Source organism: Chinchilla lanigera, unplaced genomic scaffold, assembly GCF_000276665.1.
Source record: "Chinchilla lanigera isolate Chin_1 unplaced genomic scaffold, ChiLan1.0 scaffold00133, whole genome shotgun sequence".
Classification (NCBI taxonomy): domain Eukaryota; kingdom Metazoa; phylum Chordata; class Mammalia; order Rodentia; family Chinchillidae; genus Chinchilla; species Chinchilla lanigera.
This window is the reverse complement of record NW_004955534.1, coordinates 159,242-222,601: the sequence shown is the minus strand read 5'-3', so window position 1 is coordinate 222,601 and position 63,360 is coordinate 159,242. Positions and strand designations below refer to the sequence as shown.

General features: G+C 43.5%; 3 protein-coding genes across 5 annotated transcripts; 1 reads left to right on the top strand and 2 right to left on the bottom strand.

Annotated features, from left to right (window-relative positions):
* Positions 1–51: 51 nt before the first annotated feature.
* On the top strand, positions 52–1,603 carry Sowahd (sosondowah ankyrin repeat domain family member D). The gene has a single exon (XM_005410434.2). The coding sequence runs from the start codon at positions 148–150 to the stop codon at positions 1,072–1,074; it is 927 nt and encodes a 308-aa protein (XP_005410491.1). The 5' UTR covers positions 52–147; the 3' UTR covers positions 1,075–1,603.
* Positions 1,604–18,774: 17,171 nt separating this feature from the next.
* Positions 18,775–22,011, bottom strand: Rpl39 (ribosomal protein L39). The gene is made up of 3 exons (XM_005410433.1): positions 21,903–22,011; positions 20,527–20,630; positions 18,775–19,021 (listed from the first exon to the last, which is right to left on the bottom strand). The coding sequence occupies exons 1-3, from the start codon at positions 21,903–21,905 to the stop codon at positions 18,973–18,975; spliced, it is 156 nt and encodes a 51-aa protein (XP_005410490.1). The 5' UTR covers positions 21,906–22,011; the 3' UTR covers positions 18,775–18,972.
* A 7,557-nt stretch (positions 22,012–29,568) lies between these two features.
* On the bottom strand, positions 29,569–46,049 carry Upf3b (UPF3 regulator of nonsense transcripts homolog B (yeast)). 3 transcript variants are annotated; one of them, XM_005410431.2, is made up of 11 exons: positions 45,781–46,049; positions 44,871–44,977; positions 44,593–44,699; positions 40,854–40,952; positions 39,380–39,490; positions 38,245–38,288; positions 37,606–37,788; positions 35,099–35,259; positions 34,437–34,731; positions 30,465–30,572; positions 29,569–29,698 (listed from the first exon to the last, which is right to left on the bottom strand). In XM_005410431.2, exons 1-11 carry the CDS (start codon positions 45,934–45,936, stop codon positions 29,630–29,632), a joined length of 1,440 nt encoding a protein of 479 aa, XP_005410488.1. In that variant the 5' UTR covers positions 45,937–46,049; the 3' UTR covers positions 29,569–29,629. The 3 variants fall into 3 exon arrangements, with proteins under 3 accessions (XP_005410488.1, XP_005410487.1, XP_005410489.1); XM_005410430.2 differs by lacking the exon at positions 29,569–29,698 and adding an exon at positions 37,178–37,216 and having other exon boundaries at positions 29,936–30,572; XM_005410432.2 differs by lacking the exon at positions 29,569–29,698 and having other exon boundaries at positions 29,936–30,572.
* Between the last annotated feature and the right edge of the window lie 17,311 nt (positions 46,050–63,360).

The window sequence follows — 63,360 nt, the reverse complement described above, 5'->3', positions numbered from 1 at the left end:
CCCTCCCTCCGCCCCCCTCCTCCGCGCCCTCCCTCTCAGCCCAGTTGCTCAAGCCGCTTCCTTCCCCCCCGCCAGCGCCAGTTCCTCTCCCGGTGGGGCCCGGGAAGGGCAACGAACGCTTGACGCCGCGGAGGCGGCCGCCGGACCATGGCCCAGCTCCGAGGGGCCGCGGACCCCGCGCCCCAGGCCTCCCTCGCGCCCACCCCGCAGCCGCGCGACTCGAGAGCGGACACCGCTAGCCTGGGCAGGTACCGGGGCGCCGCCGCCGCCTCCCGGGAACCCCACTTCCAGGGCCTGCTGACGCTCTCCGGAGCGGGCTCGGGGCGCCGGCGGGGGCCGCGGAGGGAGCTGCCCGGGCAGCAGGGGGCGGCTCCTGCCGGGCGGCCGTCGGAGGAGCGCGCTGAGGAGCCGTCCCCGGGCGGGTCCGCGGGCAGCGGGCTGTGCCTGGAGCCGCGGGAGCACACGTGGATCCTGGCGGCCGCCGAGGGCCGGTTTGAGGTGCTGCGGGAGCTGCTGGAGGCGGAGCCGGGGCTGCTGCTGCGGGGCGACCCGATCACCGGCTACAGCGTGCTGCACTGGCTGGCCAAGCACGGCCGCCACGAGGAGCTCATTCTGGTGCACGATTTCGCCCGGCTCCGGGGACTGCCGCTCGACGTGAGCTCCGCGGGCAGCGGCGGCCTCACGCCCCTCCACCTGGCCGCGCTGCAGGGCCACGACATGGTCATCAAGGTGCTAGTGGGCGCCTTGGGAGCTGACCCCACGCGCCGCGACCACAGCGGCCACCGGGCCTACCACTACTTGCGTCCCGACGCTCCCCAGAGTCTGCGGGAACTGTCGGGGGCCGAGGACTGGGAGCCGGCGCGGGGCAGCGACCGCCACAACACCAACAACAACAGCAGCGGCGCCGCTGCGTGGCCGCCTCGACGGACCCCAAGCGCTGCGGGCGCCACGGCCGTGGAGACCCATAACAGAGCGGCGACCCCGCTGGCCAGAGTGAAAGACGCCGCGGGCAGCAGGGTGGCGCAAATCCATGGCCTCTTCCGCCATCTGTTCCCCTTCTTCCAAGACCGTTGAGGGCGACAGAGATAAGAGAGCCAGGAGTGGTGAGGCCTCATCCTCGGCGGTTTCTGCCACAGAAGGAGAGGCGCCTCTGACGCAGCTTGGACCTGTGAGGAGCAAATGATACCGGCCCGACTCAGGTACCCGTCACAGGCCTCTTGAAGCCGCCAGCCAGAAGGACTAGGGCAGCCCTAATGGAGGGAGAGCCCAGGATCAAACCCAAAAGGTTCGCGACCGACAAATTAAGATCAGGGAGCTAGTCCTGCTTGGGAGAGGAAACAGCTTCAGCAGCCATTTCTGAGCAGGCAGAAGCGCTGGTTTATTAGGAAGCATTCGCCAGAAAAATGAGTTAAAACTGTAAACCACTGATGCAGAGGAAATGCCCCACTGCCTGCCTAACTCTGCATTGTTGAGTCTCACTGCACGGGTGGTCAGCCCCTGGTGATGGATGCCTTGGCAACCCGGGCCTTCCCACTACTGTTCTGTGATGTCGCAGGTGACTTCTTAAGTATATTAAAGTGCAATCGTTTCTCCTTTCACATGACAGGAGTGTCTTTTTTCCTTCTTAACGATAGGGGTAGCTGCATATGTTTGCAGGAGAAGAGGTCATCAACCCAACCGTGAGGCAAGGTAGGGATCCAGGATTTGGGGATGATTCTCAGACCAAATGGCCAGAACTCTGCACTGAAGAAGTCGTCTCCCCCTCGGCTCTAGTAGAGTCATGCAGTTCACTTGTCTCCTGAGCTCTCTGGCTTCCAGGTTAGGCCGCGGGCACAAGTCTCATCCTGGAGGAGTTATGTAGGGGGCTTAGGGATGGTGAGAAGTCTCTAATTTTACAATCTCTGATATTTTGTGGTGTTGTGTGATTTATTTAACTTGTGCCCTCCAGTGAGACACACTGTCTGGTACTTTTTTTTTTTTTTTTTTTTTGCATGATAAGGCTTTCTTCATCCACATTCTTTTAAAAAATTAAACTCAATGCACAAATTTTGCAAAGTTGCTTCCCTTCAGAAATTGCATGAATTAAATAGAATATGAAAGGGTTGACTCAGCCTGAAAAGAGGGAGGTGGCCAGTGACCCATGCTGCCTTAGGCAACACTGCATTTTAACATAGTACTGTAGCTGGGTGCAGGATTACCTCCCTGTAATCCCATTTCCTCGGGAGACAGGCAGAAGGATCACAAGTTCGTGTTCAAAACCGGGACAATTTAGCAAGAGCCTGTCTCCAAATGTTAAAGACTTTTAAAGGGGCAGGTATTTAGCTCCGTGGTAGAGCAGCTCTGGGTTCAATCCCTAGTACCACAATAAATAAATTATTGAACTAGCACTGTCTCTGGCAGCTTGAGTAGCACTTAATGGATTGTTGTGTTCCCTAGTCCTTGAACACTGGAGAAACTGAGTCATTACATCCCAGAATCTCCATCCTGAGCCACCTCAGCCAGGTTTGCATCTCTGCCTGGTGGGTCTGTGTTTCCTTTGTGCTGGAAACATTCCTGGCTTCTTTTCATAACCCATTATGAGGTTCTTTTCATCCATGAAATGATCCAAACCCTTCCAATTCCCATTTTCAGCCTGACCCATACCTCTAGGAACTACACCTTAACCATATTTACACAGTGTAATGGACTAGTTCCTTTTTTTCTTCTAAATAAACTTTTCTTTGGTGATTGAATCAAAGTAGGGAACATAGCAATGTACTGAGTGCTACTCAACCCACCAGTGCTGGATGTGGTCACACACGCCTGTAATCCCAGCACTCAGGAGGCTGAGGCAAGAGGATCTTTGCGAGTTTGAGACCAGCCCAGGCTGCAAAGTGAGCTCAAGTCCAGCCTGAACTGCATAGCAAGACGCTCTCAAAAAGACAAAAGAAAAAAAAGAGCCACCAGAGATATAGTAGTATTTAACCTGGGGGCAGGGTGAGCAGTTCCAGGATTCTGGCATTTGGCATGGGCATCTGCCATCTGTGGGCTCCTGGCTTGGAGAGAAGACTGGCAGGTTGGCATGAGCTAAGCATTCAAAGGGCACTCTTATAGCAGTAGTCTTCTCTTTATAGCAAAAGTTGGAAGCTAAGCACCTAAACTAGTGGCAGATTTGGGGACCCAAAACAAGTATCTGCCCTGCCCATTCCAAAATGAAAGTCAAATCAGCTGGAAGATCTGAAAACGCCTTCCAGGTTTCGATGTTTTCTTTCCTGTAGTCAGCTATTCTTCCCCACAGATTTTTTCTCACCATGTGATATTGCCTATTCTACCTCCTCCATGTAAAATTGAGGTCTGGCCGCAGGGGACAGGCTCCCATGCTGAAAACTCCCCCTGCCTAACATCAAGCCATTGGCATTTCTGGTATGCTTTCGAGGCAAGACTGGTATGCTCACCCCAAGAGAAAGAGCAGATTCCCCGAGAAACCGCTTTCCAGGGGAGCAAAGTGGAGTTGAGCAGATTGTGTAAAACTACATTTGAGTGGTGCACCATGGGCCAGAGACGGGGACAGAGGCAGGGCCCTGACAGGTAAGCAGGCGGCTTGAGGTAAGTGGTGCAGAGGACACACCAAGGGTAGGGCCCAGGCTCAGCAAAAGGTGCAGGGAAGGCTTTCCAGGGATGAGGAGGAGCTGGCTGGTGATTGTAGCAAATGCCCAGAACCATAAGTCAGCTGGTTTGGTGGGAGCTGGGGAGCAGTTAATAGCAAGGCTGCATATGGGCTCCAGCTCACACTAAAAGGAAAACATAGATTTTAGCAAAAGGTAGTTGGGAATTGTCTTGGTTACTTTTCTCTCATTGCTGAGACAAAATACTCAACACCCACAATTAAGGAAGGAAAGGTTTATTTAGCTCACAGTTCACGGTGGTTTCAGCCCACAATCACCTGCCTCCAAGGCAGAGGGGCACATGGCAGAGGGCAGCTATTCATGGCAGCAGAAGACAGCAAAAGCTGCAAGAGCAAGTAGGGAGGAGCCACAAGAGCAAGGCTCCTTCCCTCCCTTATACTGTACGCAGGCTCCCTGCCCCAGGGCGGGTGTAGCACTCACACGCATAATCCCAGCATTGGACCATGGATCAATCGAAAACTCTAGAAGCCCACCCCATGACTGCATGAGGCTTCAGGGGGGACATCCAGACACAAACTGCAACAGGAGTCATGGAAGGTTTCTGAGCAGAGTAACTGATGAGGCTTTGGAAAGTCATTCTGGCAGTCACACGGAGGGTGGATACCCCGGGGAGGAAACTGGGGGCCAATATGTCACAAGCAAAGTGATTCTGCAGCAGTGTTTCAAGAAGAGCATTTCAAAGACCTGGATGAGGGCAGCACCTCCACACTGTTCTTTCTCCTCCAAAGCCCGTGCTCCGGTGAAACTTACCTAGAAGGCCCCTGTGTAAAACTGTGTGGAGCCCCTAAGGTTGAAGCTGGGTTGAGAACTCCCCTCTCCCCCTACCTCTGTTTGAGACAGACAGACAGACAGTACATAGTACATAGTAGCTGCTGAAGCAAAACTCAAAACTGCTGATGTGGTAGGAAGTACAGTACTCAGCCTAACCTGGGTTCAAATACTGACTCTTGAGCAAAGTGCTTGCCTCTCTGAGCTGCAGCTCCCTCTTCAGTAAAGTGGGAACAGTACAGTCTCTAGTCTTCCATGACCTTCTATGGCTTTATTTGCTGGCACTTACCAGAACGAAGCCCTAGAAATGTTTCTCTTAGCTCTACGTTCTCTCCCAAAGTCCTTTTATCCCTTCCCTACTCCACCTAGCCCGTCACTCGGCTCCAGCCACACAGTTCTTGGCCCCCTCAGAGCCCTGTTCTTCTGAACTCTGGGATCCCTACATCCTGTTCCCTCTCCAGAATAAAGCCTCCCACTGGGCCCATGTCCAGTCTTAAATTTTAAAAATTAAATTTTATCTTTTGGGGGCTGGCTTTCCTGCCCCTCAGACTATGTTGGTGCCCTACCCATAAACTCATAATACCATGTGCATCTTCTTACACTCCTAATCACAATTGCAGTTATTAGATTAATATCTCCCCAGCCTCACTAGAGGACCAGACTGAGTCTCTCTTATTGACCATGGGATCACTAAATCCTGGCACACATTGTGCTCAGTAAGGCTGGGGGATTAGCTCAGTGGTAGAGCACTTACTTAGGAAGCATGGAGCCCTGGGTTCCATCCCCAGTGTGGGGGAGAGATTAATAGCTATTGATTGGCAGAGGAATCTTAGTTCTGACATCAAAGCCCAACAAAAGGAGATACAGATAAACTGGACTTAATCAAAATTAAAATCTTTTGAACCCCAGAAGAAACTATCTACAAAATGAAAAGATACTCATAGAATGGGGAAAATATTTGCAAATATGTATCTGAGAAGAGCCAGGGATATAGCTCAGCGACATAAGTGCTTGCCTGGCAAGCCTGAGGTCATGAGTTCGATTCCCGGTACCAAAAGAAAAAAAGAAGAGAAAATATGTATCTGAGAAGAGTATATACTGTATATTTGTTACTGATCATATATAAAGAACTCCTGTAACTTAATAAAATGCATACAAAAATATATGTAATAGGCTGGTTATGGTAGTACATACCAATCATCCCAGCACTGTGGGAGACTGAAGCAGGAGGACTGCAAGCTTGGGCCCACCCTGGGCAACTTAGTGACTTAGCAAGACCCTGCTAAAAAGAAATAAAATAGAATCCAAACAACAAAATGCTAAGTATGTAGCTCAGTGTGAAGGCTCTAGGTTCAATCCCCCCACTACTCTGGTGTATGTGCGTGCATGTGTGAGTGTGTGTGTGTAAAATCTGCAGGGCATAGAGTAGTCCCAGAACTTGGGAGGATGAGGTAGGAAGATCATAAATTCAAGGTCAGCATGAGCTGCATAATGAGAACTTGTCTCAAAAATTTAAAATATATTGAGAAGCTAATAAAAAAATGGTGATAGGTGCCACAAAAAAATTAATAGATACAGAGCGGGGCATGGTGGCGCACGCCTGTAATCCCAGCACTCGGGAGGCTGAGGCAGGAGGATCGCTGCAAGTTCAAGACCAGCCTGAGCTACAAAGTGAGTTGAAGTCTAGCCTGAACCACATAGTGAGACCCTGTCTCAAAAAAGACAAAAAAATTAATAGATATAGATAGTTCCAATCTGATTTTTTTTTGTTTTTTGAGACAAGTTCTCACTTCATGGTTTAGGCTGGCCTTGAACTCCCTATGTACCCCAAGCTGGCCTCAAACTCTCAACGATCTTCTTGCCTCAGCTTCCTCAGTACTGGGATTGCAGGTATGTGCCACCACACCTGGCTCCAATGTGATTTTTAAAAAGACTTGAATAGACATTTCTACAAAGAAAATAAACATGACCAACAAGCATATGAAAATGTGGTCAACATCATTAGTCTTTAGGGAAATGGAAATCAAAACCAGAATAAGATACTACTTCATACCCACTAGCATGGCTATATGCAAGAAGTCAGAGAATAACAAGCATTGGCCAGGATATGGAGAAATTAAACCTTCACACATTGCCACTGGAAATGTAAACTGGTTCAGTCACTGTGGAAATAGTCTGGCAGTTTCGCAAAAAGTTAAGCAAAGAGTTATCTGATCCAGCCATTCTCCTAGGTATTTTTAAGAGAAATTAAAACAAATGAGAGGAAGGGGAGGAGAAGGGGAAATAAAAGGGACTAAGATGAAATATGTACACGTACCAACTCTCCCCCCCCACCATGAATATATTCATTATGTATCAGAAACATGTACTAATAAAAAGAATAAAGTCATAAAAAATGTAAACATAATCCACATACAAACTTGTACATGGGTGTTCACAGCAGCATTATTTAAAATGGCTAAAAGCTGGAAACAACTCCAAGCCCAATATCCATCAATGGATAAACAGGTAAACAAATGCGGTATATCTATACAGAGGAGTATTATTTGGCCATAAAAAGGAATGAAGTACTGCTACATTCTGCGTGGATGAACCTTGAAAAGATCATGATGAGTGATAGAACCAGACACAGAAGAACACATACCATAAGAGTCAATTTACATGTAAGGGCCAGAACAGGCAAATCTGTAGAGACAGAAAGATTAAGGAGTGCCCAGGGCTGGGACGGAGGATTAAGCAGGTGATGGCTAAAGGGCCAGGAATTTCTTTTTTTTTTTTTTTTTTTTTGGTTTTTCTCCGGTACCAGGAACCGAACTCACGACCTTGCGCTTGCCAGGCAGGCGCTTTGCCGCTGAGCTAAATCCCCAGCCCCTGGAATTTCTTTTTGAGGTGATGAAAATGTTGCAAAAGTGATTGTGCTAACAGTTGTACATATCTGTGAGTATATGAAAAACCACTGAAATGTACACTTTAAATGTGTGAAATATGTCTTAATAAAGCTGTTTTGTTTTGCTTCTGTGTGTGTGTGTGTGGTACTGGGGATCAAACTCAGCATACATTAAGCAAGTACTCTCTTAATGAGCTGTGTTCCTGGCCCTTTTTAATTTTATTTTGAGACAGGGTCTCACTAAATTGGCCAGGTTGGCCTCCAGCTTGGGATCCTCCTGCCTTAGCCTCCCAAAGTAGCTGGGTTTTAGGCAGGCACCCCACATCCAGCTAATAAAGTTGTTACTTAAAAAAAGAGAAACAATAGCAGGCAAATGCCTCATATTAAAAAGCAGTAAAGCTGGGCCTGGTGGCACATGCCTGTAGTCCCAGCATTTGAGAGGCTAAGGCAGGAGGATTGCTATGAATTTAAGGCCAGCCTGGCATACATAGCAAGACCCTGTATCAAAAAAAAAAAAAAAAAAAAAAAAAGCAGTGAAAAAACAGTCATTAAATTAATTAATGGAAGAAAAAAATCAACTCTTATTTTTCCTCACACCCCTCAGTACCCAGCAGAGAACTAGCATTCATTTTGCATAGTGTTTTTGGTGAACCTATTTCATATTTGATGCTTTCCTTGGCCTCAAGGATGGAAAGAGACCTACCAATGGTGGTTTCTTCCCACAGGACTCTGGGCTACCTTCTCTTACTGCGCTCACGGCCTAGCAAATTGGTTGCATGCAGTGTGTAGGAGTGGCGGTCTCCAGAAAGGGCAGCAGGGAGAGCACATAAACACCTGGTTGATAGAGGAGCTAAAACATAAATACAACTAGAGCAGCTGGATGCAGTGGTGCACCCCTGCAATCCCAGTACTCGGGAGGCTGAGGCAGGAGGGCAAATTCAAGGTCAGCCTGGATTACATCGTGAGATCATGTCCTAAAAAAAAAATAAAAACAAGAGTAGAGCAATGAGGTCCCTTGGTATGATGGTAAGGACTCTTCCAGGCCTCAGAGGTCCTGAAGCATCCCTGTGAGCTCAGCTCAGTATGACAGTCGATGTTCATAATGGGGACGCAGGTCATCACAATGGAGTCGTATATTTCAGGTGAAAAAGGCAGAGTCGTTTATGATACACCCTAAAGAGCTAACAGCAGAATGGTAGGTGTGTAGCTCAGTGGCAGAGCACCTGCCTGGTGTTATAGTTTATATCTAGATGCCCCCCAAAGCCTCATGTGCTCATCAGTGGGGATTTCAGGGGGTGGTTATTGGATCATGGGGCCGTGATAGTCATCAGTAGATTCGTTCACTGATGATTTTATAGCTGTGCGGCTGGGAGGTGAAGCCTGATTGGAGGAGCTGGGTCACTGGGGGCGTGGCCTGAAAGAGTCTATCTCCTTTCCACTTCCCTTGATCCTGCTTTACCTGCCATGCCACGAGCTGTTTCTCCTGTGCCACACGGCCCTGCTTTGGAACCAGCCGCCGATTATGGACTGAAGCGTCTACACACTGTGAGCTAAATAAACCTCTCCTCCTTGAACTGCTGGGTGTTGGGCATTGTGTCCCAGTGACGAGAAAGTAAGACGCCTGGTATGCGTGAAGCCCTAGGTCCCATCTCCAGCATCATACACCCCCCGCACACATATACATATCCCTTCTCATGCACACTCACACACACACACTCACACACAGAGTTAACAGACTATGAGCTTTGGTTTATAAGACGTTTTTCTTTTCTTTTTCTTTTCCTTTCTTTTTTTTTTTTTTTTTTTTGAGACAGGATCTCGATATGCAGTTCAGGATGGCCTTGAGCTCACTTTGTAGCCCAGGCTGGTCCCAAATCACAACGATCCTCCTGCCTCAGCCTCCCGAGTTCTGGGATTACAGGCGTACCCCACCACACCTGGCTAAAACATTCTTCTTTAGTAATCCTGGATCCCGGTCAGTTAATGAAGTGTCCTGGGATTTGAACCACTAAAGATGCAATGGTCTTGTGTCACATTTGCAAGGCCCTAGGTCCCAGTTTTTCAGGAAACACTAACCTAGGTGCTGTGGTTAGGGAATTTTGTAGAATTAAAGTCCCCCCTCTACCTAGGCTCTTTGCTTCTGTGGTTCTAAGGCTTGAATCCGAGGCCTTTGCACTGAGCTGCATCCCCAAGCCCTTTCTTTTTTTCTTTTGACACAGGGTCTTGCTAAGTCCCTAAATTGCCAGGCTGGGCTCCAACTTGTAATCCTCCTGTCTTAATGTCTGTGAGTGTTAGGATTACAGGAGCATGCCACTATGCCTGGCCATCGTGAGGTTAAGTAAGGAAGATTATCCTAGATAACCAAGGGTGAGGGGATTGACTTAGTTAAATCAAGAAGCCTTTTAAAAGCAAAACTGAGACTTCCTCAAGAAAGCAAAAGTATTTCCTCCTGAGGACAGAAGTCTATGTGTGCAAAGAGGCCCAGTTTGCCCTTCCCAAAGGCCTGCCCTGAGGGCCTTGGCTGTTTCAGGCCCCACAGATGACAAACCAGTTCTGGGAGATAAATCTCTTATCTCTTGTGGCTTCTGCTTCTCTGCTTGAAGCCTGGCTGATTAAAAGACCAAAAAAAAAAGAATTCATGTTATCGCCAGTCCCAGAAATTTGTAATCAGATTAAAATGTGTTCAATCATAAATGGCCTGGGTTCCATGCCCAGCAACACACCCCCCACACATAGATTATTCAGGTGGATGGCACCTGGCCCCACAGCCTTCCCCAGGGAGCCCTGGTTCCCTGGAGAGACATGGCTGCCTCTAGGTGTGTGGCAGAACCGAATTATAACAGAAACATTCATAAATCCCTATCGATACAAAGAAAATTATTGCCAAGCACAGTGCACACCTATAATCCCAGCAATTGGGAGTCTGAGGCAAGAGGATCATGAGTTTAAAACCAGCCTGAGCTACATAATGAGACCATTTCAAAAAAAAAAGAAGAATGAGGGCTGGGGATATAGCTCAGTGGCACAAGCGCCTGCCCAGCAAGCGCAAGGACCTGAGTTTGTTTCCCAGTGCCAAAAAAAATAATAAAAAAGAAGATGAACGAATGCAAGGAAGAGAGGGAGGGAGTGAGTGAGAGAAGGAGGAAGAATTGAAGCTGGATGTGGTGGTGCATGCCTGTAATCCAAGAACTGGGGAAGCTGAGGCAGAAGGATTGCCTGGGCTACACAGAGTTCAAAGCCAGCCTGGACTGCATAGTGAGACCCTGTCTCCAAAAAAAGAAATTATTAAAGAATGTTCTCCTATGCAGAAACATTCCAAATAATAATGCACTCCTCCCTCAAACAAGATCATAACTCCCTACTCTTCAAATGAGGACTATACACAGTGACTTGTTTCCAAAGAACACAGTGAGAAAGGAGGAAAAAAGAGTAACACCTTACCTTAGCCAGTGATCAGTCAGCGCCAACAGTGCTAAATCACAGTGACAGGACGCTCCTGTGATAGATGTCATACGAATAGCTCCAGCGTCATGAGCCTCCCCAAACCAGCCAGCCACAGTCTAGTCACAGGAGAAATACCAAGTAAATTCCAACAGGGGAACATCCTAGAAAATACTTGACCTGTACTTCTCAAAACTGTCAAGGCTACCAGAAACAAGGAAAATCGGAGAAATGATCACAGCTAAGAGGAGCCTAAGGTCACACGATGACTGCAAAGTGGTATCCTGGATGGTATCCTGGGACAGGAATGAGAAATTAGGTAAAAACTAAGGAAATCTGAATAAATTATGAACTTTAACTCTCTTTATAATCTTCTTAGTTTTTTTATAAATCTAGAACTGGTTTTAAAAATAACATTTACAGCTGGGAATATAACTCAGCAGCACAGCGCCTTCCTGGCAAGCACAAGGTCCTGAGTTAGATTCCCGGAACCAAAACTAAATAAATAAAAATAAAAATAACATCTACCAAAAGGACTACATCAGGGAAAAATTAGGTGAACAAATTTGAGTACTAGGCTACAAAAACAGGCATTATTCTATTGTTTTCTTTGTTAGATTTCTTTTTCTTTTGGTATTTGGGATTGAACCCAGGGCCTTGAACTGAGTTATTTCCCAGCCCTTTTATTGTGAGAGAGGGTCGTGCTAAATTGCCCAGGCAGGACCTGAATTTGGGATCCTCCTGCCTCAACCTCCCCAGTAGCTGGGATTATAGGTGTTCACTGCCACATTTGGCTCCCTTTTTTTTTTTGGCCACATTTTGTTTTGTTGAGACAGGGTCTTACCATGTAGTTCAGGCTGGCCTTGAACTCTCTGTGTAGCCCAAGGAATCCTCCTGACTCAGCCTCCCAAATGCTGGGATTGTAACCGGGCGTGGCAACACACGCCTGCAATCCCAGCATGCAGGAGGCTGAGGCAGGAGGATCCTTGTGAGTTCAAGACCAGCCAGGGCTACAAAGAGAGCTGAAGGCCAGCCTGAACTGCACTGAGAGACCCTGTCTCAAAAAGACAAAAAAAAAAACAAAACCCAAATGCTGGGATTATAGGCATGTGCCACCACACCAGTATTATAGGCATGTGCCACCATGCCCAGCCTCTTTTCTACCTTAGAAACAAATCCTGGTGTTTTAAGTGATTGGCAATTTATTGACCCTCTGTTAGTAGTAATTATCCTACATAAATGAATGACTTTGTGTGTGTGTGTGTCTTTTTGAGACAGTGTCAGCTATGTAGTTCAGGCTAGCCTTGAACTCACTTTGTAGCCCAGGCTGGTCTCAAACTTGCAACAATCCTCCTGCCTCAGCCTCCCGACTGCTGGGATTACAGGTGTGCACCACCAGACCCAGGATGACTGGTTTTTCTATAGTTACTCCTGGAGACATAATGCAGTAGCCCCAAGAAGATAAAATTATGTTCTATCATCAAAAAAATTGAAATAAGCCAGGCAAGAGGATCGCAGCTTCAAGGCCAGCAGCTTCAAGGCCAGGCTGGACTACATAATGAGACCTTGCCTCAATAAATAAATAAATAAATAAATGTAAAAAGAAATTGGAGGCTAGGGTGTAGCTCAGTGGTAAAGTTTATGCAAGAACTAGCCTAAGCAAGGTCTTGGGTTGCATCCGTAGCACAGCCAAAAATAAAAAAATTACAAAACCATCTAAAAAGGAGTATGTTCCATCTCCTGCAGCCAAACCTGTGACCTCACCTGCATGCGCACCCACTTCTTTCTCCTGCACTCCTATAATAATAAGGGAGTTGGTCACTTCTTACCATTTTGTCTGAAGCACACTGTGTGCATGTGCTACCATCTGAGATTACCATGTGCCAGGCAAATGGCAAGCACGCTATGTGCGTTATCCCCCTCCATGAACAGATCCAAGTTTTGAGGTCAGGGAAACTGAGACTCAGGAAGAGTGCGGGACTTGCCCCAAGGTCTCAGAGTCTGAGGTCATACTCCCCACTGCTCAACTGTCCTGCTCTGTAAGACAAATCCCCAGTCTGCAGCTCTGACTTCTGCCTTCCACCGCTCAGGCACTTCCATCCAGTGACCCCTCTGCCCTCCTCCTCTTCCTTTGGGTTCCCCTCCCCTTGCAGAAACAGGCTGCCACTCCTGAGAAAACACGGTCTTCTCCAGGATGTCCTACTACCATCCATCTCCAGTTTCACAGGCCCGGCCTAAAGTCCCGAAGCCTTACTCTTCTCGTGGCCGCGCCCTGTTGCACAAGGCAGACACCTGAGCATTGTCCTTGTTGCTCTCTTCCTCCGCCCCTGCAGCCAGTCACCTGTCCAGCTCACTCCACCAGTGTGGTCACCAGTGTGCCCCCTCGCACCAAAACCAGAGCCTCTCAGGAGTCTCCCTCCTCCCAGCGTGCCCACCCCACCCCAATCGGACTGTTCTCAGCAATGCACACTAGCTTTGATGGGTTCCTTTTTTCTCTCACATTTCATTACTTTTAAGTTTTACTGTGCGAACACGCATGTGTGTTGGGGGGGGCGTATTGGAGAATGAACTCAGGGCCTTCACACTAAGCTACACCCCAGCCCCTTTTGCCATTTTTTCTTTTGAGACAGGGTCTCACTAAGTCACTAAGTCGCCTGGGCTGGACTCCAACTTGCAATCCTCCTGCCTCAGCCTCCCTACTTTTAATTTTTGTTCTTTGCAATTACTGGGGATTGAACCCTGAGCATGTTAGGCAAGCATGCTACCACTGAGTTATATGCCCAGCCCTTTCTTTTAAACATTTATTTTTAATTAATGTGAAGTAAGTACATTTTATGGGTAGAGAATGATATTTTGATATATGTATATAATGTGTAGTGCTCAAATCAGGGTAATCAGCATGTCCATCACTGCAAACATTTCTCTAGCCTCTCCGTGATTTCTGAAACTCCAACCTGATAGGCCACTGCGCAATTTCAAACCCTTTAATGTTTTTCTTGGCCCGGGATAGAACTCAAGATCCCTCTCAAAGCTTGGAGGCTCCCCGTAACCCCCTCCCCACTTCCTCTGGGCACCCTCTTCCCGCACCCTGACTCCATCCCCTCCGCAGTCCTGCCCAGGGTCATTTTTGGTTCCCTCGGTCTTCCAGCTTTCTCTAGCCTGGGCTTCCTCTCAACCGTCTATCTGTTCTACTTCAAATGTGAACACCCACTGGGCGTGGTGGTGCACGCCTGTAATCCCAGCACTCAGGGAGGTTGAGGCACAGTATCACCATGAATTCAAGGCCTGACTACACTACACAGCAAGCCCGTTTCATAAACAAAAAAAAAAATGTGAACACTCCACACTTTGCCCCAGCCCTGCCTCCCAAAATCTAACTCCTCTTCAACCGCCAGGGCTCTGCAAGCTCTCAACTCGCTAGATGTTAAATGTGCAGATTTCGTGTCTCCTGAATATGGAAGAATGAATTTTGAGGCCAAAGGAGGGTAAGAGTAGGAAAGGTTTATTGAGAGCAAGCTCTTGAGACGAGAGGTCCTGAAAGGGGTTGCCAGACGCTATTTCTCCTAGAATGTTTTTCAGAGCAAAATCACTGTGTGGGTACAACATGGGTTAAACTACTGCACAATCAACCAACAGGATTGTAAGTATAGTGGCTTAGCTAATATTGACCCGGTAGGGAAGGGAGGCATGCAGCAAAGGTAATGGTAACACCAACTTTCGCTTATCTGTAAGTTCTAACATACAGAGATAAGAGGCCTTCTTGGAAAGGGACAGGAAGTGACAGAAGGATGTCTGGATGTTCTGCTCACCCGCTGATGCCTATCTGGACTTACTGGACTTACTGGTACTAATTACAGTATAATCTCCAGTTGCTGTTTATCTCTCAGGGAGGCTCACAGGCTTGGCTACTGCATTTCCATTTTGAGGCCTGGCCTTTTTCAGATGTGCCTCCAGCCATAGTTTTTGTGTTTTTTTTTCCCAGTCACAGTTTTGAAGTTTTATCTACTACATGGACTCCCTGGAAGGCCCATGCCTATCTGATTGCCTATTAATTTCTATCTAACTGCCCTTTAACACTTCCTCAGCCCCTCTCATGTCAGGACCAGTTCCCAAGCACGGAGCATCCTCAGTAATGAGCTGTGCACCTCGGCCCCACTGTAGACCTTGCACCCTGGAGGACGTGGGCTGTCCCTGGGTCTCCTTCCAGCAGCCCCATGCTGGCCACCCAGCCCTTTGTGTCTCCCTTGCCATTTATGAAGGGTGCTGTTAGATCTGCTGCATTGCTGGTTAAACTAATTTTTTTGGAGTTTATTTGCCTTCCACTCCAATGCTATCCTTCCCTTGGAAATTGCTGTGGAAACACCTTTTTAAGGAGCATCACATTGGATGTACATTTAGTTACAAAAGTGGCATTACAACTTTATGATTTTCAAGCTTAGAGGTTGTCTTAGTTACTTTTCTCTCATTGATGAAACAAAATGCTGGACACCCAGTTACAGGGAAGGAAGGTTTATGTAGCTCACAGTTTATAGAGGTTTCAGTCTGTAGCTGGCTGGCTCCAAGACAGGGTGGCACATGGCAGAGAGGCGTGTCACAGAGGAGAAGGGTTCATCACACTCACAAGGTAGCAAAAGCAACAAGGGGACAAGGCTCTTTCTTCTTTCTGACCCTTATATTGTATGCAGGCTACATAAAAGCACTCACACCTTTAGTCCTAGCCAGAACTAAGTCAAACCAATCAGCAGACTGATTTACTAATCACACACCCTTAATCCCAGCATCACACTGCCCAGCTGTAAGAAGCTCAAACCACATGGAGAAGTGCTGGAGATGGGACGCTGTGTAGAGAGTGGAAAGTCAAAGACCTGAAGGCCCTCGGCATGGTGAGAGGCCGTTTCAGAAGTGGGGCACCAGCCAGAGCTGCCTCAGAGAGTCAGAAACAGATCATGCAGCCGAGTTCTTCCCCAGTTCTTGACCTGCAAACTGATGATGGCAAGAGAATATTTTAGGCCGCTGAGTTTGGGGTAGCTTGCTGCACTGCGATACATAACTTGGCACATGCATTGTCTTGTGGGATCACTGGTTACACAGCAACAGGTAACAGGGACATACATATACTGCCTTCTCTAAGGTGCCAGCAAAATGTTGTCTTTTAAAGTAAAAAACTTTCCTTTCTATGAAGTGTTGCCATCTTCTGATTCCTAAATTATACACTAAATATGTGTGTATGCATATTACCAACATATGCATGTTACCAATCCCCTTTGGGGATTAAAATGTATAAAACTTCACACTAGGGAGATGGACTGCTTTGGTATCAACCTTATTTAAAAATATGTGAGCTCACGCCAGGTATGGTGATGCATATGTTGCAATCCCAGCACTTGGGAGGCTGAGGCAGGAAGATTCCAAGTTCAAGGCCAACCTGAGCTACATAGTCTGTCTCAAAAATGAAATCCACATTCCAAATGGAAGCATACATTACCTGAGTATTGAGTGAAGAAACTCGTAGGGGTGTGTCAAGGCCACTGGAGAAGCCCATGTGACCCTAAAGGCAGTGTCCACACCTATCCTATTCACCGCTGCATTTCCAGCCACCCTGTAGATAGATGTTCTAACAATGGTGGTCAACCTATAGCCAGCACAGATGCCACAGCAGTCACAGAACCCTCTCTGTCAATGCATAAGCCAAGGCTCCCCAGCAGTGGAGCATCAGGTAAGTTTTTTTCTGAACTAAAACCTCAGTATTCAAGTTTAGTTGTGTTGGAACTTTATGATAAATGGGTTTCAGGTTGCAGTTTGGGCACTTAGTCTCTAAAAGATTTGCCATCAATATTCTAGAAATATTCACTACATCAATTTTACTTTTCATTGTTCCTGTTAAATGAACATCCTTATCTTCTTGGGACACTTTATAGTTCTGGTAATAATCAGACTAGGCTCGCAACTTCTACTTCCTCAATAAACTAGGGAGTCACAGCAAGCTGCTATCCATTCACTTTTAGTTTCCGGTGTGGGCCTGGTTATCTACACTAGCATTAACTCTGCTAACCGCCTGCTGAAACAGAAACTGTCAATTTCCTCCCTAACCCTTTCCAAAAATTTGTAAAGGGACCCTGGGGACGTAGCTCAGTAGACAGCACTTACCTGGCATGCACTAGATCCTGGGGTCCATGTTCAGTACCCAAAACCCAAACCCCCAAAAAATCCCCAAAACCTAGACTATCCAGTTTCCCCTATGGTTACTTTTTTTTCCAGTCCTGGGGAACGATCCAGGCCCTTTTCCACATGCCAAGCAACTGCGCAACCAGCAAGCACAGCCTGGTTATTTTAGCATCTTAAATCATGGTCACTGTGGTAACAGGAATAGTTGCTATTGGCAGGAATGAAGTTGTACAACCTTTTTCTCATCTGTAAAATGGGACACTACGTGATAGAAAGGACGTATTCCAGCCTGTGGCGGCCTGCTACCGTCTGACAAAGTCTCAGGAGAGCAGGTTCCCACTGCTGCTTCAGAGATGGGAGCATTGTGCCCCTATTCTGCCAAGCAGAATCCAAAGGCATGCGGGACTGCATGCCACCCTGCTTCCCAGCAAGACCCCTGCTATCAGTAAAGGAACTGATGCTTACCTAGCAGCTGACATTGGATAGTGACTCCATGCCAGTTGTCTAACTCACCTTCCCCGTGCCTGTCCAGCACGGGGGACATGTGTGTGTGTGTGTGTGGGGGCCTGACACCCTTTCAACCTGCTCTCCCATTTCTCTCCTCTCCCTACAGTAGGTGCTGAACAAGTGCTTTATTACATTATTCCACTTCATCCTCACACCTAAAGGAGGCCTATTTTGATGGGGACTCAGGTCATAGGCTGGTTTTTCTGATGGTGTCTTACTATGATCAGCTGTGAACTCTCAATCACTAGTCTGCTGCCACCTGCCTTTCAGGTCAAGGAATGGGCAGTATCCCATGCCAACCATGATAGCCACATCAGTTCCCATCTCTTAGCTCTAGTATTACCCATTTAAGGTCCAGAGAAAGCTACTGTAAGGTGAATGTGGCCTTGTCCTTGTCACTTAACTCCCCCTGGGGCTGTCAGGATGTCTCACCTTACCTTGAATGAGGGATGCGCTATTATTTCTAATACATCAAAATGGGTAAATTCGATCAAGCACCTGTGCTCTGGCCTTTAAAAACACCACTGGTTGTTTACCCACGTTGTGACCTGGAGACCAAGATTCTACAAGAACACATTTACAGACAAAGGGCTCATAAGAGGGTGTCTGAAGCTTCCAGGTTTCTGGGTCACAGGGTACTACTCTGGAGCCTACTTTTTAAGCTGAAAAGCAGAGGTTCTTTCAGATCAATCTTAAGTTATATTAACCCCCTAGTGGGGCCTCACTTGCTGTTATGGTTTGTCTAGATGTTCCCCAAAGCCTCATGCACTTTTAGATGAGGCCTTTTCAAGGCAGCCGAATCTAGTTTGTGGTTGATTCATGGTTCACTGTTAGGATTAAGGGTGGATGACTGCTGGATCAATCCACTGACTGGATTTGCACTGCCCTAATCCTCCCAGCAGTCTGGATAAGATAAAAGGGGAAGAAAGAGACTTGCCTCTCTTCTTTTGCTCTTGTTGCTTTTGCTGCCGTGAACTGTCGCCCCTCTGCTATGTGCCACCCTACCCTGGAGCCAGCCAATTACAGTCTAAGACCTGTACGAACTCTGAGCTAAACAAACCTTTCCTCCCTTAACTTTGGGTGTCAGGTATTATCTCAGCAATGAGAAAAGTAACTAAGACACTTGCAACCCCCACCTGTCACTTGCCTTCTTGGCTATGCGCACAGCAAAGGGCCCTACAAACTAAGGAGTTGCCGCTATTCAAACTTCATTACAATTAAACTTTAAACATCAGTCCCTCGCATCAAGCACACTTCAACACCAGGTAGCCAGAGGACAATTTTGTCTTTGCAGAGCAGTGTTGTCAGGTCTGGCACGGGAGGAGAAATTAAGAGTTCAAAAAAGGTTTCAAATATTTATTGTTGATCTAATAGTGCTGATCACAGAAAATGAATTAAGAATCCTGATTAAGTATATTCCACTGTCCCACCAATGGTATTTTTAAGCTTGATACGGTGGTTTTATCTTGACCATGAAAAAGAGGGTATCATCTTATGCTCTCCGAGAGGGTAAATGTGCTGCAGCTCATGTGCAACTCCTTACAGTCCCAGCTTGGTCCTCCTCCAGTGTCTCCTCTTGGAGTTGTACCTACACAGAAGGAAGCCATGGGTTACAAATCAGCCTGGCCACAACTTAGCTGCTTTCGTTCACAACTTGGCCTTTTAGGCACAACAAAATTCAAAGGGTTCCCATTTTTCCTTCTTTTAAGTTTGGAACTTTCTGAAGAATAAAGAAATTATTTGCTACATGTACTCCTGAACAGCTGGAATTACAGTTCTGTGCCACAGCCCCCAGCTGAGGATGGGTTCTTAATCGGGACAGAAGTAGTGGGGGAGCCCTCTTCCGTATCTTTGATTCAAAGACAGGGGAAGATGCTTGCATGCTGTGAAACTAAACGATCACAAACTCCCGCTTATCACAATACATTAACTCCTCACTCATGCCTCCCCCAGAGCAACATGATTTGTAGTGCAAAGCAATCTGAATTGTCCATGTCAATCTGCCATGATTTTACCCTCAGAAAGGCAAAATCAAAAACAATCAACACAGCTTTTTCTTTTAGCAGGATAATGACAGTACTTCCACAAGATGAAGCACTGTAATTGCAACCTGCTTTCAATACATGAAGGGCTGGGGGTCAGAACTCAATGGCAATGCTTGCGGAGCACGCACAAGGCCCTAGGCTGGATCCCCAGCACAGCAAAAAAGTAATCGGAAGATAGTTGACAAAAAAAAAAAAAACAAAAAAAAAAACAACCATTCTACTATGCCAATTCTCTGGGCCAAAGGTATATATAATCCTAAATACAAAACTCCTTCCCCACTCTAGGACATCACAGAACAAGGGACTAATACTGCTAATAGCAAGTATCTACTCAACTAGGAACTGAGTTTTCTTTTGTTCACTCTCATCCGATAGGGACAGAGAAAAAACTGAGGTTCATGTGGATACAGCAAACCAACCACTGCTTACCTTTTCAAGCCTCTTTTCTCACTACTGTATAATGAAGACCACAGGCCAGTGATGGAGTGTGGAAGAGCAGGAAACCCAGCAGTTCATTTTAAACTAAAACTCAGAATGTTTTAACACACCGGGACTATCACTGGCTGCTGGATACCTAGCAAATTCCACTGACTTTTGATGCTTATTTATCCTCCTTTCAAGAATTATCTCAGGTCACCTGGTTAGAGCAGCAGGCTGAAAAAGTTGGAGTTGGGGACTAGCTCCCCTTGGAGGCCCTTCATAACACGTCTCTCCTGAGATCATCAATTTAACTACTTCTGAAGAGGGCAGTTTCAATCTTCAGTGTAACAATCGCTGAGGTCCGCCCCCATGTAGTGTGGGCAGCCTTCCACCTGATCTCTCCCTCAGACTGAAGACAACCAAGAAACTGCTAAGGATCACAGCTTCGGCCCCGGTGTGGTGTGGAAAACAAGTAAGCACAATAAAAAAAAAAGGATCTCAGAGAATGGTGGCAGAGGATGGACTGGATCGCACCGACTTCCACAGCAAGTCTATTTATGTTCAAAAAGTAACCCAAAATTTAACGACAATCAAGAAAAACCACAACTGGGACAATAGAATATCTCACCTGATTTTATTACCAGTCTTCATCCGAATCCACTGAGGAATGGGACGATTCTGCTTTTGCTTCTTGGCCAGGAATCGTTTGATTCTGAAAGTCTTATGAGAAGACTGCAAGGAAATGCAACCAATTTAAAGTGATGCTTTAATCTGCTCAAGAGACTCAAAGAGCACAAACTACACACGCAATGAAAGTCTCAACGCTAAATTATCAAGTCTATTTGATCTGCATTTCTCTGGAGGCAGTTACCATACAAAAATAAGGAGTGAGCTGGGGGTAGTGGCACACACCTATAATCCCAGCACTCGGGAGGCCTAGGCGGGAGGATTCCGAGTTTGAGGCTGAGCTACAGTTCAAGGCCAGCCGGCACTACACAGTGAGAACCTGTCTCGAGTAAAAAACAGTAGAATAAGCAGAATAAACGATGTCATCCAAAATCAGTATTAATGGGCAAATGCAACCTAGCATTTACCTTGTAATTTCAAGGCCAAGATTTATGCAGTCTTCGATATTCAGTAGACCCAACCCATTTTCCACTTTAGTTATTAATCCTCTTTAAAAATGTCACTTTCTCGAGGATGACTTTCCTCATTTCTCCATCTATCTTTTAGCTTTTGCTAACTTGGGTTACCTAAACCAGTGAAATTATTTTGGCCCAACACACCTTGAATAGTAAGGCCTACTGTAAAGAAGACAAAGACTACACTCCTCTATTACCAGTCCACAGAAGCACTTGTGGACTGTCAAGCAATAAACAAGCAAACTGAAATACTGAGCCCCTCCATACTCAGAAGGTACCAAAGTATTTGTCAGCAAACTGTCACAGCAGTGACTGGTGCGCTGCTGACATTTACTAAGAACTCCCGAATGACACAGGTTCACACAATGCTCCCGACCGCAGGAGCTTCCAGAAGGTGACGCACAAGTCTCTGAACAAATGGCTAAAAAGTCCTGTGGTCTCAGTGTTGCTCGCTCCTGGATACAAGCTCCCCTCCCGGCGCCCAGCACATCGTGCACATCCCGAACAGCTGGCAGTCGGGCCGCAGTTTCTGGGGTGGTCCTGCCATCTCTCTTCCCGCCCCAGAATCCCAGCTCGCTCCAGTGGAAGGCAAACAAGGATCCTTGCGCTCCTCTCCTTGGCGGTGACCCTGGCACCAGAGCGCCCCCTCGAATTCCCGGCGCCGACGCACCCCGCCACTCCCCCGAGGGTTCCCTAGCTTCCCGCCAGGCCCTAGAGTAGAGCAGCGGGCAAACTCGACCTTCTCTCGAAAAAGCTTTCCAAATGTCCCTGCCCCTCGATGCTCTACGTGGCCCCAGCGAGTCCGCGGCAGCCTCTTCAATGGGGAAGCCACCTCGGAGCCGATGGCGGCCGATGGACTCACCATGGTTTGGCTCAGAGGGAAGAGCACGCACTCGATGGCGGACTGAAGCAGAAAAGGGAGAATCAGTCGGAAGAACGCATTTAGAAGGCGCCGCTGAGAGGCGGAGCTTAGGCGCCGACGTCACGCGCCTGCGGCCTCCCGCAGCGTCTGGAGCCCTCTTGCCTCGTTTCCCTCTGCGCCTGCGCTCCCGGGTAGGGGGCCGTGGGAACCTGAGTTGGTGCGATGTAGAATTCACTCGGCTTCACGTCCCTTAGAGGTTCCCTCGGCACCTCGTCCGTCCTTGTGCTAGAGGCTGCCTGGTTCCTGGGTGAGGCAGACAGCCTACGCTAAGTACCCAAATCGAAGCCCTTCCGAAAACCAGGTGCAGAAGGGATGGGGCCAGCGCCGAGAGAGGGCGGGGACCGCGTGCGTGCGTCACGTCGGAGCGCCGGGCTGTGCCCTAGACTTGGACGGAAGCGCGCACCTAGGGGCAAGGGCTGGTAACCGCCCGCCGGCCCTTTCCTTAGACGATGCGGGACGGGTCTGGACGGTGGTGTCGCTGGAAGCAGGAAGGATCAGTGGGGGCTGGACCACGTAAGCCCTAAAAGCTTAGGGAGGACTTTGGGGTTTTCGACTAAATTCGCTGCTAGAAAAAAAAAAAATTCGTTGCTAGGAAGTGGAGACTGATCTCGTCTTCCACCTTCCTCTGGATGTACAGAAATTAATGGCACGCCTTTGGGATGCGATTATTTCCCATTTTCATCTTTTTCTTCTCCCCACTTAAAAACCTGAGCTACACTTGGCTGGGGGCATAGCTCAGTAGTAGAGCACTTGCCAGCGTGTGCAAAGCCATGAGTTCCATCTCCAGCACCACAAATAAACAGAGGAAAACCCCACAAAAACCTCTGTATATTTTTGCAGTTACCGCAAGCATTTTTGCTCTGATGGATTGAGGCATGGGCGTTTAATCGGTTCTTCAAGAGTCCATGTGTAGAATTCAGAGTCAGTAAACTTGGATGGGAAAAATACAACTATATTTAAAATAAAGTGACTGATTGTAAAGTTTGTTTTATTTACAAATGTAAACAACAGACCACAGTGGCATTAGTAGTACCTGTGACTTGGTCGTCTATAGAAACCATAGATGGTTTCATATTAACATTACACTTGATGCAGATATCCTGAACTGTTGTTTAATGTTCATCGCTTGATCGATTGACTGACTGATTGATTGATTGACACCCGGCTTATCACGTTCTTTAAAAACAGTATATTAAGCCCACAAAACAGAACTGTTTAAATAAAGTCCATGTTACTATAGCACACCTTTTGTTTTGTTTTGTTTTGGGGTGTTTTTGTTTTTTTTAAGACACACTCTCTGCAGTTCAGACTGGCCTTGAACTCACTATGTAGCCCACGCTGGCCTCAAACTCAGAGATCATCTTGCATCAGCCTCCCAAATGCTGGGATCACAGGCATGTTCCACCACACCTGGCTAGCCCACGTTTATTTTAAAAATATTGTGATAAAAAAAATATTGTGATAACTTCATTGTAGTGTTAACTGTTTTTCTTTGTAGTCTTATGTATTGAGAAATTTCTGAAAGCCAGGTGTGGTGAGGTACATCTAAAATCCAGCTACTCCAGAGGCTGAGGCTGGAGGATTGTAAATTGGAGCCCAGCCTGGGCAAGTTAGCAATTTAGCAAGACCTTGTTTGAAAAACTTCTGAAAATAAGTCCATAGGCTTTATCAGACTATCCATAACACAGAAATGCTTACAAATCCCTGGACTGGATTACAGTGACAGATTGTTGAATAAACAAACTTGCTTTCTGTGCCAGATGCTCTGTTCCCTTGGGAATCCCACAGCTTTTCCCGCATTTCCATCAAGTCCAGGCTAAAGTGTCATCACTTCAGTGAGATCAGCCCCTAAACATTCCGCTGCTCCCTTCTTTGCCTGCTTTGTGTTCTCAGTGACACTTACTCCCTTCTAGCATGCCATATGTTATTTCTTTTATTGTCCAGTTCCCCACAGTCATCACGCTCAATGAGGTCAGAGATTTTTACAAACTTTTTACTCTGGGGCTACAAATGTAGCTCAGTGATAGAGCATATCTTTAACATGCACAAGCCCTGGGTTCAGTCCCCAGCATCAGTAAAGCACAACTTTTTACTTTGAAATAATTACAGATTGATAAGAAGTTGCAAAGAAATGGCCAGGACACCCTTCAAGGCAGCCTTCCTTAGGCTTAGCATCTTGTGCAATTATAGTACAGTTGCACAACGGGACATCCACACTGACATGATCCACAGGGCTCATTCAGATTTTACCAGTTATACATGCACTCGTAGTTATACACTTTTTTTTTTTTTTTGTCTTTTTGAGACAGGATCTCCTATGCAGTTCAGGCTGGCCTTCAACTCACTTTGTAGCCCAGGCTGGCTTCGAACTCGCAGCAATCCTCCTGTCTCAGCCTCCCGAGTACTGGGATTCGTAGTTACACACTTACAACATGTACAGTTATACATGTACATATGTGTGTAGTTCTACACATTTTCATCACGATTGCAGCTTTGGATAACTCCCACCACAATAAAAATACTGTACAGAACCATGGTTGTGAATGTAGCTCAGTAGTAGAGCACTTGTCTAAAGACTTGTGATGACCTGGATTTTATTACCAGTACTGCAGAAATCAGAAACATAATCACATCAGCCAGGGATAGTAGCATACTCTTGTAATCCCAGCACTGGGTGGCTGAGGCAGGAGGATTGTAAGTTCTAGCCCTGCCTGAACAACTTAGCACTTTAAGGAGACCCTGTTTAAAAAAAAAAATAAAAATGTGCTGCAGCTGGGCATGGTGGTGTACCCTGTGATCCTAGCACTCAGGAGGCTGAGGCAGGAGGATCGTTGCAAGTTCAAGACCGGTCTGGGCTACAAAGTGAGCTCAAGGCCCACCTAAACTGCATAGTGAGACCCTGTCTCAAAAATACCAAAAAAAAGGGGCTGGAAACTTAGCTCAGTGCAGAAGCCCTGGTGTCAATCTTCAGTACCACAAAAATAAAAATAAAGAACCAGAACCACACCCATCATCACAATCAGGGGATTTTTTTTTTTTTTTTTTTTTTTTTTTTTGGCCAGATTTGCCTCCAGCACCAAGTACCAAACCTGACACATAGTAGGCCCTCAAAATCTATTGAAAAAGCAGTTGAGCATAGTGGTGGCAACACGGGCCCTGGGTGTCAACCATGCAATAAAAGAGCTAAGTAACCTTTGTGACAGAACTTGGCCTGTCCATGCTATTGTTCCCTCTTCTGTAAAGTAGGAATAACAAGTACTACTGCTTCTGTCAGAGTGCCGGGTAAGAGTTTAGTCACTGGCTGGGTATGCTAGGCGCGTTACTTACGGCAGGCATTACTACATGTGACAAGCAAGAGCCCTCAAGCTCAGAATATGAGCTGAATTGCTTCCCCCAAGTTCCTACACTGAAGGCCACAGAGTATGAGGCCAGCCTGGGCTACAAAGTGAGTTCAAGGCCATCATAAACTGCACAGTGAGACCCTGTCTCTAAAAGACAAAAAGAAAAAGAAAAGGCCACCAGAGACAGTAAGAAGCTAGCCTTCTGCAAGCCCTGGACAGGCCTCTGGAAAAACCAATCCTGCCAACGCCTTGATCTTGAACCTCTGGCCTCTAGAAATGTGACAAAATACATTTCTGCTGTGTAATCCACCCAGTCTATGGCAATGTGTCTCTTGTTGTAATAAATTTGTGTTTGACTTTTGTTTTTTTGAGATAGGGTCTTGCTATGTAGTTCAGGCTGGCCTTAAACTCACTATGTAGCCCAGGCTGGCCTAGAACTCTCAGCAGTCCTCCTGCCTCAGCCTCCTAGGTACTGGGATTACAGGCATGTGCCACCATACCCAGCATTTTGTAATAACTTTTTTTTTTTCTTTTTTGTATTTTTGAGACAGGGTCTTGATATGCAGCTCAGGCTGGCCTTGAGCTCACATTGTAGCCCTGGCTGGTCTCGAACTTGCAACGATCCTCCTGCCTCAGCCTCCTGAGTACTGCGATTACAGGCATGCACCACCACGCCTAGCTGTAATAACTTTTAAAAAACTGTAGCATTTACCATATTTTTAAATCATTCCTTATAAATGGTATAACAAATTTCTGGAGTGTAAAGGACAGTGCAGAAACAGTAAAGAAAATTCTAGGCAGCCCCTATGAAAACAGAAACGGAAGACTGACTTGAGAGGGATCATGTGGTGTCCACTACCATAGCACTAGTGCCAACACACAGTAGGAGTTGCTCAATAAAGGGTCCAATAGCCAGTGTCTGAGTTATCTCTATCTTGTCCTTATTTCCAAAGAAACCCGGACCTGGGGGTGTAGCACAGTGGTATAGCATTGGCTTAGTATGTCAAAGGCCTTGGACTCAATCCCCAGCACTGAAAAAATAAAAGCAGGAACAAAGAAATCAAGCCACACCTTGAAGAAAAGGAGGCAAAAATGGAATAGATTCTTATTTTTCTATGATTTGTAAGTTCAAAGCTGGGCCCTGTGGCTCACATCTACAAACCCAGTTTTTCCAGAGTCTGAGACAAAGGGATTTTAAGTTCAAGGCCAGCTTGGGCAACATAGTGAGACCCCCATCTCAAAAAAATATGGTTTATAAGTTTTTTGTTTTCAGTGCTAGAGATTCAACTTGGGTTCTTGCTAGGCAAAAATGCTAGGCAAAAATGCCTTACCACTGAGCCATACTCCCAATCTCCTGCAATTTTTTTTTTGTCTTTTTGAGACAGGGTCCTGCTATGCAGTTCAGACTGGCCTTGAGCTCACTTTGTAGCCCAGGCTGGTCTCGAGCTTGCAACAATCCTCCTGCCTCAGCCTCCCAAGTGCTGGGACTATAGGCGTGCACCACCACACTGGCTACAAGTTTATTCTTATTAAAACCATGAAACTATAATTTATGAGGAAGTGGTCCTTACCCTGTTCTTCCCAGAACAAATAGGGACAACAAGGAAACTATTACTTGGTTCAAAAATTTCCCCTAAACTGGGCATGGTGGTGCATGCCTGTAATCCCAACACGCTGGAAGGCTCAGACAGGAGGATCTCAAATTTGACCCCAGCCTGGACAACTTACCAAGACCTTGTCTCAAAATTTTAAAAAAATATAAAGAGATGGGGATGCAGCTTGGTGTGAAGGCCCTGGGTTCAATTCTCAGTACTGCAAAAAGAAAAAAAAAATGCCCCCCAAAACTCGTGTTCAGAGGTGAGGCTTTTGAAACGTGATCAGATCACAGGGTGTTCAGCTCATCAGTGGATTCTTTGATGAGTCCATAGCTGAACAGTGTTAGGTGGGCTTGGCTAGAGGAATATACCCAGAAGGGTTCTTTCCCTGTGTCTCTGCTTCCTGGATGCCATGGGATGGGCAGTGTCTCTCTGCCATGTCTGTCAGCTATGGTGTTTCTGCCTTGCAGCCCATTGACTATGGACTAAAAGCTATGCCACAGGGAGCTAAAATAAACCATTCCTCTGTAAGTTGTGTATGTCAGGTATTTGACGCAGCAGTGGAAAGCTGATCAACTCAGGAACAAACTAGAACAAGACAGGGGTTTTAAAAAAATGAAATAAAAGTGGCACTGTATGAAAGGATATCAATTCAAGATGGATTTAAAAAATGTTTAGGCTGGGGATACAGCTCAGTGGTGCAGCACCTGCCTGGCAAGCGTGAGGTTGTAAGCTCCATTCCTGATACCAAAAAAAAAGTTTAGCAGAAGGGAGGGCCCTCTTGTGGTTTTACCAGTTGATCTGGTTTGGGGATTTTTTTTCCCAACAATTGGCATCATGGGGGTAGAAGACTCCCACACCATCCTGTGCTACTACAGCCCCCCTCACGTTCGGCATTGTGCCCCGATTATTTCTATACTACCACTGCGCCATGAGTTCAAGGACAAAGACTTGTATCCTTGACTCCCAGGGCCTGGCACATAGCCAGGGATATACATCTGCTGAATGAATAAAGGCGTAGGGGAAATGTAAAGGTGGGGTAGGGAAGTGTGGTTTACCTGGAGCTTGGCTGGTAAGGCAAGTAGAACAAAAGAGGGAGGTGCTCACAAGAAAACCTCCATGAGTCAAAGCTCATGAGTAGCTCAGTAAGGAGGCCAATCATGTCAAGTCATGCCGGATGGTTCAGAAGGGTCCTCTATCTCAGCTTCCATTTTCACCTGCCTTTGCAAGAAACCTACACTACTGATCATTACTTCTCGTGGGCAATTATCTACTTCTGGAGATTTCCTTTAGGCCTTTAAACATTAGGTAGTATTTCTCCTATCTCGTCATCTTTCATCAATACCATTTATCTATCTCCATTTTATCTCATGGCCAGATTTCTATAAAGTTATATATATGCTGTCCTTATTCTGTCCAATGGCTTTCATCTCCCATAATTCCAGTGGTTCATGAACTGTAAGTCACTGAACCCTATGGCTTTTTTCAGGCATATGTGACTTTTCATTAATATATGACCCTGCTGGCCCTTTTTCGTTTGTGTTGAGAGAAGGCCTTGCTGTGTAGTCCAGGCTGACCCTCAACTCACGATCTTCCTGCCTCAGTCCCCAGTGCTGAGATTACAGGTGTGCATGTGCCTGGCTTTTGCGCGTGGTGATGGTACTAGGCAAGCACTCCTCCACCGAGCCACACCCTCGGCCTACGTTACTACTTCTTGAAACCCTCTCGGCTAGGTAACACCTGTCCTCTGGTTTTTCCCTCCTCTCTGGCTATTCCCTCTGTCTTTGTAGATAACATTTCCTTACCAGTGCAGTAACATGAATGTTCTTTAAGGCTGGGCCCAAGTTCTGCCTCTGTTCTTACTTCGTCCTCTTCCCCTAAGTAACAGAATTCATGGCCATGGTTTCAGTGAAAAACTGAAATAGATGGTTTCCTACATATATCCAGCTCCAGTCTCTTCTCTGACCCCTTTACTCAGCCGGCCCCATCCGCCCTTCCCTCTCCCTGTAACTCGGCTTCTCTCAGCAGCTCACTACTGCTCTCAACACTGTCAAATCCAGCAAACACACTTCCTTTTTTTAACCTCTTTGTGGCATGGGACACTGTCAGCTGTTCTTGAAATTTTCCTTTCCCTTACTTTAGTTCTCTCTCCAAGCTTAGGACTATTCCCTTTGAATCATTTGTAATGGCTCCTTTACATGTTTTGGGGGGACTGGCTTCTAAAAACGGAGAAATTATAAAGCAGTGACTTATTAAGTAGGAAGAAAATCTTGTTCTCCAAACTTTTCAGTTCTTATGGAAGAACAGTGAACTATGATTTGATCCTCTCCTTGGTGGGCTAGGGAAGGCAGGAACTAATATTATTCATCTCCTTTCAAAATTCCCAAATTCAAGGGGCTGGGGATTTAGCTCAGCGGCAAAGTGCCTGCCTGGCAAGCGCAAGGTCGTGAGTTCGGTTCCCGGTACCAGAGAAAAACCAAAAAAAAAAAAAAAAAATTCCCAAATTCAGCAAGCAAAAGTTAAATTTCTCAAAATTCAGTAAAGTTATAAATACATTTAGCTTGGGCTGGGGATGCAGCTGAGTAGCACAGTGCAGGCTTAGCATGCACAAGGCCCTGGACTTGATCTCCAGAATCACATAAACATAAATAAACACATTTAGCCTCATACTTGAGTGCTCTTGATATTTATTGACAACAATACAAAACAAGTTAAGACTAAAGCTGTTATTTTAGAGGAACAGATATCGTTTGCAGTTTCCTTCCTGGGGAGAGTATGCACTCATCTCAGATCTTGAGACCTAAGATAAAAACAAAGACTGGATTGTCAAGAACCAAACAGAGACTACATTTTACCTATTAATAGAAAAAATGCTAACGGCAAAATGAAAGGCTTAAAAATATTATTGATGCTAAGCTCATATAAGCAAACAAAAGGATGAAACTAATCCTAAAATTTTAGGACACAGGATACAGACACGACTATTTAAATTTCTATATCAGCGAAAATTTGTTATACCCTTCACTCTACTTGTACCAAAATTACATGCTTATTGCTTCTATACTACACAAAGTCAACAGTTATCACTGACAATGCAAAATAACTAGATCTGAACAAGACTTCAAAGTGACTCTGCTCCACCCCACCAAATATATTCAATCCAGGATTAATAACACCTTTTGATTTTAGAGCCTGCTCTTTTTTTCTCCTGTCACACAAAATTAAGTCCTCACTGGACATTGCCTGCCTGCAAATTGCAATGCATATCCTCAGCCATCATCTTCTTCTGACACTGTAAAATTAATTTGGAGAAATTACAAAAACAATGAAATCGTACTTCCAATTCTGAACCTGCAATTAAATTCCTGCTTTGATGCAAAACATACTCCTCTGCAGTGTATCCCACCGGCACAGCGACCCCCTTCTCTCTCTCTATCCCTTTGCCCTGAAGGCACTTCTGGATTGCGGAATACGTGCTCTTTGGCTGCCTAGACAGTCAGGACACCTACAGCCATTCTAATGTATCACTCCTCTCCTCCTTCTTTTCTATGGCTAATACCACTTTCCTGCTTTTTTTCTATTGCTGAATCTCCAGACTTGGCGCTGTCATCAGAGGCACACAGTCGATTTCGGCTTCGAGCTCCTGGTTGGTAAAGCTGCATTGCTGGGCGGTCCTGAAGTAAAATGAAATATGTTCAAGTTACGAAATTGCTACTAAGCTGTTTTGTAGGGGTTTTGGTCACGAGTTATATATTAATATATACCAAACAAGTCATATAAGACCGAAAATATGACTGCATGGTACATGACAACTGCCCACTTCCTCTCCCCTAGCTCCAAAGGAAAGCAACTACTTTATAAGTACTATTTTATATGCCTTGGCTAAATTTTTGTTTTTTGAGATAGTCTTGCCATGCAGCCCACGCTGGCCTTGAACTCACTATGTAGCTTAGGTTGGTCTCAAATTTGTGATGCTCCTCCCTCAACCTCTTAAGTGCTAGGATTACAGGGATTACAAATTTACTGCCAATTTTCTTAACCATTTGAAGATGAATTAATTAGTCTGAATGTTTGGAAACACATCTATCTCCTATCTCTCTACTCCAACAGTAAATTACTTTAAAACCATATAAGTGCTTGTCTACCATGTGTCAAACTCTGGGCTTCAACCCCAGCACTGCCCTCCAAAAAAGTTTAGGAGTAAAAAGAATGAAAACTCTTTCAAGTCGCAATTTCCCTGAAATTATGCACTCTCACCCCCATCTAATGTGCTACATTTTGTTTGTTTTTGAGATGGGGTCTCACTATTTTGCCTAAGCTGGTCTGGAACTCCTGAGCTCAAGTGATTCTCCTGCCTCAGCTTCCTGAGTAGCTGGAACTAAAGCTGCAATATCAACTGGCTACACATAGGTTTTTAAATTTAGGCATAGCAACCTAACTCCCAGCAGGTGACATTTTAGATCTCAGATTCCTAAATAAGCTAAGAAAGTCACATAGGCCTTAGTTCTAGGAATGTGTTTGGTTTATGACAGTACGATCATGGAATATTTAAATGTACAAGCCTTTTTTTTGCAGTGCTAGGGATCAGACCCTTGACCTTTGCACTGAGCTATATCCTTAGCCCTTTTTGACTATTTTTTTATTTTGGTATAGGGTTTCACTACATCCCTAAATTGCCCAGGCTGGGTTTGAATTTGCAATCCTCCTACTGCTTCAGCCTTCCAGAGTGCTGAGATTACAGGTGTCTGCCACCATACCCAGTTTATAAACCTTTTTTTTTTTTTTTTGCTATAAATCTTTTGAACCAAAAGTGGCTGGGAGTGTAGCTCGGTAGGAGAGTACATACTTAGCATGCACAAAGGTCTAAATTCAACCTCTAGCACCCCCTCAAAAGAATTCAATGAAAAATTGCATAAGGCTTTGTCCCTGCCTTGTGAAAGCTATCCCCAAAACAATTTTTTCTTTGCGGTGCTGGGAATGGAACCCAGGGACTTATGTATGCCTTGCAAGCTCTCTACCAAAGAGCTACACCCCAGCCCTAAAGCATTATCTTAATTGAATGCTACAAAATATTTCAATACTTCTACAAGTTAAAATATTAAAGCAGATGAGTCTCCAGTATAGTATTTAAAGACATAGATGATAGGGCTCCCACTGTGCAAAGATGGAACAATTTGAACATCAAGAGTAAAAACTGACAATAACTGACAATAACGAACTCACTGAAGATTTCTATATCCATGAAGTTTTTTGTTGTTGTTTTTTTTCTCTTTTGTTGAGAGAGGATTTCACTATGTAGTTCACACTGCCCTCGAACTCACTATGTAGCCCAGGCTGGCCTCAACTCAGTGATCCTCCTGCCTCAGTCTCCCAAATGCTGGGATTAGAGGCCTGTGTGCCACCAAGACCAGCTAATTCATGAATTTTTAAAGACTAAAGCTAAACAAAGGAAAAGTCAGATAGTCCCTAGATGTTGCTGGGACATCCATTGTAAAAACTCATAAATAATGGGAAAACATTCAATGTTGATCTTCCTTTTCCTGTGTATACTGTATTTTAGGTTAACCTAACAGTTTATGCAGGAAAATGATTCTTTAGAGCAGAACATCTGCTAAAAAATGCAACTGGAAAGGCAGAATTTGTATATCACCATTTTCCAACCTTCCAATGAAATAAAGAATCTAAGCAAAATCACTAGGAGAAAAGCTAACAAAATTTTTATAATAATTGGATCAGGTTGAAAATACCTGAATGAATCAATCAGTCTTTTTTAAAAAACTTTTTACCTTGAAAAATTTTAAATCTATTGAGCTGTTTTGTAAAACCTGCAAGGAATACCCATTATTTCCTTCTAGATTCCTTAACATTTTGTCACATTTACTTTTTCTGTCTCTAATGTATGTAATAGAGATAAAAAATGGGGCCACTCTACCACTGCTACATCCCCAGCTGTTTTTTTTTTCGTTTTATTTTGAGATAAGGTCCCACTGAGTTGGCCAGGCTGGCCCTAAGCTTGTGATCTTCCTATCTTAATTTCCTAAGTAGCTGGGATTACAGACTGTAAATACACTTTGACTGCAGTATAGCCATGCTCATTTTTTTTTAAGCTGAGAATTAAACATAGGAACTCACCCAGGATAGCCAAATGCCCTACCACTGAAGTACATTCCCAGACCCTTGTTTATTCTTTTTACATATTATCTGTGCCTCCTTTTCTACAGTTTAGTTGTGACAAAGACCATATGGCCCACAAAGCCTAAAATATTTACTATTCAGTCCTTTACAGAAAAAGCTGGCTAACTTTTGCCCTAAATATAACTACTAGTTTTATTTATTTTTCATTTTTGGTGCTGAGGATTGAATTCAGGGCCTCCTGAATGTTAAGCACAAACTCTGCTACGAAACTACAACTCTAGCCCTTAACTACTATTTTTAACGGAAACACAGAAGATGCGTATTAAATGATACTGAAAGGATGTAATTTGCCATTCTAGAACATGAGAAGCACTATAAGATAAATCGTTTTTTTCCCGGTACCGGAGAAAAACCAACAAAAAAAAAAAAAAAAAGATAAATCGGTTTTTACAACAACAAAAAAATGGTAGGAAAATAAAAAAAAAAGTCAATTGTTTGATTAAAAGACAATTTGAGGAGATAATTGGAAAATGTAAACAATGACTAGATAAGATGTTAAGGCATTACTGTGAGTTTTTTTGATATGAAAATGCTGGCAGGGTTAAGAAAAAGACATTGGGCTGGGGGTTCAGCTCAGTGGTACAGCACTTGCCTAGCATGTGTAAGACACTGCATTTGATCTCCAACATTACTACTACTAAAAAGAAAAGAGTCGGGTGCTATAGCACAGGTCTGTAAACCCCAGCAATCCTGGAGACTAAGGAGGATCACAAGTTTCAGGCCATCCTGAGCTACACAGCGACACCCTGTCTCAAAAATAAATAAATAAATGAAATTTTAAGGAAGAAATTATATGTCTAGGATTTGCTTGAAAATAATCCAGTACAGGTAGGAATAGGGTAGAGCAGAAAGAAGGTTGGCCAAGAGTAGATAATTATTAAAGCTGGGTACCTGGGGTTTTGTCGTATTATTCTCTATTGTTTCTACTTTTGTGAATGTTTGAAATTTCTACAACCAGTCAATAAAAGAACCCAGCCAAGGCTGACAAAAAAAAAAAAAAAAGATAGTTGTAAGTTTCCCTTTGAAAGTTCTACAAACCGGGTATGATGGCGCATACCTGTAATCCTAACGCTCTGGAGGCTGAGGCAGGAGGACTGCTGTGAGGTCAAGGCCAGCCTGCACCACAGTGAGACCCTGGCTCAAAAAACCCCCAAAAAGTTGTACAATAGAAGCTGGGGATACAGCTCAGTGGTAGAGTGCCAGTGAGGCCTTGGGTTCGATCCCTAGGACCCGCCCCCCCCATAAAAGATTCTACAATAAGCAGTGAGCAGACTTTTTCCTACACTCTGTAGGAAGAAAAAAAAATCCTCATGAAAACAAGCAAGTTTAACAAAAAGCAGCACCTTGTTTCTTATGCGATCTCTCTTAACCACTTCCTCTTTCTTTTCAGTTTTTTCTGTGGTGCCTACTGGTTCTGTACTTTCACTCTTCTTTCCTTTATCCCGAAGTGCTTCTTTCTCTTTTTTAATTTCTTCTTCTCTTCTTTTATAAGCCTTCTCTCTCTCATAGCGCTCCTTCTGCCTGCGGCGCTCCTCTTCCTGCCGCTTCAGTCTCTCTCTCTCTCTGAGGATGCGCTCCTGCTCGCGTTCATAGTCACGGTCCCTATCCCTGTAGTCTCTGCCACTCTCATCTTCAGGTCTGCATGAGAAACAAATGAGACTGAACCCTCAAATGCCTCGTAACTATGATGCAGGAACACTGTCACTCTCGCGTGGCCACTGCAATGAGGTTGTGCTTTTACAGCAGAGTGAAAAACACTAGTGATTGATTGACTGATTGATTGATTTTTAACACCAGTGATTTAGAAAACAAGAAACCACAAAACCATTTACCAAGATTAAGACACTAAGAGTATTTGAAATACTTCTTTCCTTGTCCCCCCACCCTGCATAAAACAGTTTACCTTTACCTTCAGGTAACAGGAAGACAAAACAGTTTACCTCCAGGTCCAAGTCTAGGCCATACTAACATCTAGCAGTGAAGCATACCCTGACTACTGACTGACCTCTTCAGCTTTTCATCTTTAGGCTCGCCATCAGAACGCTTGGGCAGGGTGCAGCTCTGCCCACTCGCTCTTTCGTCATTCAGATTCTCTTTGTCCAGTTTCTTGGCTTTTTCTCTTTTATCCAACTCCTTTTCATCTCCTTTTTCTGGTTTCTTGAGCAGCTTTAAAGAGAACGTGTTTATTTTTATTTTGAAACATGGAACACTTTTTTTATTCTATCAAAGAAACCAATATGCTAAATCTTTGTAATAGACTATATATGGCCCTCTTACTCTGTAGATACCCTTCAAATTCCAAGTGAACGACTTCATGCATGAGAATAGTGATTTACTAAAAGGTCATTATTAATGTGAAAGTGTTATCCACCCAAATGAAGTGGTCTAATCACTTTGTGGCAATGGAATAGAGATAGGGACCCCTTTGGCTTTAAATGGTCAACCTTTAAGTGAACCATTATATACTTTCAAGTAGGCTTCCACAGCAAACAAACATGTCAATATAACTTGATGGGAAAATATCCCTCAAATGTAAAATATTAAGCAGATCATTACTGTTGGACTATTTTTATGTGTATGTACTGTGAATGACAAACACCTTGGTCACCAAAGGAGTGATCCATTACCAGGATAATTCTGCCTTGAACTTGAGAATAACATTTTGTGTGTATGTGGTACTGGGGATCAAACACAGGGGATTTCTACCACTGAGCTAATTCCAAGTCCTTTTTACATTTTGAGATAGGGTCTCACTAAATTGTCCACATGGGCCTTGAACTTCTGATCCTCCTGCCTCAGTCTCCCAAAGTGCTGAGATTTACAGGCATGCACACAACAGTACCATTATACTATCAATAGAGGTCCACAGCAAGAATTCCTTGGCATTTGATTTAAAAATCCAGATGCCTTTTTATAATACAATGATGAAATTCCATCTCTACTGAGTAAGAATGCTCCTTGATATATATATATATATATCCTAACAATGCCATTCTTCATCACATCATTGTTATAAATCTCTCTAGAATGTCCCCCACTTAGTGCTGGATATTCAGAGATTTCTTAGGCAAAATAGAAGAATCTTAAGTCTCTCAATGAAAACATCATCCAGGTTTATCTCAGGGGGAAGGCATCACACCAGTCAGCAAGCAAAAGGCAAAGCACAAGACTTAAGAATGAAGAATTTCAGCACAGACAGCCACTGCAAATGGGAGTCCTAAATGGACACAAAGAAGGCACCAGTGTCAAGTGAGAAATCATGCACAGGTTTCATTAGAGGTGTTCTTACTTCTCTAATGAACATCTGTATTAGAAGCCAAGATATTCATTACTCTAATAAGAACATTAATGAACATCTCTGGCATGGCTGGCTCTACCTTCTGCCTTATGGTCACTAGGGAATAGCAAGCCAAATCACTGTGGCATGATGCATTGCTGGAAGGAGTTAAAATGGGAAACCCCTCTCCTCTAAACCCCCTATCACCAATAACGAGCCCCATAGAAACACAGGGAACCCTAGCCATATTAACTGGTGTGTTTTCAGGAGGTAAAAGAAGGTGACCAGCCACCATCTCTGTGAGATGTTCTCTGACTTTCTGAAGTACTAGGTATTAGTACTTCCTGAGAAGGTTCACTGAGCAAGGGCTGTCCAAGCCATGCCCTCAGAAGGGACACAGCATGGTTGGGAAACATTAATCAGAATCTGCTGTTCACAGATTCCCCGCTAGATGCAAGGAGATGACGTGGGAGTCATGTGAGTGGTACAAGCACATAATGCGGGATGTTTATCTCTAGTCCTTCTCAAAGCAGCCAGTTATGGGAGACACGAAAAAAAGCTATATTGGCTTGGTTGTTCTCTGGCTGTATGTTGCTAAAGCTTCTGGGTACACAACAGAGCATCAGGAAGTCCCCTGGCTTCCTTTTAAAGGAGGAATTATAATAGCTCAGCTTTTAAGAAGACCCAAGTCAGCCTGAAGGGGTTTCCAAAAGGTAACACTACCACCACCACCAAAAGGACTTATCAGCTAAGACCTGTGTGTGTGACATGATACTAGGTTCTCTGTATCATGTACTTGGTCCTTACATTTTTCTGATTCACAGCTTGTAACAGAAACCTGTGTACCTGAAGACAGTGGAAAACAAACAGATGAGGCAACTTTATGTATCAATTATGAAGGAAAAAAGCTGAATAAAACCCAAAATTCATGCCAGCCAGCCTAAGCCCTCATTTACTATGAACTTAGAGTAGTAATTCAAACATCAAACATTTTCAAAAAACACACATCTGCACTGAAGAATGTTAACATCATGTAAACTACTTAATCCTTTTAAATAATGTTAAACTTAAAGAATAATACTATCAGTACTGCATAATAGAAAATTTTTATTTGTATACTTCTTCCCAAAAAAGGCCAAACACACATTCATTTACACAAACACAGGATACATGCATAAAGAAAGAGATCCATGCAGTTTTCAACAACATGCAGTCAATTTCAATTATATTCATACCTTAATCTTTGGTTCATCCTTTACTTTGTCCCTTTCTGGAACTCTGTCTATCTTCTTCAGCTTCTCTATATCTTTTCTTTTACGTTTCTCTTCTTCTTTCCATTTTCTTCTCTCTTCTTCTCTTTGCCTTTTTCGTTCTATTTCTCGCCGCCTTCTTTCTTCCCTTTTCTCTTCTCTCATTCTCTGGAAAGAAATATGAACGTAAGCCTTCAAATAAAATAATCATCACCAAAAACCTAATCAATCCCATGGTGGGCACCCACTAAACTGGACCATCTTTCCTTCCTACTTTCCCTAATCTCCTTAACCTTTGCCCCACCCAGGAAACAAAAGAGAATGAAGATCAAAACCCAAAATCAGCTTTCCACTGCTGTCTTGCTATGTTTCCAGAGGCTCGTAGAATATCAATAGCATCTCTGGCACAAGCTAAAGACTCTCCAGGTTTGCAGAGTGAATCCCTGGTCCCACAAACAGAGTGAAGGAGAGTGCCAGAGTAAGACAAGGCAGTCACACTTTTAAGGAATAATCGTGGGAAAAAGCAGCTATTTCTCCTCCAGGATCCCACTGCTCTTAAAATCTTTACAGAATGTGAACTAATAAAGTTTAAAAATGAGTGAACTATAAAAACAAAAGATTTACCTGCTTGTTTTTCAGGAAGCTCAAAAGTGGGGTTGTCTTTTTAGCTACATAAATGTAAACAGATTATTAATAATACTTATCAAGCCCTACACAGGATTCCTCTTTCTGACATTCCCTGCCACCCACCCAAGATGGAAAAACTACATCCCTTAGACAGCAAGTTCAAAAAGCAGCTTTATAATATTGCATTTTAACAATACAGGTTTAAAAATGCTTTTAAAGATAAAGATCTGGGTGTGTACCAATTCCCCACGATTGTATATATTACATATCACAAACATATGCTAACAAAAAGGGAAGAAAAAAATGCTTTTTAAGAAGAAATTCACATTAAAATAATAAACTAATGTGCAAGAGTAATTTTCAGTTAGCAAGAATTAAGTGCAAAAAAAACATTCTCTTGTTTTACTGATAGGAGTATGAATTTATTTAACTGGAAAGAAACTGCAGGAAAGGGCTAAAAATACCCACTCCTTTTGACCCCATATTTCCACTTCTGGGAATTTACTCTAAGGAAGCTACCAGATATGAGCTTATCTTGTGCATCCATTAATGAAAATAAAGTTTTAGAAAAATATTTAAGTTCATTTTTCAACATTCTAAATAATTCTACTAGCCTTATAATCACCTTTTTTGAACATGTATGTCTTTGGAGTAAATTCCTAGGGGTGGAAATCCTGGGTCAAAGACTCTTCTGTTTAGAGCTGACAGTGTAGTGACAAGCTACTACTTAGTTTCGAAGCTACCATTTCTTAAGTTTTTAACTTTGCAGTTACTAATTTCACTTTTTTATATTCTCAAGTCTATTTTTAAAAGGGATATGAACTTATTACTAGGAAAGAATTGATCTTCAAAGACTTACCACTAAGCATGCCTCATCAATCTTTAAACTTTTTAGTACTTGTATTACATTTGTGTGACACTAAGTAGGTCACTGAAAATTTGTCCCATCTTTATCAAGGCAGTTTCTTAATCCTGTGAAACAGGTATTATCACCTGCATTTTTTAGGGAAGAAACAATCTCAGGGAAGGGAGTGACTTCCTAGTACTACACAGCCAACAATAAGAAAAGTGAGAGACAGATTTAGGGATTCTGATGAAAAAGCCATTGCTTTAATTCCCTTTGCACACTTACCTATTAATTCTCTATTTTTAGCTTCTATTTCTTCTAACAGTGTCTCTGGAGTAGATGTCATTTTCTCATTATCTGTGGCGTAAGTCTCCAAAAATTTCCTATATTCTGGATCTATGTAATTGTTTAAGGAACCAGAAAACAGAGATTTCAAACCACAAAGGAAGTATTATCTAGAATACTGATTTATCAAAGAAGATAATTTTCTACTTCATGGAAAACTGAAAAACAAACCAAATACACAAGGTACGCTAGCATTTAATTAGTCATTTGCTCTTGGGATTCCTATTAATGGTACCCTCTATGGGAGTCTAGTTAATGTGGGGGTCAGGAAAAATGAAACACCACACATTAGAACAGATCCATAAGAGGTGTTACAAATTTGCTGTCAAAAGTCACTTTCCTATGAATCCGAAGTCACATTAATGGGAAAACTGGAAGTTATAACTAGGGCACCTTTCAGAGAATACTAGCATGTAAGCATTTCTTGCATGGGTACACCTCACTTTAAGTAAACTCAACATACGAAAATCAAGTGTTCCAAATGATAAATTGGGGTAAGTCCTAGAGCTGGCCCTGAAGATGATGGTAATTTCTGGCGTTCTCTCCTACATACACCTTTGACACTAAAAAAGGAAATACATCGGAGACATTACACTCCTTGTTTCTATAAGCTGCTGAGCATGTCACTTGATCTCTCTTCCATATCTAAACCTATGATATATCATCAAGAGCTGGGTTATTCTTTACTGGTTAATAAAATGTTATGGTAACAAATGACAGGAATTCAAACTAGACAATTCTAAAACCTTAATTTCTGATATAAAATATTGGGGCTAAGTCCTTATCCAACATAACAAGAGTTATGCAAGTTGTAGAACAGAATATTAGAGATTTCAAAATCTGAAGCTGGTTTACCTTACATGGCATTTATATTTCAGTTTTTCAGTTCCAGTATTTCTGTTCAATATAGTTACAATGCATGTAGTAATCTATGTATTCAAAGCCTAGAAAACAGGACTGACCACTTCAACTGGTTTGGAAGTTACTTAGGTATGGACATTCTCCCATCAGAGCTCAAACCCTCCTCTTTATAAAGACAATGGAAACTAAAAATCAAAAAATCATAACAATGCTAAGAAGACTCAAAGAACAAGCGTTATATTTTGAAACATCTGATTTTTCCCACTGTCTTCTAATTAATAAATCCATGATGATTTCTTACTCAGTAGTCGACACTATATTGCTCAGTGGTAGAGAAATGAAATGTTACTAGTCAAAGAGCTCAGAAGCTCTCTGCAGGTAACCCACTTCCATTCTAACAACTATGCAAAGATTCCATTGGAACAACATTTCTTATTAACTTTATTCTCTGTATTTCCTTTCTTAAAATATTGGGTTGTAATTAACTCTCCCAAAGCATTGTTTTTAAAAAACCCAATGGCAACATCATTATATAGGTAGAGCTATACTGTACCATCATCGATAGTCCCAACTTTAGTATCTCTTTTCTTAGTCTTCTTTTTTGCAGCTTTTTGAAAAGGTGCAAATTCTACTATGGCAGGATATTCCTGACCTGTTTAGAAAAAACAAAACAAAACTATATTTGCAATAACAAAGGAAATGTCCAAAGTAGATACAAGATAACCAATCCATTGTTTTCTGGGCTTGCTTGGACAGCAGTCATTTGAAGAGGGTGTCCAAGTGGCACAAATCGTACTGGCAAAACTATAATCAACATCCTATCAGTGCAGCCCAAAAATTCACTGATCACATAAAGATATGGCAGCAAACTGGGTGTTGTGGTTTATGCCTATAGCCCCAACAATTCAGGAGGCTGAGGCAGAAGTGCTTGAGCCCAAGAGTACAACATCAGCCTGGAAGCCAGGCGTGGTGGTACGCAACTGTAAGCCCAGCACTCAGGAGGCTGAGGCAGGAGGATTGCTACAAGTCTGAGACCAGCCTGGGCTACAACGTGAGCTCAAGGCTAGCCTGAACTGCATTATGAGACCCTGTCTCAAAATGGCAAAAAAAAAAAAAAGATCAGCCTGGGAGACAGAGCAAGCCTTTTTTCTCTAAATAAGAAAATAAAGATAGGACAGGGAAGTAAAATATTCATTTAAATTCAACTTCTAAAATGTGATAAGGCCGAGCATGGTGGCGCATGCCTGTAATCCCAGCACTCGGGAGGCTGAGGCAGGAGGATCACTGCGAATTCGAGACCAGCCTGTGCTACAAAGTTAGCTCAAGGCAGCCTGAACTGCATGAGACCCTGTCTCAAAAAAGACAAAAAACAACAACAACAAAAGAGGCTGAGTCAGGAGGGTTACTGCAAGTTTGAGGCCAGCCTGGGCTACAAAGTGAGTTCAAGGCCAGCCTGAACTGCATAGTGAGACCCTGTCTCAAAAAGACGAAAAACAAACAAAATGTGACAAACTGGGCATGGTGGCATATGCCTGTAATCACAGCACTCGGGAGGCTGAGGCAGGAGGATCACCAGGAGTTTGAGGTCAACCTGGACTACACAGTAAATTCAAGGCCAGCCCGAACTGCATAGTGAGACCCTGTCTCAAAATATATAAACTCCCCAAAAATAAAAAAAAGCAGAAGACACGAGTTAGGTGAGGATGTGGGGAAACTGGACTGTTTGTGTACTTTTGGTGGAATGTAAAATGGCGCAGCAGCTATGAAAACCAGTATAGCAGGTCCTCAAAAAATAAAAAATAGGGGCTAGGTGTGTAGATCAGTGTGTTAGAACACCAGCATGTGTGAGGGCCTGAGTTCAATCCACAGTGCTGACAAATAACCATATGGCAGGTTCATTTCTAGGCACATAGCCAAAAGAAAAAGCAAGGGTTTTAATATTTACACACCATGTTCTTAGCAATATTGTTCATAATAGCCAAGACGGAAAGCAATCCAAGTATTCCTCAACAGATGAATGAACAAAATATGGTATATTCATACAATAGAATATGAGCATTAAAAATGGACATTCTGCTGGGCCTGGTGGTGCGTGCCTTTAATACCACCACAATGGGACACTACGGCAGAAGGATCACAAGTTCTATCCCAGCCTGGCCAATTTAGCAAGAGTCTGTCTCAAAATTAATAAAAGGGCTGGGGATGTAGCTCAGTGCAAAGGCCCTGAATTCAATCCTCAGCACTACAAAAAAAATTTAAAAAGGAAATTCAGATACATGATACCACACAGATGAACCTTGATAGCATCGTGCTCAATGAAGTCAATCATAAAAAGGTACTATGTGATTCCACCTATGTGAGGTACCCAGAGATTAGTCAAATTCATAAAGACACAAAGTAGAATGATGATGTCAGGCCATGGGGTGAAGGAGAGATTGGGGTTTGTTTCATGGGTATAGCATCAGTTTAGTAAGACAAAAGTTCTGAAAGTTGGTTGCAAAACAATGTGATGTACTTAGCACTTCTGAGCTATATAGTTAACAGTGGTTAAGATGGTTTTATGTGTATTTTGCCAGAATTTTTAAAATGTAAAAAATAAAAAATGAGGTAATGATACATCCCATATAGTATATGGTTCTAGTTATATAAAATGTAATCCCAGCACTCGGGAGGCTGAGGCAAGAGGCTCGTTGCAAGTTCAAGACCAGCCTGGTCTATAAAGTGAGCTCAAGGCCAGCCTGAATTGCATAGTGAAACCCTATCTCAAAAAGAAAAAAAAAAAAGAAATCCTAACAAATGAGAATCTGATTAGCTTAACAATTGAGACATGTCAAAGGAATGAACTAGATAAACCAGTCTTAAGCAGAGGAAATCTGCAGAGGCACCAGCTGAAAACACAGAAAGTGAAGCTGGCCTATGAGGGGGTCCTGCCTACTAGGCCAAGTTTGGACTTTGTTCACAACTTAAATCACCTTTTCAAAAAGATTAATTTCATGGCAATACACTGAATTATATGGAAATAGTAAAAATCCTGTAGGTTTAGAGAAGTGGTTAGCTGATGAAGCCATAAAGTGTAAAGGTATAGTTACATCTAGTTGAGCATGACAAAAAAAAACCAACGAACTTGTAAGATTTTATCATATGTATTAAATATAAGGGATAAAAAAGAAATGTAAAAGTTAAACACAACTCAGACATCTAGGCCAAATAACTAGGAAATCATTGTTGCCAGGTGTAGTGGCACACACCAAGTGTAATCCCAGTGTTTGGGAGGCTGAGGCAGGAGGATTGCAGCAAATTCGAGTCCAGCAAACTACACAGCAAGACCCTGTCTCAGACAAACAGACATGACTGCTATTTACTAAAATAAAAAAATTGGGGTGAAAACTAGCTGGTTTGGGGAATTAATAAAAGTTGGACATGGCAGAGGTATATCTCAATCTTAGCATACAGGAGGTTTGACCCCCAGCACACACACACACACACACACACACACACACACACACACTCTCTCCCCCACAAAAAAACAATCTATGCACACAAAGCTGGAGAAACACAGGTGACAACTGTTCAGCTTTTACTGGCATATTCTGACAAAGATTTAATTTTATAACCAAATTGAAGTAACACTGAGAAAAAGGCTAAACAAAAAACTCCATGTAATTGACCTATGATTACAAAGCCAAAAAAAGATGGTAAATAGCAGCTTGGACACTCTTTGGCTAAATGTTGCAAGCAGAAGATATTAGGTAAAAAGTGAGTTAAGGCAGAAATTTGTCTTCCCTGGAGACTGGACCCTCCTAGATACAGTATAGGGATCAAGTTCGATGTTTTACTAATATACAACTTTGTGAAAAGGTTAAACAGTATTCTAACTGGTTAGTTTAATGGATAAGAATTAAATAAATTCTGGTTCCTGAAGCAGGATGAAGAGTAAATATTTAAAACTTGTCGTACAAGTTTAAAGCGTCATTTATCAGTATTGCTGCTGAAAGGAAACAAAAAAGTAGGTCTAAGCCCCAGTCACAAAAATTGTCCCACAAGGAGAAAACAGTGGCAGTTTCATTCAGTTCATCAGATTAAAGAAATAACAGGTTAATGAAAGTACCCCAGAGCTGTGAAAAGTCGTATGTCAATGTACAAAACTGCAGTAAGCTTATTAAATGTGTAAAACTCTTTTAATGTTGCATTTTCTCAACCAGGATTTTAGAAAAGCATGGAGAAAACATTGTGATGCATATATTGTCTTAAAAATGACAAACTCCCCTTCTAGTTAAGTTACAAAGACTCACCTTTATTGTCAAGGAATACATAACCATCAAATCGATCCCTGAACAAAATAATGTCCTCCTGGTTTTTAAAGTTGATATATGCTCTGGCATACATATGAGGATACAGACTGCAGAAAGGAAAGCAATTATGTAAATATGCTCGCAGGTGTCTGGCTGAACTACAAGTACTCATAAGGGATAGGCTCAAAAATCGAATGGAAAACATTAGTAAGATAAAAAGAATAGACGACACTTTTTCATTTACCCCTCCCTCCTTTTTTTCTTTCTTTTCTTTTTACCTAGTATCATTAGAAAAAAACTCAAAATAATCATGCTCAGGCATAGGTTGAAGATGTTCCTGAAGCTGCTCCTTGGTCAAAGTAGGAGGTAATCTTCGAATTACCACCTTATGAAATAAATAAGGAAAACAAAATTAGTACAAATCAATTCTCTGTCCTATCACGCAGTTTCTGAAGATCGGCTTTAAAGTGGTGTTTAAAACTGCTGGAAATGGCAACTGCCTGAAACAAGGAAAATCTCGGGGTCTGCTCCTAACCCGCTGCCCGGCGGGTTTATGAAACATGTTCTACGACTCATTTTTAAACACATCTAGTAGCAAAGTAGTAGGCCAATCTTGGTCTTTTGTGGATGCCATAAAAATCTTCATTAGTAGCATCTCTCACCCACATTCAACACACCTAAAACCAAATCATTGCCCATTCAGCTTAGACTTCAAAACTCCACACGCGCGCGCGCACACACACAAATCCAACCCGATGCTCTCCAAATAGGACGCTGTTCACCTGCCTCTGCAGACCCCTCCACGCCCCCATTAGTACTCCGGTACTACCACAAACTACTGCGCCCCTGGTGTGCCCTTCACTACGTAATAATTCTCCCCATTAGACTTAATTCTTCATTCCTTTCCTTCATTGCCCCTCCCGTTCCCATCGCGACAGCTCTGCCCAAACAGCTCCGTTTGCGGACCTCCCCGAAACCGTCCCCTCAACCCGGCTCGGGAGATGGCGGGGGGTGGGCTGAGGGGTGTCTCCATTTTACGCGAAAGTACTAGACAAGGTGAAGTGATTTTCATTCAGGCGAAGTCATAAGGGGAACTCGGGACAGGAAGAGCGCAGCCCCATTTCCAGCCATCCTCTACCAGCGGCGGACCCGTCCCGCCCTCTCCCGGGCCAACCGCCGGCGGGGCACCTTGCTCAGCGCCTCTTTCTTCTCCTTGTTGCGGTCCTGCTTATCTTCCCCCTTGGCGCAGTCCCCCGCAGCCACACAGTTACTAGCTGAGGCGCCTGGGGGCGTTAACAGGGTCACTCGCTTCTCCTTAGGCCTATGCTCCTTCTCTTCCTTCATGGCCACGGGTACGCTTCTCTCAGCGGCGGCTCAGTCTCAACCCCGCTACGCTGGGCACCTACGACTCCCCGCAGCTCCCGTCGGAGCTCCACCCCCAATAAATGCCCCTAGTGATAAACCCGGCCCCGCGTTCCATTGGGCCCCGAAGATCTCGCGAGACTTCGGGACGCCCGGCTTCTCTCTGTGGGAAGGCTTTAACACTTCCTCTTTATTTGCCGCCTGCCGAATTCCCCGAACCGCCCAATGCCCTCGCGGCCCTTACTCCCTCGGGGCCCACCCCTTCTCGAATTATTAGCATCTCCACCATTTTAAAAAGGCTCTTTCGAGGACTACAAAGCCCGGCATGCAAAGCTGCCGCCCCCTTCTGGTCAAGAGTACTAGAGCCATAGCCATTCCTACGCCTTATTTTATAAATAAATTGCATCCTGACAGTATTTTTCCTCTCCAGATCAAGAAATAGATTCTACGGGATTAATTGGCTTAGTTTTTTTCAAATAAACTCAGTATTATCTAAATTGTGCTTCACTAGGGGAACATTTTTTTTTTTTGGTCTCACCATGTAGTTCAGGGCGGCTTTGAATTCACCATGTAGTTCAGAGTAGCCTTGAACTCACTATGTAGCCCAGGCTGGCCTCGAACTGGCAGAGATCCTCCTGCCTCAGCCTCCCTAGTGCTGGGATTACAGGTGTGTGTCACCACGCCTACGTAGGCAAACACTGTTTTTTTTCCTTTTGTGAGACTGAGATCTCACTATGTTGCCCAAGCTGGCCTCCGACTCACTACCTTCCCGGCTCAGTTTCCCTAGTAGCTGGAATTGCATGCTACGCAGAGCTGTATATTCTATCATTGAATCTAAAGTGTACTTTCAGAGACTTTGTAGTTTCTTCTCCACGTATTGGTTATGATTCACAGATATTTAGTAAAGATACATGATACTGATTTAAAGGAGTAATATCACTAAAATGTATGAGATTTCATCACCCTTGTTTTAGTACAAGGATTGTCATTTGACACTGGTATCCTACATGAAAGGAAAAAAAACCAATTTGACTTAGTTGGGATCACCCACCTCCTTTTATTTATTTATTTATTTATTTATTTATTTATTTATTTATTGTTTTTTTGAGACAAGGTCTCACTATGTAATCCAGGCTGGCCTTGACTGAACTACCCCAGGCTGGCCTTAAACTCACAGCAATCCTACAACCTCAGCCTCCCTACTGCTGGGATTGCAGGTGTGCATCACTACACCCAGTATTCTCCCCACTTTATTTATTTTATTTTATTTTATCTTTTTGAGACAGAGTCTCACTATGCAGTTCAGGCCAGCCTTGATCTCATTTTACGGCCCAGGCTGGCCTCAATCTCGCAAAGATCCTCCTGCCTCAGCCTCCCAAGTACTGGGATTACAGGCGTGTACCACCACACCCGACTCACCACTTTAAAGAAAAAGGTCAATTTTACATTATTTATAGATTCCCCAAACTGGGAACAATCAAAAATGCTCATCATAAGTGAATGGATGAGCAAAAGGTGGTACATTCATTGAATGAAATACTATTCATCAGTAAAAATGAACTACTAATACAAGCATCAACATGAGTGAATCTCTGTTTTTTGTTGTTGTTTGTCTTTTTGAGACAGGGTCTCGCTATGCAGTTCAGGCTGGCCTTGAGCTCACTTCGTAGCCCAGGCTGACCTCAAACTCACAATGATTCTCCTGCCTCAGCCTCCCGAGTGCTGGGATTACAGACGTGCACCACCACACCCGGTAACATGAGTGAATCTCAAAATGACTATGTTGAATGAAAAGAATCCACGCACAAAGACAGTATATGCTGTATGGCCCTATTTATATGACATTCCAGAAAAGTAAAGCTGTAGTTGTTAGATCAATGGTTGCTAGAGCACAGGATAGGGAAAAGAGATTGACTGCAAAAGGGCTCTGGGGAGCTGTTTGAAGTGAAGAAAATGTTCTTTATCATGATTGCTGGTTGCATGACTGCACACATTTGTGTAAACTCATAGAATTTTATGCTTAAAAGCGGCACATTTTATTTTATGTGAATTATACTTCAATAAAGTTCAAGCCCACAAAATTTTAAAAATATTCCCCCAAATGAGGCAACATGTGCATTGCATCAAGTCTAAGATACCACTGAATATAACACCACCATTATTTTATATACTAAGAAAAATTGTGCTGAGTGAACTGTGATACACCATCAATCTCAAGATGTATGGTGATTCCACAATCATTAAAATGTGAAAAAAGAGTCTAAGACTCAATGAAACATGCTATTTCTGCATTATGTGCAGTCAAGGAAAAGGGGTGTGGAAACTGGTGAGAAGTACAGGTGATGAACTGGGGAGAGAGATACACAGACACCCATGGAGTGCAGTCCTCAGATTAGGGTGTGACAGGAGCCACAGGCAGAAAGTCTGGCGCAGGGCCAACGTCCCTTTTTCATTGATGCCTAGAATATATTAGGCAGACTCTATCCTTACATGTTCTCACCTCTGCTGCCCAGCCTGTGCCTGATTTCCTAACTCCTGTTGCTGAGAATGCTTCCTGTATTAGGAATCTGCCTTCAGTACCCGGCTGTTCTTAACCTGCTTCTTAGCTGTGCACTTTGATCTTGGTTGTTTTGGAAACCCTGTTTTGCAGTGCTCAATGCCTTCAAACCAGCTATACGGTAAGTGTCAGAGTGTGATGTCCCAGGGCTCAGATCTCTTTTTTTTTAATCTATATTCACTCCTTTGTTAAGCTCATACATTTATTCAGTTTTTTCTCTTTTCACTGATAACTCCAAATTTCTATCTCCAGCCCATTCCTCTCCCCTGACTTTCTGGATTCACATCCAGCGCCCCCTTTGCCCTTCACAATCTCTGAATGTCCCCCAAATGGAGCACTTGATCTCCTTCCCCACCAACTGTATTAGTTTCCTATTGTTGTGACATCACTGTGATGACTAGGAAGCAGTATGGCCTGGCAGTGCTGGGACAGAAGACTGGAACAAGAAAACAGCCCCTGGGAGCATAGCAGTATTAACCTTCGCAGCATGGCGCATTTCAACTGACCCTGGTAAACCCACACAAGCAGATGTTTCTATGAAATGAGAAATTGCTACCAAAGAAAACCCTAAATAAGTCCTCTTGCTTCACTTATTCCTCGTTCACTTATTTTTTGGAGGGGCGGGGGTCACGCCCTCATGATATAGCTAGGACTGGCCTTGAACTTGCTGTCCTCCTACCTCAGCTTTCAAAGTGCTGGCATTACAGGCATGCACCACCACACTTGGCTGATTCTTAGTTAGTTTAAAAATCACTAATGTTTGGGGTCATACAGCCAAACAACACATTACCAGTTTCCCACTAGCTTTGCTATAGATGATGCTTCTGACATGTGGGTTGTGACAGCAGCTGCCTAGGTTACTTCCTGGGCACATGAAGGCTGCATTTGCTGAAAACAAACCCTTCACTTGAGCCTCCAGAATTCTCATGGATGACTAAAATGGGATAACAAGCTTGACATCTCTTTTCATATTGTGTCTGTCCCCATTGCTTTCTTAACCCCTGGATCAGACTCTACTCAGCTCTACACAAAGACAGGTTGATATTTAAATTTTTGGGGGTCTAAGACCTATAACACAAGACTAACGACCTATCACCCACTGGGGCTGGTGTATGTTTTCATTTTCTTTCTCTCTCCCCTCTTTTCTGCCCCCAACTTTGTGCTTCTTCAGAAGTCACTAAAGCCCAAGCAGCTGAAGTCCTTTGCTGCTGTCACAGGGCCCAGATCCAGGGCCAGGATAATAGTGCAAGATGCACGGAAACTCAACAACCTCCAGGGTGAGTTGGCCATGACCACCTGCTGGTCCAAGTCCATCGCAAGGGGAGACATCTTTTAGAACTGCGCCCCTGGCTACTGGGAATTGCCTGACTTCCCTTCTGCTGTGACAGCAAATTAATAAAAACCCCTGCTGTCTTTATTCTGGAAGCAGCAGCTTGCTCACTTCTTCCACCAATTTCTTGTTCCCTTCAGCCAAAGCCTCGCCCTCATCCCCACTCTAATAAAGCTTTGCCTGCGTGGGAGTGGGAACTTGTAATATCGGTGCAGTCTACTCTCCGCTGTCTCTGATCAAGCGATCTTGTTGTCCAGTAGCATTACCACAAATTCAGTGGGTTTAAATAACATGAATTTAGGTTAAAAGACCAACATGAGTCTCACTGGACTAAAATCAAGGTGTGGGCAGGGATGGGTTCATTCCTGGAGGATTTAGGGGAGAATCCACTTCCTAGTCTTTCTTAGAGTCTTGTGGTTGCTGGTGCTCTGTGCCTCACCTTCCCTCATGGATCTTCAAAGCCAGCAGCGCGGAGTCTCTCTCTGACCCTGCTTCTGTCGCTTTTACCTGCTTTGCATCTCCCTGCACTTCTAAGGACCTCTGTGATTGCCTTGAGCCTCCCTGTATAATCCAGGAGAATCTTCCTAAAGCTGGCTGATTAGCAAATTTTTGCTACATAACCTAACCTAGCCACAGGTTCTGGAGATTAGGATATGGGCAAAATTGGTGGGGCCATTATGCTGCCTACCACACACTGTCACTTTCTTTAAAAAAAAGTTTTATTCATAATCCTCCTGTCTCAGCCTCTTGAGCAGCTGGGATTATGGCAGGCATCACTCTGCTGGGGATAAGCTTCCTTTTTAGTATTTTAAACATTTTTTTTTTGTCTTTTTGAGACAGGGTCTTGCTCTGAAGTTCAGGTTGTTCTTGAGATTACTTCGCAGCCCAGACTGGTCTCGAATTCACCAAGATCCTCCTACCTCAGCCTCCTAAGGGCTGGCATTACTGGCATGCACCACCACTCCTGGCTCTTAAACTTTTTGATTCAAGTATAACACATGTACAGATGAGATCATGGATGGCAAACAAACAGCTTGCTAAATTTTCACAAAGTAAACACACTCCTGTAACCAGGACGGAGATCAAGAAACAAAACATTCCCAAGGAGGGCAGAGGATGCGGCTCAGAGGCAGCGCAGGAGCGTGTGAGGGCCAGGATCCTTCCCACACCGCCACTGCCAGAGCCTCCAGGGCTCCCGCTCCCTGCGCACCCCTCCTAGTTCTTCCCCCAGCAAGAACACTCACACCCTGACCTCTCACAGCATCCCTTAGTTTTGTCTGTTTAAAGCTGCGTGGAAATGCAGTCGTGTGGTATGTAAACTTTGCATTCCTCTGGCGACTAATGAAGATGAACATCCTTTCCTACACCCATCTTGCACCTTACGGCTTTTTAGTCTCTTGGTTATTGCACAATGTTATATCATTCATTCCAAAACTAGAGAAAAAAGAACAGGCAGGGACAGTGTTGTGGCTTCTTTTCACCAAGTAAGGGAAAGAGCCAAGTGTCTGCATCTGTGTGTGTGTGTGTGTGTGTGTGTGTGTGTGTGTGTCTGTGTTTCAGAGTGAGGGGGAGGGGAATGTTTCTTTTGTCCAAATTTCATCTCACTCTCACCCTTAGTACATAGGGTTTGTTTTTCTTTTTTTGCAGTACTGGGTATTCAACACAGGGCCTTCACACCGAACTACATCCTCAGCCTTTTATTTTTTATTCTGAGGCGTGGTCTCACTAAGTCTCTAAATTTTCCAGGCTGGGCTTGAACTAGCCATCCTCCAGCCTCAGCCTCCCAGTGTGCTGGGATTACAAGTATGTACCACCGTGCCCAGCTGTCAAAATGTTCTTCCCATCACTGATTTCACCGTTTCACCCTATGCTATACTTCAAGGTCCTTCTGTCTCACTTCTTCTCACTTTAAAACTTTTTTTCCCAGAACAAGTTATCTAAATAAATTTATTGTCCCTTTCATATTAACTTTTCACGAGTAAAACTTCTTATGGGAAGCATGTGGGACTCCCTGGTATTTAGCATCATTTAGCTTATTGGGAACTACAAAACTCAAATCCAATTTCAAGAAAAATTGATTTTAAAAAAATTGATTTTTTTTGTCTTTTTGAGAAAGGGTCTTCCTATGCAGCTCAGGCTGGCCTTGAGCTCACTTTATAGCCCAGGCTGGTCTCAAACTCACAATGATCCTCCTGCCTCAGCCTCCTGAGGGCTGGGATTACAGGCTTGTACCATCACGCCTGGTAAAAAATTGATATTCACTTAGATATTGTGTTCATTGTTGCCTTTAATTAATTTTTGACACATATCAGCTCTAAAATCACCCAAATTCTAAACAGAAAATTGGTAAAGGAATTGGGTAATGTGTATAGTACAAATTTTTTTTTCAAATTGGGTGTGGTGGGCCACGCCTGTAATCCCAGCACTCAGGAGGCCAAGGCAAAAGGATCACTATGAGTTTGAGGCCAGCCTGAGCTACATAGTGAGATCTTGTCTCAAAAAAAATTTTTTTCACATGAACTCCTTCTAATGCTATCTGTAGAAACGTAATATGTTATTTTATGGATTAGGCAACTTAAAGTTATGTTTGAGAACTTTGGACTCCAATGTAAAAAGAGATTTATATAGTATGATCATTTGACATGCCCTTCCATTGATTAAAGATTATACTAAAAGCTTTAAGCAGATATTCCCCATGCCCACTGATGATGTAAAAGAGAAGGGAATGGAAGATATGACAAAGAAATTTAATTACACAGGAACAAAGGTGAATTTCTCAGTTAAAATAATTTTTTAGTATACAGCCAGGTGTGGTAGCACAGGCTTGTAATCCCAGCATTTAGGAGACTGAGTCAGGAAGATAGCTGTGAGTTTGAGGCTAGCTACAGGGTGAGTTTAAGGCCAATTAGATTGCTAGTAAGAATACCACAATTGTGTAAATTTGTAAGTAAATACAATAATTTTTTTTGAGACAGAGTCTCACTTTGCAGTTCAGGCTGACTTTGAATGCACTATGTAGCCCAGGCTGGCCTTGAACTCACTGCACTCTTTCTGCCTCAACCTTCCAAGTACTTGGATTACAGGCATGCATCACTACCCTCACCCCTCTTTTTTTTTAAACAATCATTTATGTGATTTTATTTCTGCCTTTACTTTTGCTTGATGCTATCACGGACATGTGGACCTCCTTGTTCATTATATATATATATATGGCATTTTGCTTCTCCTGGAGTTAATTGCTTTGATTACTTTATGCTATAGTTTAGATTTGTGTGTTTGTGTTGTGGGGAGCTTACTGGGAATTGAACCCAGGCCCTTTTCATTGAGCTCCTTCCTCAGCTATTTTTTTTGAGACAATGTCTTGCTAAGTCACTATGTGGCCCAGAATATGCTCAAACTTGTGATCTGACTGCATCAGCCTCCTGGTATTCCAGGCATGTGCCATGCCCAGCTTTATAGTTTGGGTATTTAATGTCCTGCCAAAGCCCATGTGTTCCAAGGTTTCCACTCTGGTACTATGAGAGATGGTGGAAACTTTAGGAGGTGGAGCCTCATGCAAGGAAGTTGGGTCGTTGGTGAGGTATGCTCTTGAAGGGGATATGGAGACCCTGGCCCTTTTATGTTTGTCTTTTTTATTTCCAGAAGCCAACATTACTCCAGCTTGGCTCCATCATTTGCTCCCAGTAATGCTATGCTACCTCTCCACAGGCCCAGAAACAATGGACCCAAGGACCATGAACTGAAACTTCTGAAACCGTGAGCCGAAATTGATATAGGGGAAAGAAACTCCCAACCTGCTAGGTGTCCGGTACAAGTTCGTATTCTCTAAAATCAAAGAATGAATTTTAGGAACAATGGAGACTAAGAGCATAATATATTTATTGGGGGAAAGAAAGCTTCTGTCCAAGAAAGAGAAAGAAGGGGTCCCAAGTGGACTGCCAAGAACCCTGCCTTTCCTAGGAATTTTTATAGAGAAAATTCATGAAGTAAGGCAGGTCCAAGGTGGGAAAAATAGGAAATCTCAAGGTGGACATGAGGTGGGACAAAACTATGGTCAACCAATAAGATTACAAGTACAATTTTTCAGGTAAAATTGATTAAATCAAGATCAAATGGGGAAGCAAGTCATGTAGCAAGTGGGCATGAATACAGAACAGGGGCTTTTCCTGTAGGAGGTTGGGTTAGTGGCTCTTTCTGGCTTTCTAAAGGTGATGGATACCTATTTAGAGTATCAATTCCTGATATCCATCCCTAGGGAGGTGTGTGGGTGCATTTGTTTTATCTTTTGTCTTGAGGTCTGGCCCACAGCAGAGGTGCCTGTCTCTCCCACAGTTGTAAGGTATCTCTTCTTCTGCACTGGCTCCTTTGAGGGCTTAGTCCTACCTGACTGCCTATAATGTTTTATCTAACTTAGTTTCCTATAACATTCCCCTCCTCTGAAGAAGTACCCTGAACTACCATGAGGGAATAATGCACGATGACCCATCTGGCTTATTCAGGCTAATGGGGGTCCTAGCTGTTGATTGGTAGTCAGAGATATTCTCCAGAGGGTCTAACTAAAGGTCCTCGGTAGACACCAGGCATTTGCATCTTGCATAGGTGTATAGCTTTAAGTCTGGAAGAGACAAAGCCAAAGGAACAATTAAGTATGCACGGGCCAATAGGATCAACAGGATAATTAGAATACAGTAACAAAGATTTCCCCCAAGAGGTGTGAGTCATGGCTTCCCATAAAGAGGATAAGTATAAAGTCTAGAGAATTTCTGAGTCTGACAAGTCATTGATTTGTCATTTACTATCTTGGACAACTATTAAGATATTAGCAGAAGGATCAGGAATGTATACACAACATTTAGTTTTTACAGTTACACAAGTACCTCCTGTGCTGCTGTTAGAATGTTTAGTGACATCTGATTTTGGAGAATGGCTTGTCTCATTAATTTTAGTTTTTTTATTTAGGAGAGAGAGAGACCAGCTGTGATGTCATTTAAGGCCCACTGAGTCTAGTTAGTTAAGGCCTCGATATGTGTCACATAACCCTCTCTCTGGACAAGATATGGTGGATCCCAGTAAGGAATCTGAAAAGGAATCTAGCGTAGTTGTTATTGGTTTTGTCAGTATGATTACTTGGGGTGTGACATCCTCTAGGCAAGAACAAATTTTTGGAGAAATTAGAGCATGTACAAGCAAAGCATGAGCATTAGAACTGACAGGTAAGTTTAGAAACTGTTTTTAAGGGATTGCAATTGTTACCCACTGGTTCTTAGATTCCTTTACTGATGGAGTATGACATTTTGTCAAAAGCCCCTCCAGCTTTAGTTATTATCTCTAATTTTTTTTTGTCTTTTTGAGACAAGGTCTCGCTATGCAGTTCAGACTGGCCTTGAACTGACTTTGTAGCCCAGGCTGGTCTCAAACTCACAAGATTCTCCTGCCTCAGCCTCCCGAGTGCTGGGAATACAGGTGTGCGCCACCAAGCTGGGCTCTAAATTTTTGACGACTTATGAAAACTAGATTAACCCATTATTTTGACCAATGAAATACTCTTAAATTTTTGTACATGAACAATAATATGCATTGTATTTGTAAAAACCAGTCTCAGCATTGTTTTGAGTAGTTGGTAACCTGGATATATATGTTACAGTATTTATTCAGGATAAAAATCTCTCCAGGATGAGAGCTGGGCTTTTAGGCATAACTAAAAGGAATGGGTAGGGGCTGGGGATTCAGCTCAGCGGCAAAAAGCGCCTGCCTGGCAAGCGCAGGGTCGTGAGTTCGGTTCCCGGTACCGGAGAAAAACAAAAAAAAATAAAAATAAAAGGAATGGGTGAAGCGAAAGTTATACCAGTTACAGCTTAAGTGAGATATTTTTTCAGTGACTGCTTTTGTTGAGGTATGATGACTGGAAGGAAGGCCAGGGTTGGAGAAGAACAAAGAAACCTGTGCCAATGTCAAGCAATAGGCTGGTGGTTTTTCTCTATAGTCATGCTTATGCAGGGCTTCTCCATAGAGATGACAGGTAGAGATGACAGTCAGCCAGAGAGAGGAGGAAGAGTGCACCAGGGCCCTTCAGTCTTGCTGGACCACCTGGGAAGACAAATCTGAGCTCTGTGGCCTCTGCCTCAGAGTGAAGTCTGGCTTCCAGTGGTCACCTTTGCAGTCAGGGCATAGCTTGGGGGCCTCTTGAGGCAGTCCCTCTTTTTTTTTTTTTTTTTTTTTGGTTTTTCTCCGGTACCGGGAACCGAACTCACGACCTTGCGCTTGCGAGGCAGTCCCTCTTAAAGTGGCCTGACTTTCCACAGTAGCAGCAGTTTAGCCTAGTCATTGAGCTCTTTTTGAAGCCCTGAGAATCAGACTTAGGCTCTGGTATTTTTTAAGGCTGCAACAAAGGCAGCTACTTTTTGGTCTTTTTGTTTCCTCTCCTTGGTTTTCTCCCACTCTTGATATCAGAACACTAAGGAGGCAGTTTTTACTAAAGTATCAAGTGAGCTATCTGGAGCAAAATCTATCTTTTGTAGCTTTTTTCTAATATCTGGGGCTGACTAGATAGTAGACATGTCTTTAAGCAAAATCTGTCCTTCTATTGAATCAGGAGCTATGGACATACATCCTACTAGTGCCTCTAGTAAATAATCCAAGAAGGCAGAGGTATTTTCATCTTTTTCCTAATAAATAGCTGACAATTTATTTATTTATTTATTTATTTATTTTTGGGTTTTTTCCGGTACCGGGAATCAAACTCACGACCTTGCACTTGCCAGGCAGGAACTGTGCCGCTGAGCTAAATCTCCAGCCCCATAGCTGACAATTTAAAATAACTAGAAGGCTGGGTTTTTGTCCTTCTTAGACCTTCAAGAATGCACACTTGAGCCAGGCATGATGGTGTACACCTGTAATCCCAGCACTCAGGAGGTTGAGACAGGAGGATCATTGTGAGTTCAAGGCCAGCCTGGGTTACAAAATGAGTTCAAAACCAGCCTGAACTGCATAGTGAGAATATACACTTGAAAAAAATACACACTTGAAAATGTCTCCTGCTGCAATCTCCTGTCTAGCTGTTAGTCCAGCAGGGGTCTTGGTTAGCAACTGCTTGGGCTCCAGTAGGAACTGGTAGTTCCCCTGCCTGTCTGTCTTCTGGCTGTTTAAAATTAACAATATGATATTCATCTTGAAATGTAGTAGCACCTTGTAATGCTACTTGTTTCTCAGTAGAAGTCTATGGTTGATTTAAGAGTAACATTATATCTTTCCATCCTAGCTTATAGGTCTGAGTAAGGCCTTTAAGACATCAGTGTACTTATCAGGATCATCTGAAAATTTTCCTACTTCTAGCTTGATCTGCTTTAAGTCATTGAGGGAAAGAGACAGATGAACATGGGTAGTCTCATATGGATTATAATTATACTTTGAACATAAATAAGAATTATTTCTTAATGTAAAGAAGGTTTGAACATAAGGCAATTCTGACCATTTTACCTCTTTTTTACAGTATGATTCTAGTTGTAAAAGAAAATCATAATTATTACTTCCTTTTGCATTCCATTTGGCTCTAGAGGGTAGGCAGGCCCCATGCATGTGCAGAAAAATATCAAACAGCTCTTTTTTTAAACTCATAAGGGTCAAACATCTTCCAGTGTTTAAGAATGTAGTTTTTTTTTTTTTTTTTTTTACCAGGAGTCGAACTCATGACTTCAGGCTTGCTGGGCAAGCGCTTATGCCGCTGAGCTACATCCCTGGCCCTAAGAATGTATTCTAAAAGAGTAGGAGACTTTGACTTTGAGCACTCCATATCTGAAATACAAAAAAAAAAAATAATAATAATTTGGGCATCCCCTCTTTATTCCTATTTGATATTTGTACCCTCAAGGCATTCCTTGAGTAGACTCCACTCCAGGGCAGGTAGATGCCATCTGGAGAGAGCAGAAGACAAAATTCAACCAGCCTATTCACCCTGGAACTTGTGCACGATTTTATCCTCCCAGGGAGCTTGTGAACTTACTCCTGTAGGACATTTATAAGCACAAATTACAATTGGTCTTGTTACAGGAATGTTTAAAGAAGGTAGCCTAACTTTGTAGTACACTGCTGCTTTTTGTTCTTTGGAAGAGGGCAGATATAAAAAAGGTGAGTTGGAAGTAGTTATAGCACTTCTCAGGCTGGGTTGTGAAGGAGATCACCTCTTGAGATAGATAAAATCGGCAATTGACTTGAGGAATTCCGCCTTGGGCCCTAGGGCAAGGAATTCTCCAAGACACTTGTGTTATCTGTCTAATCACCTAGGCAATCTTTCCAAGCAGCCGGGCAAGGCTATGCTTTATTTACATTTTTGAAGCTCACAGGTTAAACTTATATTTATCATCTAGCAATCACATTTTACATGTTGGTAAAGGCACATTAGTCTTGTATGCATACATGAAATAAAAGGCTTAGGGGCTGGGGATTTAGCTCAGTGGCAAAGCACCTGCGTGGCAAGCGCAAGGTCGTGAGTACGGTTCCCGGTACCGGAGAAAAACCAAAACTGAAAAAAAAAAAAGAAATAAAACGCTGACTAAAATCTCTTTCTTACTCTTAGTTAGCCTATGTAAAGCACAAATGTAAATCATTCCCCTGCTAGCTGCTGTGGCATGCAAACGGTTGTTGCAAACTGCCTCAGCTCAATTTCTGAAGTGAGGGGTAGTCTAAGTGGTTCTAAGATCCACTGAAAAGCCTAGGGAGCATTTCTAGTTTACTAGCAGAGAGAGATAAGTATGATGGATAGACAAGTAGGGATTTTTCTGTGGTCAGGAGCCAGTTTCCACGAGGAACCTCTGGGTATCCAGCAGAGAATAGCCCTGGCCAGGACCCCTCAGTTTTTCTCAGCTTCTATTGGCCCACACAGCCAGAGATCAGTCTCCAGACAGGAATCCAGCTGTCTGTCTGGTCAACATTCCATTGACCATTGGCTTCAAAGGGGATTCACCAAAGAGATGCTGGGGAAATCTGTCCTCTGCTTTAAGAGTGGCAGCTGCTCTAACAGCATTTAACTAGCTGGCAGAGTGAGTTTGTTATTTGTGTACAGGAAGGCTACTGATTTTTTTGTTTGTTTTTTGAGACAAGGTCTTGATGTATAGCTCAGCTGCCCCTGAACTAACTATGTAGCTCAGGCTGGCCTCAAATTCACAGTGATCCTCCTGCCTCAGCCTCTCGAGTGCTGGGATTACAGGGGTGCACCACCACACCCGGCCAGGCTACTGATTTTTGAGTGTTGACTTGGGACCCATGTCTCTCACCACACACTAAACTAAAATAAAAATGGATCAAAGATCTAAATATTAAAACAGAAACATTAAATCTACTGGAAGATAGAATAGGTAGAACTCTGGATGACATAGGTGTAGGCAAAGACTTTATGAACAAAACCTTGATCTCACAGTAACTATCACAAAGAATCAACAACTGGGATCTCATCTTACAAAAAAGCTTTGTGCAGCAAAAGAAATCACCAACAGAGTGAAAATACAACCCACAGAGTGGAAAAAATTTATGCCAACTCTTCTTCAGACAAATGACTAATATTTAGAACATATAAACAACTGAAAAAATCAGACCCACCAAATTCAAAGGCCCAATCCAAAAACGGGCATCTGAGATGATTATACACTTCTCAGAAGTTACAAATGGCAAATAAATACATGAAAAAATGTTCAACATCACTGGTCATTCAAGAGAAGCAAATTAAAACAGCACTGAAATTCCATCTCACCCTGGACAGAAGGACTATTATCAAGAAATCAACCAATAACAAATGCTGGAGGGGCTGTGGGGAAAAAGAATCCTTCTCCACTGTTGGTAGAAGTGTAGACTGGTGCCACCACTGTGGAAATCAGTGTGGAGATTCCTCAAGAAACTAGTATATGAGGTGCTATTTGACTCAGCTATTCTCATTGTGGTATCTTACCAGAAGAATTAAAAGCACCACAGTGATATATGTGCACCCATGTTTATAGCAGCACAGTTTGTAATAGCTAGATCTTGGAAACAATCCAAGTTCTAGATCTTGGAAACAATCCAAATTCTAGATCTTGGAATCAACCAGGAATTGGATAAAAAACATCTTGGAAATAACCCAAGATCTAGATCTTGGAATCAAGCAAGGTCTGGGTAAAAAAGATGTTTTGTTTTTTTTTAAATAATGGAGTATTACTCAGCCATAAAGATAAAATTGAGACATTTATAGCTAAATGGATGGACCTTGAGTCCATAATCATAAGTGAAATAAATTGGATACACATGTGCAAATATCACTTTTCTTCTCTGGTGTGATAAACTGAAAATGTAAAAACATAAATGTACAATAGATATTGTGAAATGGGAAGAAACTGTTCAAAAGGAAAAGGGAACTAGGGAGGGGAGAGGGGGAAAGGAAGGAATGGAAAGGAAAAAAATGAGAAAAGAAGGAAAAAATGGTAACAATACTTTGTAAATAAGGAAGGGAAAAGGAATTGAAGGGAGGGGAAGGGAATGGGAGAAAAGAGGAATCAAGATATATCATGTACAGATACAAATTCCCTATGATGAATGTAGCTATTATGTATACCCATGTTGTACCAATAAACTTAAAAAAAGGATAAAAAATTTAAAAAAATAGCTGAAAAGAAAAGCTTGATCAAAGCAAGATAGTGACATCATAAAATCAGGATAGTGATGAGCAGGGGCACAGTCCCCAGGGTGTGACCTGAAAGGGTCCATGCTGTCCTCCTGAGTGCCACTGGTGTTGCAGTTGGTGGCCATGTAGATGCTCCTGTCTGACTAGCTGCCACACCACAGAGCGGTGCTCTCTGTACTTTTCTATAGCTGCATCTTTCCATTTCGCTAAGTGGACCACTTGCCACCTGGGTGTCCCAGGCAAAAATCTTAGAGTTGCCTTGACTCTCCTATTTATCCCACACTCTGTATCCAGCCCACCAGCAGATCCTGTCAGATCCTTTGTGTGTGTGTGTGTGTGTGTGTGTGTGTGTATGTGTTTTCTGGTACTGGAGACTGAACCCAGGGTTTTCACACTGAGTTACAACTCTGGCCTTTTAAATTTTTTTTATTTTGAGACAGGGTCTCATTAAATCACTAACTTATCCAGGTTGGGGTCAAATTTGCAATCTTCCTGCCTCAGCCTCCTAGAGTGCTGGGGTTATAGGTGTGTGCCACCATGCCTGGCTCCCTTGTAAATTTTACCTACAAAATATATTCAGGGCTAGGGTGTGTAGCTTAGTGTTAGAACACTTTCCTAGACTCCATGAGGCCCTGGGTTCAATATCCCCACCACTTAAAAAAAGAAAGAAAGAAAGAAAAGAAAAGAAAGAAATGAAAATGAAGCCAGGTGTGGTGGCGCACACCTGTAATCCCAGCACTCTGGGAGGCAGAGGCAGAACTTAGTGAGAACTTGTCTCAAAATTTAAAAAAAAAACTAATAAAATGGGTTGTGAATATAGTCCATTGTGAAGCCCTTTGGTTCAATTCCTAACATCATACACAAAAAGAAAGTATAGGATACTTTGTGTTATTTTTGAGACAAGATCTCATTAGGTATCCCAGGCTGTCCTTGAACTCACAGCAATCATCTTGTCTCAGCCTCCTGAGTGCTGGAATTATAGGTGTGAGCCACCATGCCTGGCCCCTCACTTGTTTTGAGCCACTGTCATCTTATGCCTGAAGGACAGCAATAGCTTTCTTTCTTTCTTTCTTTCTTTCTTTCTTTCTTTCTTTCTTTCTTTCTTTCTTTCTTTTTCGTCTTTTTGAGACAGGGTCTCTCTATACAGTTCAGGCTGGCCTTGAGCTCACTTTGTAGCCCAGGCTGGTCTTTAACTCGCAAGGATCCTCCTGCCCCAGCCTCCCTAGTGCTGGAATTACAGGCTTGTGCTATCACACCCAGCTAGCAATAGCTTTCTAATTGAGCTCTCTATAGGAACTTGTGGGTTTTTTGTTTTTGTTTTCAAAAAATATTTCTTAATGAGACATATTCACACACAAAACACACATAAATATATATCCCAATGGATTTGGATAGATGTAGACACTCATGTAACGAACACCTCAATTAAGACAAATCCTTTCCAACCCCCCAAAAAGTTTTAGAAGCATCCTTTTTTTGTTTTTCAAGTACATGCTCTTTACTTCAGAGTTGTTTTTTTTTTGTGTGTGTGTGTGAGACTCAGGGTCTTTGCACTGAGCTACACTCAGCCTTTATTTTTATTTTTAAAATTTTTTTGTGTTTTTGAGACAGGATTTCACAATGCAGTTCAGGCTGGCCTTGAGCTCACTTTGTCGCCCAGGCGGGTCTCGAACTCACAACGATCCTCCTGCCTCAACCTCTCGAGTGCTGGGATTACAGGCATGCACCACCAGGCCCAGCTTTTTTAATTTGTATTTTGAGACAGAATCTTGCTACACTGCTAAGTTGCCCAGTCTAGGCTGGAATTTGTGATTCTCTTGCCTCAGCTTCCCAGAGTGCTAGGATTACAGGTGTGTGCCACCAACCTATTTATTTTATTTATTTATTTATTTATTTGGTATTTTTGAGAGAGGGTCATGCTATGCAATTCAGGCTGGCCTTGAGCTCACTTTGTAGCCCAGACTGGCGTCAAACTCGCAGCAATCCTTCTGCCTCAGCCTCCTGAGTGCTGGGATTACAGGCACGCACCACCATACCTGGCTCACCAACCCATTTAGAAAGATCCTCTTGGAAAGCCAGTGTGGGATTACGTCATTCCTTTGCTCAAAACCTCCCCGTGGGTCTCTCCCTCTCTGAGAATAAAAGCCCAGGTCCTTACAGTGACCTCTAAGGCTGTACATAGTTTGCCCCCTTCCTCCATTGGTACTCTCACCTCATCTTAGAGTTCTTTCCTCTTGTTGACTCCACTCCACTGACACTCTTTTTTTTTTTTTTTTTTTTTTGTACCAAGAATTGAACTTAGGACCTTGCGCTTGCCAGACAGGTGCTTGTGCTGCTGAGTTATATCCCCGGCCTCCACTTACATTCTTCACTGCTCTTCCCAGCATGTGCCAGGCACACTCCTGCATCAGGGTTGCACTTGGTGCTCTTCTTGGAATGCACGTCTCCTAGCTGGCTGCTTCATTTAGGTCTGTGCTCAAATGTCACTGCCTCTGAAGAGGCCTTCCCTGACCACACTGTATCACATTCCTCTGCATCTTTCTGCTCGTTCCCTGTCACCTTCACTATTGCTTTTTATACGTGTGTGCATGTGTGTGTGTGTGTGTGTGTGTGTGTGTGTGTATAAATCTACCTGTTACTGCCTTTTGGGTGAGTTTATGATAGCAGGAACATGTGTGCTTTTGCCATGGTTATATCTCTTGTGCTTAGATTAATGCCTTTCCTGTCGTGGGTGCTCACGACCTGCGTACTAAATGGAAGTGCACAGCCACCAGCCTCTCCCCTGGACCACAGCAGCACCCTCCAAGCTGAATTCCTGGCCTCCTGTCTGCTTCTCTTCAGGGCATTCACCACACGGTGAGATTATCTGTTAAG

What these genes read in the sequence shown, in the direction of transcription:
- Rpl39 (XM_005410433.1), bottom strand. An exon ending in AAGACTGGTAATAAAATCAG is followed by an intron (nt 19,022 to 20,526) that starts GTGAGATATTCT and finishes CCTTCTGTGTAG; the next exon opens with GTACAACTCCAAGAGGAGAC.
- Sowahd (XM_005410434.2), top strand. Translation starts at nt 148, where the DNA reads ATGGCCCAGCTCCGAGGGGCCGCGGACCCCGCGCCCCAGGCCTCCCTC.
- Upf3b (XM_005410430.2), bottom strand. Translation starts at nt 45,936, where the DNA reads ATGAAGGAAGAGAAGGAGCATAGGCCTAAGGAGAAGCGAGTGACCCTG. An exon ending in TAAAAATAGAGAATTAATAG is followed by an intron (nt 38,289 to 39,379) that starts GTAAGTGTGCAA and finishes ACATTTATGTAG; the next exon opens with CTAAAAAGACAACCCCACTT. An exon ending in AAGCTGTGAATCAGAAAAAT is followed by an intron (nt 35,260 to 37,177) that starts GTAAGGACCAAG and finishes TTCTCTTTAAAG; the next exon opens with CTGCTCAAGAAACCAGAAAA.